General features: G+C 47.0%; 1 protein-coding gene across 1 annotated transcript; it reads right to left on the reverse strand.

The window, feature by feature from the left end:
- Window positions 1-24,659: 24,659 nt before the first annotated feature.
- On the reverse strand, window positions 24,660-43,345 carry LOC124973074 (GRB2-associated-binding protein 2-like). The gene is made up of 6 exons (XM_047537255.1): window positions 43,193-43,345; window positions 39,208-39,508; window positions 33,957-34,212; window positions 27,465-27,589; window positions 25,739-25,833; window positions 24,660-24,797 (listed from the first exon to the last, which is right to left on the reverse strand). The coding sequence occupies exons 1-6, from the start codon at window positions 43,343-43,345 to the stop codon at window positions 24,660-24,662; spliced, it is 1,068 nt and encodes a 355-aa protein (XP_047393211.1).
- Between the last annotated feature and the right edge of the window lie 28,744 nt (window positions 43,346-72,089).

Raw genomic sequence — 72,089 nt, forward strand, 5'->3', positions numbered from 1 at the left:
TTAAAACAATCAGAGAAGCAAACGAGGAGATGAAAGATCAGAGGCATTGAAGGATGAAATGAAAGGGCAAATGCAGGAATTAAATGATCGCACCAATCAACAGTTAAAAGAGCAAATATGGGAAGCAAAAGATCATTTCAAAAAAGAGTTAGAGATACTGAAAAAAAAAAAAAAACAGAAATCCTTGAAATGAAGGAAACAATAAACCAAATTAGAAACTCCATAGAAAGCATAGCCAATAGGAGAGAACATCTGGAAGATAGAACCTCAGACAATGAAGACAAAATATTTAATCTTGAAAACCAAGTTGACCAAACAGAGAAGATGGTAAGAAATCATGAAGAGAATCTACAAGAATTATGGGATATCACAAAAAGGTCAAATTTAAGAATTATTTGGATTGAGGAAGGCTGGAGAAACAAACCAAAGGAATGAAAAATCTTCTCAATGAAATATATCAGAAAATTTTCCAAATCTGAAGAATGAAATGGAAAACAAGTACAAGAGGCTTATAGAACTCCAAATACAAAAAAATTACAACAGACCCTCACCAAAGCATATTATTATGAAAATACCTAACATAGAAAATAAAGGCAGAATTTTAAAGGCTGTGAGAGAAAAGAAACAAAGTACATTCAGGGGGAAACCAATAAAAATATCAACAGATTTTTCAATCCAGACCCTAAAAGATAGAAGGGCCTGGAACAACCTTTATTAAGCCCTGAAAGAAAATGGGTGCCAAACAAGAATCTTATACCCAGCAAAACTTACCTTCAGATTTGATGATGAAATAAAATCCTTCCATGATAAACTAAAACTAAAAGAATTTACAAAAAGAAAGCTGGCATTACAGAAAATTCTAAGCAAAATATTCCATGAGGAAGAGATGAAAATCATGCATAATGCAAATCACTAAATGGAGGAACTAGCCTAAAGGAATAGCCAAATAAGGGATAAACCAAGTCGTGTCAAAAAAGAAAAATGAGCCAAATGACTTGAAATACAAATCATATCTCATTAATAACCCTGAATGTCAATGGCCTGAACTCATCAATCAAAAGACATAGACTGGCATATTAGATTAAAAAGAAAAATTCAACAATATGCTGCCTGCAAGAAACTCATCTCATAGAAAGAGATACCCACAGATTAAAGGTGAAAGGATGGGAAAAAACATACCATACACATGGACACAGCAAAAAAGCTGAAGTGTCCATCCTCTTTTCAGATAATGTGGACTTCAAGTCAAAGTTAGTCAGAAGGGATAAAGAAGGACATTTTATACTGCTTAAGGGAAGCATAAGTCAACAAGACATAACAATTATAAATATCCAACCCCAAACATTGGCTCATCCATGTACATCAAACAAATCCTTCCCAACTCCAGAAATCAAATAGACTACAACACAATAATACTAGGTGATTTTAACACACATCTTTCACTATTGGACATATCTTCCAAATGAAAATTGAATAAAGAAACCATAGATCTCAAAAACATAATCAATAATTTAGACTTAACAGACATATATAGAATATACCATCCAACAAAGAGGGAGTATACCTTCTTCTCAGCAGCACATGGATTCTTCTCTAAAATAGATCATATTTTATACCATAGAGCTAATGTTAGCAAAACAAGAAGATACAGATGCTACCTTGTATTCTATCAGATCATAACGGATTGAAATTAGAAATAAATGACAGAATAAAAAAACAGAAACTACTCCAATGCCAGGAGATTATATAATATGCTATTATATGATGAATGGATAACAGAAGACATCAGGAGGAAAAAAATCTTAGAAGTGAACGAGAACCAGACACATCATACCAAAATCTCTGAGACACTATGAAAGCAGTACTTAGAGGAAGATTTATTTCATGGAGCATATTCAATAAAAGAAGAAAATGTCAACAAATAAATGACTTAACACTACAGCTTAAAGCCCTAGAAAAAGAAGAACAGACCAACACCAAAAGTAGTAGAAGACAGGAAATAGTTAAAATCAGAGCTGAAATCAATGAAATTGAAGCAAAAGAAGCAATAGAAAAAATTAACCAAATAAATGGTTGGTTTTTGAAAAAATAAACAAAATTGATAAGCCCTTAGCCACACTAACAAAGAGAAGAAGAGATAAAACTCAAATTACTAAAATTTGGAAGAACAAGGAAATATCACTACAGACACAAGTGAAATACAAAATATAATTAGAAACTATTTTGAAAATCTATACTCCAATAAATGAGAAAATCTCAAAGACATCAACAGGTTTCTAGAGACATATGAATTACTGAAACTGAACCAGGAGAACATACACAACTTAAATAGATTAATTTCAAGTAATGAAATAGAAGAAGTCATCAAAAGCCTACCAACAAAAAAAGTCCGGGACCAGATGGGTTCTCAGCCAAGTTCTACAAAACTTTTAAAGAAGAACTCATTCCAATACTCCTCAAAGTATTCCATGAAATAGAAGAGGAGGGAACCCTCCCAAACTCATTATATGAAGCCAATATCACCCTGATACCTAAACCAGAGACACATCGAAGAAAGAAAATTTCAGACCAATATCCTTAATGAACATTGATGCAGAAATTCTCAACAAAATTTTAGCAAATCATATACAAAAATATATTAAAAAGATAGTGCACCACGATCAAGTGGATTTTATCCCAGGGATGCAAGTTTGGTTCCACATTTGGAAATCAATATATGTAATTCATCATATCAACAGACTTAAAGTCAAGAATCACATGATTATTTCAATAGATGCAGAAAAGGCACTTGATAAAATACAGCATCCCTTCATGCTCAAAACACTAGAAAAAATAGGGATAGTGGGAACATTTCTTAACATTGAAAGGCCATCTATGCAAAACCCATGGCCAATATCATTCTAAATGGTGAAAAACTGAAAGCATTCCCCCTAAAAACTGGAACAAGGCAGGGATGCCCTCTTTTGACACTTCTATTCAACATTGTACTTGAAACTCTAACCAGAGCAATTAGACAGACCAAAGAAATTAAAGGGATATGAATAGGAAAAGAAGAACTCAAACTATCCCTATTTGCTGATGACATGATTATATATTTGGAGGAACCAGGAAATTCTACTAGAAAACTTTTAGAACTCATAAGTGAATTCAGTAAAGTAGCAGGTTAAAAGATCAATGCTCATAAATCCAATGCATTTTTATACATAAGTGATGAATCTTCAGAAAGAGAAGTTAGGAAAACTACTCCAATCACAATAGCCTTGAAAAAAATATAATACTTGGGAATCATATAACAAAAGAGGTGAAAGACCTCTACAATGAGAACTATAGAACTCTAAGGAAATAAATTATAGAAAACCTTAGAATATGGAAAGATCTCCCATGTTCTTGGATAGGCAGAATTAATATTGTCAAAATGGTCATACTACCAAAAGTGCTATACAGATTCAATGAAATTCCAATTAAAATTCCAATGATGTACCTTACATAAATAGAGCAAGCAATCATGAAATTCATCTGAAAGAATAAGAAACCCAGAATAGCTAAAGCAATCCTTAGAAGGAAGAGTGAAGCAGGGGGTGTAGCAATACCAGATTTTCAACTGTACTGCAAAGCAATAGTAACGAAAATGTCATGGTATCGGTACCAAAATAGATAGGTAAATCAATGGTACAGAAGAGAGGACACAGACACAAACCCAAAAATATACAATTTTCTCATACTAGACAAAGCCCCCAAAAATATGCAATGGAGAATAGATTGCCTCTTCAACAAATTGTGCTGGGAAAACTGGAAATCCATATGCAGCAGAATGAAACTAAACTCCTATCTCTCATCCTGCACAAAAATCAACTCAAAATGGATCAAGGACCTTGGAATCAGACCAGAGACCCTTCATCTTATAGAAGAGAAAGTAGGTCCAAATCTTCAATATGTCAACCCAGGATTAGACTTTTTTAACATGACTCCCATAGCACAAGAAATAAAAGCAAGAATCAATAACGGGATAGATTCAAACTAAAAAGCTTTCTCTCAGCAAAGAAAACTGTCAGCAATGTGAAGAGAGAGCCTACAGATTGGGAGAGAATTTTTGCCACTCATACTCAGATAGAGCACTAATCTCCAGAATCTATAAAGAACTCAAAATACTCTACACCAAGAATACAAATAATCCAATCAACAAATGGTCTAAGGAAATGAACAGACACTTCACAGAAGATCTACAAGTAATCAACAGACATATGAAAAAATGTTCAGCTTCTCTAGTAATAAGAGAAATGCAATTCAAAACTACCCTAAGATTCCATCTCACTCCAATTAGTATGGTGATTATTAAGAATACAAGCAACAATCGGTGTTGGCGAGGATGTGAGGGTAAAGGTACACTCATACATTGCTGGTGGGGTTGCAAATTAGTGCAGCCAATCTGGAAAGAAGTGCAGAGATTCCTCAGAAAGTTTGGAATGGAACCACCATTTGACCCAACTATCCCACTCCTCAGCATATACCCAAAGGACTTATAATCAGCATACTACAAAGATGCAGCCACATCAATGTTCATAGTGGCTCAATTCACAGTAGCCAGATTGTGTAACCAACCTAGATGCCCTTCAATTGATGAATGGATAAAGAAACTGTTGTATATTTATACAATGGAATATTACTCAGCCATAAAGAATAATAAAATTATGGCATTTTCAGGCAAATGGATGATATTGGAGAATATCATGCTAAGTGAGATAAGCCAATCTCAAAAACCAAAGGAAAAATGATCTTACTGATAAGTGGATGATGACACATAATGGGGGGAAGGGGAGAAAATGGAGGAAGAAGGAACTGTATAGGGGAAAAAGAGGGGTGGAAGAGGTGGGGGAAGGGAAAAATAGCAGAATGAATCAAACAGCATTACCCTATGTAAATGTATGATTACACAAATGGTATGCCTTTACCCCATGTACAAACAGAGAAACAAAAAGTATCCCATTTGTTTACAATAAAAATAAATTTAAAAACTAATAATCCAAATATTATGGAGATTAAAAATCTCAGTATTACTTTTTCAATTTTGAAGGAAAAATAAACTTAAAAGTGTAAACTAGAGAAAATAATTTTGGAACCAGTCTTTAACTTTCAAGATCCTATTATGGAATTTGGCAAGGTTTATGCCAAATGTCATGTTGGTAGAATTCACATTGCATGATTTATCATTTTTCATTTTGCTTTTGCTTGGGAGTGGACCCAGTGCTGCATGCATGCTAGGTAAACTACCAATGAGTTATACATCAGCTCCTAATATCGACTTTTAAAAGATTCTGTGCATTTTAGTGAATGTTGTTTTATACATCACTGGTAGTTTCCAATTTCTTGTTTTAAGTCTTTAAGTTATAGCACTTCAACAAAATGTGTGTTTACTTAGCATATGCACCAACAGTACAAATGAAACAACTCATGAAGCAAAAACAGAAGAAAGAGGGATTACAAAGGCAGACTTGAAGAATTTATTCTTAAATCAGCTTTAGTATTAATTGCACATAAGATCAATTGCTTAATGCTCTAATGATTAAAATGTTAGACAAAGTGGTTTGAAAGACATCTAGATTAACAGTGTACACAAAGGTTTCTTGCTTTTTTTGACTTTCTGGAGCTTGTCGCTAGTTTAATTCTGGGGGTGAGTGAGCTGTCACTAAACACAAAAGGGACCCCTTTATCCCACTCAGCTCAGAACATGCCTCACACCTGAGGGCCTAGACTTGCTGGGTAAGAAATGATGTTTGTTCATTTAAGGTGTTTGTAAAACACTGGTTCCTAGGGTCAGAATGCTGTGGCCCTGACTGTGATGTCACCTTTGCTGTGTACCCCGAGTTGGACTGATGAGCCTCTCCAGGCCTTCTATTCTTCACCTGTACAACTAAGAACCATGCTTTGTTGGGATGGTCTAAAGGAGTGATGGTGGGTTTTGGGGCCTGATCACTTGGTGGCAAAGTTGAGGCAATTGGTACAGCTTGAGAACTTCCTGCTTTGGAGGGTCACTGTTTACAGCCTAGTTGGCAGTGTATCCACTGCCCTGCTTCAACACACTGCAGATTTGCTGATAATTTGGTTCAAACCCACACCTAATCCCTCCCCGAAGTCCTTACTGCCTATGCCAAGGTTGGTTTTGGGAATAACATCCAGTTTTGTTGGGGCAGCCAGACCTCAGCATGTTCTTCTTCCAGAGTTGCCAGTTGCCAGGAAGAAGCAAGGAGCTGGTGCTATTCTGGAATGACATCCACTACTGCATGGCTGTGAGGAGACTGATTTTGGAGGTGCTAACCAGCCTGCAGAGATTGCCCTGTAGGAAGAGGTACCAAAGCCCTGTGTCTGTACAGGTTCCACCAGGGTGTTTGAGGGTTAGTTATACCACCAAGGGCCCCTGAGTTGCTGGTGGTGGGATAGGAGGTCACAGCCAGGACACCATCAGCAGTATGGCATCAGCGTTTCTTGCTGACTGTGAGGCAGGCCCCGGAACTGCCAAGAGGCATCAGGCCCTGGTGCCAGATAAAACGGTGTGAGCTGAGGGGTGCCCGGGCGGCCCCCAGAGATTGGGAGCTGGGCAGGAACACAAGGCCATCAGGTTGGTTCTCACTCTCCAGACACAACACACACAACTCACACCACACACAACAGAAACAACACACAACTCACACCACACACAGCATGAACAATGCAAAACTCAGAGCATTCACACTACATGTATATGACATGCCACATGCATACCACACAAATAACAAAGCACATATCACATACAATAGACATTGCACTTACTACCCACACACAATACACCACACACCACATACATACCACATTACACATGTAATATACCACATACAACACAAATAATACAAACACACGCACCATGCACACTACAACTATGCAACACATCATACACATGCTACATGTATATACACGCAATGCACCACAAATAAACTATGACATCACATATGACAAACAACACACAAGTCACACCACTCATACTACACATATGCAACATACTGTCCACCAAATATATAGAAAACATGCTACACAAATGACGTGCCACACACATGCCAAATATGACACAAAACACACGACACACCATACACACTACACATATGCAGCACACTACATGCAAACTATGCACTACACACATACCACATGCATACAATACACACCTAGACCTCTATGGTGAAAAGGGTGCTTTTCACCGCCTAATTGCTGATGTTCTCAACGAGTTATATTAGGAATGATGAATATTGTTTTGACAACAGATGATAAGGCATTTTTTGATAAGATAATAGTACATGACAAAATAGGTCTTTTGGGTACACAACCCCCCCAATTCTAAAGGCCACTGTTCGGCCCCTCCTAAAGCCTGAGCCCATTTCCATAGAGTGGGACACCCAAGATGACCTATGGGTAGAAAAGTGACCCATTCTAGAGCCTAAACTTACCATCCTAAAAATGCTGGTGGAAGAACAGTTAAAACTAGGGCACATAGAGCCTTCCACTAGTCCCCATAATACTCCTGTCTTTGTCATCCCAAAAAGAAATGGTAAACCTAGACTCCTGAAAGACTGTAGGCCTATTAATAAATACATGAAAAAGATGGTATCCTTTCAATCAGGACTCCCCCACCCCACTAGTATTCCAAACAATTATCATATAATTACCATTGACATAAAAGATTGTTTTTTCTGAATTCCTATTGCACAACAGGACAAACCATATTTTGCTTTCATGGTTTGGGAACCTAATACCAGGATCCCAGCACAAAGGTACCAATGGACAGTACTGCTCCAAGGAATGAAGACTAGCCCCCCTATGTGTCAATACTTTGTTTCACATGCAACTAGGCCTTCATTAAACAATGTTTAATAATGCCCTATATGGATGATATCTTACTTGCCCACAGAGATAGTGCCACATTATTAACTTGCCTTAAGCATCTTTTGGCCAACCTCTCACTACATTGGGGTTACATGTGGCACCTGACAAAGTTCAGCACCAACCATCCTTTGAGATTTTAATATATAAAATTTCATCAAAAATTAGGCCCCTCAGACCAACTATACTTATAAAACCTAAATATACCAAAAATGAATTACAACAGCTTTGTGAACATGTTAATTGGCTCAAACACTTTCTGCCCATCCCTCTAAAGGACCTGACCCCTTGTTCAACTTGCTCAGGCAAGACTACTGCCCTTCAAAGAAAATTACCCTAACTCCACAAGCCCTGCAAACAGTTAATTACATCAATAACTGTCTTGCTGACCTCCAAACACAATGTTATGATGAAAGTCATCCCCTGCTAGGGATTGTCTTGTTGTCCCCAGGGGCACCCCTTGGTGTCATTTGGCAGCAGGATAGCCCAATGTTCTGGGTACATATTGCATGGAGTCACTGCCACAAAATCACCAGCAGACTGGAGAGCATTATTCTTACAATGCTTAAGATAAGATATTATTGTAATAAGGTCTTCAGTGCTGAGCCAGATACTCTGGTACTTCAATTAACACAAATTGAAATCTTACACCTCATACAGAACAATGCTCAATTCCAAAGCTTAATCTCTGACTTTCCAGGACAATTAGATAATCACCTTCCTCCTAACAAGATGATTCAGATGCTACAATCCCTAGATATTTATCCTCCAAAAAATGCTTTCCCTTCCTCACAACCCAAACCCAATGCCCCATGTGCATTTACCAATGCCAATACACAAACGTTTGGGGTACTTATAAAAACAGTAAATGAACCAGACATCACACATCTAGAAAACCATACAAGGTCTGTCCAACTAGGTGAATCGAGGGCTATAATTCAAGTATTTCTTCTATGCCCAGAAACTCCCATTAATATATTTTCTGACAGCAAATACACAGTAGAAGTGGCAACAACACTCCCCTTTTCTGTGTTTAGACCAACAAATAAACCAATTGATCAAGCCCTCCACACCTTAAAGAAACTTACTGAAAGCAGACAGTTTTCATGGTATATTACCCATGTACGATCCCACACAAATCTGCCAGGCATCATTGCTCAGGGTAATGATAAAATAGACAAAATTATCTAATGTTACTCCATTTCATTGAGTGTCTTAGAGCAAGCACACATACTACATACTAAGTTTCACATGTCAGCTAGTAATTTGAAGGTTTTGTTTCCTGAATTCACTTTGGCACAATGTAAACACATGGTTCAAGCTTGTAAATATTGTGCCCCTATGGCACCACTTACAACCTCGAGGAGTTAATCCTAGAGACCCATCCCCTAACAAGTTCTGGCAAATGGATGTTACCCATATTCCTTTCTTTGGCAAATTAAAATATGTACATGTCATTGTGGACACCTATTCCAAGCTCACTTTTGCTATTGTACAGTCTGGAGAAAAAACCTCAAATGTAATAAAGGCTATAAAAATGGCTATGTTAATGATGGGAGTTCCTTGGGCCATAAAAACTGATAATGGGCCTGCCTACACCTCTTCCAACTTCCAGCAGTTCTTAACATCATGGGGTATCTCCCAAACAACTGGCATTCCATATAACAAGGGCAAGGAATAATTGAAAGGAACAATCACACATTAAAGGAAACATTGCAAAAACAAAATGATATTCATATATGCCTGGACCCTAACCTCACACTCACACATGTTATATTTACACTTATTTTTCTTACATTTGATAGCAATGGTGTGAGCCCCACATATAAACATTGGGGCTCCTTTCCTTCTCTGACCCCCTTAACCCTGGTATACTGGAAAGACCCACTCACAGGCACATGGCAAGGACCACACCCTCTTATCTTCCAGGGATGAGGGTTGCTTGTGCTTTTCCAGAGTCCACTCCTAACCCCATTTGGATACCAGCCAGAAATGTCAAGCCAGCCACCACTAGCCAAATTCCAAAGATTAAGCCTATTGGACAAGAAATGACACCAATGGTCCCTGCATCAGAGAGCCCATAAGATAACATGGGGTGACATAAAGGCATTAGCCACCCAAGTCATGGAGATATCACCATCCGGGAACCATAGCCCAGGCACTCTATTCTTACTCATGTGTGCTATTATAACTGCTAACTTTCAGGTAAGTACCACACAGGTAAGTTCTCCCTGCCACCTTTGGACCCTTGTTCAGCAACCCCCTGTACTTCAGATTGTCCATAATCAAGCTCCTTCATTCCCTAGGTTTTCCACTGTGCCAAATGCCCCAACAAAGTCTCCCATTAACATCAGCATTGATATAAAGAATTCTCTAAGTTTCTTGCTTATAAACACAACTTTTACAAATACATCACTTCATACTGATGATCACATCCAATTCAATTATCCAAGTAATGGAGGTGACTTTCTACAGTATTGCTGGACTAATAACATCCTTTGTCTCCTAAATGATATAGAATCCCTAAAAAGAAGCAAGGTAAGTGACTTAAGTCACCAAAAGGCCAACAAATCAGGCCTTGGTGGTCCTACATTGGCTAATCCCATTTACTTTCAGGGACCACTAGACAAAATTGAGGAGACAGATCTCTATCCAGATGCCCCCAAAGACACAATGAAGTCCCCAAATCCCCAATGTACCCTTCCTGATTGCTCCAAACCTATCACATTTAATTACCCTCCTCCTCATGTTCTATGCCATGGACCCTACTTGACTGGAATTAATGGAACACTGACTTATCATGATGCAGTCATTCCTGTGGTCTTCACTGATCTATCATTCAATGATTCATCTGCAGCCACAGTATTTAACATCAAGACTGATAGTGCTAGTAAACCTTTAGGCATAAAAATCCTATGCAACAAGTACACTTGCACAGACCTTTCTCCTCTGAAATTACTGAATGCCACTGTAGCTGGAGATAAAGGCCATTACCACCGGCAAGATAAAGTGTTTGTACATCCTCCATTTTATTTTACTCAAGTTTCAAACTTCAACCACCCTCACAGGCAGCATGATTAACTGTTCACAATTAAACTGTGCTCTTGCTAACCATTTGGATATTAACATCCCACTTCATATCATGGTTCGAACTCCCTCATATCTGTATACCATGTTTACTGACACAGATCTAATGTTTCCTATCACGTTAACAGAATCACTCTCATCACAACCATTAACTGTATCCCGCAGACGATGAGACTTCAGAATCTCTGCTGCCATAGCTACCACCTTGATTGCCTCCTCTGCTGCTACAGCTGCCTATGCTGCTACCTTAATCCAGTCTGGATCCACTGCTACTGCCCTTTAACAAACTGTACACATCTCCTCTGATTTGTTGTTGGCCTTACATCATTAGCCACACTTACCTTTGATGGCATACACAATTTACAAGCCCAAATAGACATACAACAACAGTAAATAGATTATTTAATGACAACAAAAGATTTTCAGTGAGCCATTGTCACTCAGCCTTTATCTGTATAAGAGATGTTACTGTTCATAAACTTACACATGCCAGAGATTTACTTGTGCAACAACTGAAGACTGAATGGTCACAAAAATTTCTCAATGTAACATGTCTCATTGAACAGGAAATCACAAACATGACAAAAATCAGAGTTAATCAATTTGATACAATTACAATACAACAAATATGGTCAAAGATAAAAAAAACATGCTGAATCCTACGAATCTGATAATGTTAGGACTAGTCTGTATACTCTTCCTTATAATTCTTGCAGTTCTTAAATGTTTTTGGTCCATTTTCAACAAGAGACTCACGAGGGTTCAGGTCAATCAGGTCCTCCTGAAGGAATCCCTTCTCCAAATTAATAAAAATTGGGGAAATGTTCAGAGAAATCCTAAGTCTTGGCTAGAAACTGTGAATGTCTCAAGTGTGTAAGGAAAACCTTCACAAATTCACGTCCATCAAGAATACCTACAGAGAGGCACATTCCACTCTGGTCACTTAGGAAAGTAAACAACTGTTCCCAAATTTACCTAGTTTTACCAAGGGAACCTGTATAGGGGCCTGGTGATCTGATCCCCTGTGGCACATTGTGATTGGGTTAAAAGTCTATAAAATGTATGGTTTCTCCTGCAATAAACGAGTTTGCATGTTGCTCACCATGAACCTGCATTTACCCAACTCCTGGGGTCTGGGTTATGACTCCATTGGCTCTTATCTGTGCCTGAGCTAGCCTGGCACACATTCCTACAATTATGACCTACCTAGGAAAGTATTTTAATCAGTTAATTCCAGAAATAACTATGGGAATTCAGATGTTCCCATTCTGCTGCTTCTGGAGGTTGTGACAAATGTCTAATGAAGCCTCCACATTGACCCAATCCACAGGGTGAAATGCTGTTACCAGTAGCCATTTCAGAACCCACATGGAAGGGCCCACATGCATAAGCATATGAAGCTCACAGAAACAAAGTTATGAAAATAAGAAAACCCCAAAAATTGGGCCTCACTTCTCATATTCCATACAGATAACCATATCCTCCTTCATTCAGCATCCTGCCCTGTGGCCATGACTCTCGGAGTTGGAGAAGCATGCCCCTGGGAAACAGTGTCCTGTCCACAGTGATTCAGCAATAACCAAGTTGGCAAGCCCTGCTCAGAGACAAGGACCAGCTGGGACGTGAGCACATAGAAGAATGAGACACCTCAATACTGACAACCTAGTCAGACAGCATGTGAGTGAAGCATTGGAAGAGCAGAGGAATGTCCAAGTAAAGCTGGGCCAATTTTTAAGAACACCTGTGTGACCCTATGCCAGTTTTCATGCACATTCCTTTATTCATTTGACTATGTTGCTTGGTAGGAAGGCTGTCTTGATCTCTACAATGACCTCCTATGAGGTGAAGAAATGATCTTAAGGGCAAGTAGGCTGAGATTCATGGGGGAAGTGTTGCCAACATCAGTGAGCTAAGAAGAAGCAAATTAAATCTTCCTCCCTGGCTGGGTGCCATTCCTGTCAGCCACTCTTTCCACTATCCCTATTCTTTCTGGGGTCTCTTGAACTAAATATTTTCAATTTCAAATATTTGAAATTTAGTCAAACTTTAAAGTTTGAGTAAGCATGTGTACATGCTTTCCATGAGCACATCGTTTATATACACTTTAATGCATGGAAATTATGTCATCAAGGTCCACTTGGGCACAATGAAAACACTGGCCTGAGACCCACACACCTGTGTCTGCCTTACCTGTTAGCTGGAGTCCAACAGCATGAGGGATAGGAAGGAAGAAGATTATGCTCCAAGGACAATCCTGAGTACATTCCTTGAGCACCCAGGGGTTGTTGAAGATCCTTGCCCAAACAATGACCTTATTTGCTAAAGGTCATTTTTTCCTGGGCCAGGGTCTCTCAACCCCACCCCTATTGATGTTTGGGTATGGTACTCTGTGTCATAGGGTGCTCCTGAGTACCCTGGGGTGTGAAACAGCACTCTTGGCCTCAACCCCTGATGGTCAGTCCATGCCCTGCCCAAGTTATGACAACCAAAATGTCTGTAGACAATGCCACCTGACTCTTGTGGGACAAAGTAGCAGTTTGAGGTGGATGGGCCTCACATTTTTAGTCACTGCTCACAGGTGGACACTTCTCCCTGTGGCTCTGGAATATGCTGCTGTGAAGAAAAATGCAGACAATGCCCAGAGAATGCAGATAGGGCATGCTGCCTGAGTATGGATGGTGTATGCCGCAGCACACTGAAAAACACTTTGCAGGGACTGAGCCACAACCTTATGAGGCAAGATCATCTTCATCTGACTCCATAGCAAGGAAATTAAGGTTTAGCAAAGTGAAACTTTCCCCTACCCTCAGGACAGTAGGCAGTGGTGACTTTGGGCTGTACCTCTGACTGCCCTGACTGTGGAAGAGTCCCAAGACTTACAGAAGGTGGACCTCTACCAGAACCCTGAGCTGCTGCCTCCTGGAGACCAAAGAAGCCTCCAGGTGCAGTGAGAATAGCTCACTTCTCTGCCAGAAATGAACCCACATGTCCAAGGGGTCTCATCCCTGGTTCCTGGGATGAGCACTCATAAAAGACCTCAAGGGACCTAGAGCTCTGGAACAGACAAGAACAGGTTCCTTGGTGTCCAAGGAGTTTCACATTCAGCATTCTCAGTGTCTCACTTTCCTTCTTCATTGAGAAAGCCCAGGGTGTGATCAAAGCAAGTAACTTACACATGAATCTAGATGGAAAGCATTTGACACTGATTCCCAAGAACAAGCCACAATGGGGACATCTGATGCTTCACCCAACAAGGAGGGAATGGTGTGAAGACTTTCCCTCTCTCCAGGTCAGTGGTGGCTCCAGCAAGCTCCCAGGCAAACAAGGCAGCTTTCCTCCAAGCTCTGAGGTCCACCCACACCTGGGGTTCCAGAGGTCATCAATGGCTGAGGTGGTAATAGCTTTCTTGTCACCTCGAAAGACTGGTGTTTTTAAAGAACTGGCCACCAAAAAGGATGAACCTACAATAGAAGAATTTCAGATCCTCTGGTCTCTGGAACCCCAGGAGACCAGATTTTTCCCAGGCTCCACCCACTGGATCTGTACCTGGCATGACTCCTTCAACTGCCTCCATGTCCACATCTAGGGTAGAATGGAATTCCTTTTCCATCTTGGAGGATGAACCTTCTCCCTGCTGTATCATCTACATCCCCTCACCTGCATCTCCAGTCTCTTGCATTACTCCAGGGAAGGATGTTACAGTCAAATTCAAAGTAATTCTTTGGAGTACAGATAACCTGGAATCCATCAGCAAGTCTTGGAGTTCCAGACATGATGGGAAAGGGAATTCAAGAAGGATCAGGGATTACCTAGTCACTGGGGCATCCCAGGATTAAGCCTGCACCCTGGAGATGGCAGACCTCAGAGATATCTCAAAGGCCTGGGCAACAGAGACAGTGTGCCTTGGCCCCATGTGGAAATGGAAGCTACCCCTAAAGCAAAAGTCACAGACTACTGAAACCAGGTCCTTTTCAGACTTTACCATCTGTTGTGAGTGATCTGTGCCATTAACACAGAGGTACATACTTGTGTCTTTCTGGAATGTCAGAACTCGGTGTGTAACAATAAATTCACAAGGCAATTCCCAGAAGCAAGCTGCTTTCTTCTCCAGGGTGCACAGGACTGCATGGCAGTCAGAATCCTGCAGGGGTTATTGGACTGTGCAAACTGTGATCAGAGTCTGAATATGGATTCCTTCATAGACAGGTGGCTCTTATTTTCCTTAAAATAAATTGTCACACCAGTCTGAATATCCCTCATCTAGCCTCAGCAGATACAGCACTGTGCCCCTTGGTCATCTTGTGAGTTGTCATAAAACCCCTCAGGGTGCATAGAGGAGAGGCTGATTGGCCACCTGTGTCCCTCCTGGGTCAGAGGATGGAGCTCTGATACTTTGAGGCCAAAGGTGGGGAGAGATGCAGTAAGATGTGTGAAGAAGTTTCCAGAAGCACACAGGGCAGAAGCAGTAGGCTGGGAGGTGACATTGGTTTTAACCAGAAGATGGGCATGGGTGAGCTGGTTCCAGCAGGGAGAAATCTTGTTGCAAAAGAAAGAAGTCACCCAAGGCAGCAGTGCAAGGTAAGGAAAGGTGAGACAGGTTGCAGTGTTCACCTGTTCACAGGCCTGTCCCCATGGAGACAGTGGTGAGTAGCAAGTGAGACTCAGGGAGGAAGGGTGGTGGGGACCAATCTGTCCCACATGGCTGGGCACGAGGAGGCCTCCTGAGTTTGAGGTGTATGGTGAACAGATATGCCATCTCAGTGAAATGAGGAGCAGCCATCTGAGGTGACATGTCTTGCTGGAAGGTGCTAGAGGGGCAGCAAGGGGAGGCATGGGAGAGAGAGGGCTTCTGCTTGGGAGTCTGCAACCTGGACAAGGGTGCACAAAGCATGGCACAGAAAGTGTATGTGGGGCGGGGGTCAGTCTCTGAGGTGCCTGTACTGAGCAGTGCAGGAGGGGTGCCTTCAGAGGTGGTGTGTAGGCTGAGATGTCCCACACACCTTGGCCCAGGGGGCCTCCTCAGCCAGACTCCTTGCCGTGCAGTGTTTTCATTCCTGTGGGAGAGGCTGTCCACAGAAGTGGTGTCCCATAGGAGGAGGCCAATGGATGGGGGTTCAGGGAGACAAGCACTGACTTCCTCAGAGGGCTGGATCCTGAGCAGGGAGCATGTGGAGGGTCTTCTTCTGTATCTACCCTCCTCACTATCCTTATGCCTTCTCCAGCCTTTCCCTCTTACACCTATGTCCACTCCAAGCTGATGAAGTGATGACTTGTCTTTAAGAGAAAAGCAAATTCTGAGATATTCTCAGACACATATTTCATGGAGAGACAGAAAAATGGCAGGATGAGGTATTGACAGGTTTCACCTCAGGGAGAACAAAGGTAAGTGGAGAAAATGGAATCCTGGTTGTCTGGTGACTGGGGTCTGTGCACTTGCCAAAGATGGCCTTTACATCTTCACAGAGCTGGAAGGGAGCCCAGCAGGGTCCAGCACAGGATGTGGCACTAGGTGGAGCAATATGGATGGCAAAACTCAGATAAAAGTCAGCACAGACCTTCACTTGATTCTCTGGATGTCTGAGAAGGTTGCTGGGATCAATGTTGGCATAGATCCTTCCAGAGTTGGAGGCGGAGGCCAGGAGTGCTGAACCTTTTCAGGGGCCCCAGGATGGTGATCCGGATGCTTGTCCGCATCCCCACTTGAGGCTGTGTTATGCTACACAAGGACAGCAATCCTGCTCCCACCAGTTGGCTATGGGCTTTCTTTACTTGCAGGATTGACCAACTCACCCAGCAGCAGTCACCAGCACATGTATCCAGAAGAGGGTCCAGGCTCAAGTGTTGGGTCAGCAGAGGTGGGCAGCTTCTTGGTGACAGAGCCCCCACCACAGGCTCCTGATCTCTTCCTCCTGGAGAGGTAAACCATGAGAGCCACTGTCTTTCATTCTCTTCTCTGTGCAGCAGTGGTAGTGCAGTTACTGATTTATAGCATTGCCACCTCAGAATCTGCAGATATGGGCCCATCATTATAAATTTCTGAAAACTTAACAGTCCCTCCAGCATGCATCTTCAAAAACAGCAGTATTTTTTCTTTCTTTTGTGGTTTTCTTTTGGCACTAGGGTTTGAGTATTAATTCCCAGAAGCACTATAGGTCCGATCTACCTGCCCAGCACATTTCATTTTTGAATTTCAGTCAGTGAGGCTGGCATCAAACTTTCCATCCTCCTACCCAGACTCTCATGCTACATGAATTATAGGTGTGCATTAGTGTATCTGGCACATTCCAAGAACCAGAGTAGATGTGGGCATCCTGTCCTTTTATCCTGATTCTAGGTTCAGGGCTCACCCTTGCCTGTGATCAGGCCAGGGCCCAGCAGCCTCTTCCTGTCTTTTATTTCCCAGACAGATTTGGTCGTATTTTTGAGAAGCATCATATCCAAGCTGTGCATTTTTGTTGTTGTAGTTTTGTTTTCATTTTTTTTCTATTTTGTTTGTGGTACCAGGGATTGAACTCCAGGGCACTCAACCACTGAGTCATATCCCCTGCCCTCTTTAAAATTTTCTTTAGGGACAGGGTCTCACTAATTTGCTCAACTCTTACTTTTGCTGAGGCTTTCCTTTAACTCTTGATTCTCCTTCCTCAGCCTCCTGAGCCACTATGATTACATGCATGTGCCATCCTGCCCAGCCACATTCTGGTTTTGAAGGGGCTGATGAGCATCCTGATGAGAGGGTGAGAGGTTATGGTTGATGGTGTCTATGCTGTGGACTGTCAGAGATAGAGAGAAGATAACCAAGGCCTCCAGGCTGGGTAACAGGATGGGGGACTGCAGATACAGAGGGGGCTTGACAAATTGTGATGGGGTGGTCTGAGGTCCATTGGAAGGGAGGGGCTCACCAGCACTCATCCTATTCCAGTGGACATCTGACTTACCCACAGCAGGGGAGATGAGAAACAGGTCCCCAGGGTGGAGGGGTCTCCCTTATCTTGGAGCTGAAGTTCAGGGGACACAAGGCAGGTGCTCAGTGAGGGCAGAAATGCAGGGGACACAAGAGAAAGGGGGAGCAGAGCTCACTTTATATGCTCTGCTGGCAGAAACACCCCAGAGTTTAAATCCTAGGTCACAGAAATGCACTCAACATCATCTTCATGGTTTGCTCTGCCTCCATGGAGCAGACTTGACCCTCTTGTTCCTCTGACTCCAGTGCCTCCTGCCATCCTGGCTGGGACCTGAGGACCTGGACTCCTTCAGTGCAGTGTGAATGCAACAGTGACGTGCAGGTGTTTGAATGGAGTATCCAACAGTTTATCAGGGTAGCTTCTGTGTCCTCCATGAAGCCACCACCTGATGAAGGTCACAAATGTACACTTCCCCACCTTCCACACAACCCCCGCCCCAGAACCACGGATCTGCTTGTCACTAGCTGTTTCTAGAATATGATGCACACCCAGTATGAACTCTGGTTTCATTTTGCATGTTTTCTCTGACTCCATTTACTCTGCATAAACACTGCACCAGGAGTTCATTGGTCTTGCTGAACTATGTTGTGTGATGTGGGTGAGTGGCCTTCTGTGGAGGACACTTGGGTGTTGTGGTTGGGCAGTTATGGAGAATGCTGCTGGGAGCTTGCCTGCACATGCATGCTCTGTAGCCTCACCTCAGCTCCCCTGGTGCACAGGAGGATTGCAAATGGCCATGTCATGTGAAGTGTGGGTGGACCTGCTGTCCTCAGTGACTGTGCCTTCCCAGCACGTGGGTACCTACTGCTTCCTGACTTGGTCCTTATGACATCCCATTTTCCTTCACATTTCAGATGTGTACTTAAGACATCTACTGTTTCACGTTCATGCTCACTGGCTCCATCCTGATGCACATTAGTCCTTCAACATGTGTGTTACACATATATTATTAATGAGTCTGAAATCTAACCTCTGTTTTACTTTCTTGGGTTCAGGTGGACCCCAGCGCCACCTAACTGTATTCTCTGAGTGCTGGACGTGCTGGTCTGGAGAGTTTGGTGTTCTCTTTTCTGGGAAGTATAGACTGAGATTGCTCCCTACCAGGCTCAAAGATTTCCTACCTGTGAATAAAAGCATGATCAGTCTCGTGCCCAGATGGGAGGACCTGGATGGCAGAGCTGAATGGCAGGAAGGACAGAGTCAAGGTGCATGCTAGGGTGGAGGAAGGGTAAAGGGTCTCAGGCCAAGACAGGCCCACTACACACTGTGTATGCTTCCCTGCAAGGTGGAGACTGTCAGGCACTGAGAACTCTGGGCTGCCCAGAACACCTACTGCCAATACCTACTTACTTCCTTCTCTGTGAGATCTTGGCGAACTGGAGGGTGGATGGTGACCTCCACTGGGCTGGACATAGGCACAGGCCAGTGGCTGGCTGGGAAGAGAGCTCCCTGGGGCTCCAGGTGCTGCAATTCACTCCTCCCTTTAGAACCACCCCATCCCTGGAACTGTAGAAGAATTCCAGGAGGCCCTGGAACACCCCTGACCACAAGCCTGGCCATCCACTATGGGGCAGCAGAGCAGTGGGAAGCAGGGACAGAGGGGGCACCAGCCTGACATGAGGGGTTAACCGCTCCTGCTATGGGTGGGGCTGTGTTTTGGCTCCAATGTCACCATCCCTAGAGATGTCATAGGACTCCCTTCTGCTATGTCAAGAGACCTGAGCTGGCAGACACTAGCGCACTTCCAGTTACTGGATCAGAGAAACAGACTCTGAAATAGAAGACTTATTCTTGCTCCCAGCCAAGAAGAGTACCTGACTCCTGTTAGAGTGACTTTAGCCTGCCATGGCACAGTGGCCTTCCTGGGATCATCTGGGAGAGGACTCTGAGATGAAACCCTGTTGAGAATGTATGAGCCACATACAGCACCATCACCAGTTAGCCTCACCCACAGTGGGAACCAGTGAGTGTGGACACCACTTTCAGTGCCTCTGTTAAGGTAGGCAGAACATTTGTAATGGTCTACAATTCCCTGCATGCTGCTGGTCAATGTGATATGTCACCAGGAAAACACAACTCACTTGATTCTGTCAGGATCTGAGGCTAGTTTCCTTCCTCTCCTGACATGCTGAGAACAGGTGGATACTCATGGCACCTTGGGATGAGGAGCATCATTGGAGGATAGAGGGCATCAGTATCTGGACACATCTGCAGCATGTTGGTCAGGAACTCAGTGAGAAAAAAGAAGATTCCCTCATAAATTGAGAGGAAGAGCCTCAGATGAGGCCTGAACTTGGATGACCTTGCAAGCAGAAGAGGTGGACTAAGTCCAGCATGGCACCTGGAATGCTGGACTCAATGGAGATGAGTTGAACTGAGAAGCACTGGTCCACACCCTGGGGTAAACCCAATCCCTGACCACAGCTGTGCCTGATCTCTGGTCCCACTGTCACACACACATGGCTCCCTGTACTTGTCACTCCTCCCTCTGCTCCACCCTGCACCATGCTCAGTTTCCACCAGCTCTGTGGCAGTGTGCCTGCATCTGCTCTGTGGCCTCATCTGTCTCATAGCCCACCAGGAGGCCTTCGCTGCACTGCCTGCCCAACCTGCTCTGCTTCCCTGGTCCCCAGCCCTGCATCAGCTCCATCCACATGCTCCCTCCCAAAGCCCATGATGCTGCCACTTTGATGCTATAGGTGGGTTGGGGCCCCATAGGACTGGGAAAGAATGGCCCCCCAGGGGCAGAAGAGAGGCAATTCCAAAGGTCTGGACCAACCTATGTCTGGAGCCTTGTTCTTAGCTATGTGCCATGGCTGTTCCTACCTCCTCACACTTCTCCTCCTGCCTTGTGTTGGTAGCTGTTGTTGCCCTGCCACAGTCTTAGGATGAAAGGACTTGGTGGGTGTCAGCTGCTCCTGCTCTTCTGGGATCCTGTCCTTCATTCTCTGACTTCTTCCTTAACTGTTCTTTTCATAGGTGACCCTGCTCATCCTACTAGCAACTGGGATGAAATGTTCACAGTGACCTGGTCTGCAGGTCCTTGCTTCCAATCCAGAGGGCCAACTGATCCTATTCTGGGACTGAATGCTGAGGGAAGAGTGTTGAGTTTGAGAGGGAACTTGGGTGTGAATCCTGACCCAGAGACCAGAACCAAGGTGGAAGTATCCATGGTCCTGGGCACCACAGGAAACAAAAATAACACTTGGAGACTAATTGGCTCTGCCAGTAGGGCAAGAAGTTTATTCTATGTGCCAAAGGGGGCACACAGCAATCAACACTAAAAGCAAGGATGCCAAAAAAGTCATCTGCTGGTCTCTTTATCCATGAAACAAGTGGTACTTGATCATAGACCACTGGTCAGGATGACTGCACAATCTTGGGCATGAACAGATACTGAGGAAGTGAAGGCTGAGGAAGTGCAGATGTAGGGCAGCCATTATAAGAAAAGGACATCAGGAAGTGAGGGGTTAACATGGAGATTCTCTGGTTTGACAGAAAGGACTGATAAGTTTGTCCTTTCTCAATATTCAGGTCTGGAGGATGGTGGACTAAGCAGTGGCAGAGGTCTGGCTTTGCTCACAGAAATCACAGCTATCTTGAGTGACCAAAGAAGCACCTGTGTGAGCCCTGACCTTCCAGGCAAGGGCTCGAGTCCCTGAAGTTGAAGCTGAGAGGCAGGAGGAAGAAAAAGACCAGGCATAGCTTGCTGCCCTTGGCAGGACTTGGTACTATTCCCATGACTGCCCACTCTTTTATGTTGTGCTGCAGGGCCTGGGTCTTCTCTCAGTACATCTCAATGTAGTTGTCTTCCTCAGAAGCAGCAGATGACCTGGATGTCTGAGGAGAGAGTGGCTGAGTCACCAGTTAGGCAGAGATGGGATGAACATGATGGTCCCAGATGTAGGGGAGAGGAGGTTTCTCTGCCTGCCTCAGAAGCCCTCTTCTACTGAGCATGGGCTTCAGTCTGACTTCAAAGCACACTGTCCCCATCTTTGAGGTGACAGGTCCTGTGAGTAGCCTAAGGTCCCACCTGAAGTTACTGGGCCCTTCCATGCCACAATCTCTACCCACATCATCTATCTGGATGAGGTTCAGGGTGCAGGATCTCTGTGCTCCCTGACTGTGAAAATGAACCCAAGCCCATCCCTCCAGCACTCATCCAGAGGGAGGAGGCATGAGGTGTGAGCCACAGGACCTTCTGTGTGCTCCCTGGAGAGCCCTCAACTTTGAAAGAGAGAGCTTCATCCTCCTGTACTGATTGCCTGGTCTGTTCTCTAGGTGCTGTGCCCCAAAGCCTGCCCCACACTGAGTGCTCCTCAGAAAATAACTCAGATAAGCAAGCAGGGGCCCTGAGTACCTACTGTCACTGACTCCATAACCCTGAGATAGCTGGGGTTCTGTATGCATGTGAGAGACAGTGCAGATGGTAGGACCCTGTGACTTGATGGTGACACCAGTTAAAGAAGGGTGAAGTCTCTGAGGAAGTGTGTATAGGGAGAGAGATCAAGGGTTGACTTCCTTGAAGCCCTGATCTCCCAGGCACCTTGTGCCTGGCACTTGGGTCACTCGGCTGGATGTCCAGGGCCACACAATTGACATTGACAGGGCTCTTCTCAGGGACTGGGCTGCTGGTGCCACAGTGAGCAGGACTTGCTGCCCCTGAACTCTGCTATCACAAGAAGGAAAAGGCAGTCAGTGAACACAGTGGTACAGCTCTGCCCATCCACAAGTCCCTCAGTGTGGCTTTGTAGCAGACTGTGAAGCTTCTCGTATTGATTAGAACATGGAGAGTCTGGTTCAGAGAGGTGCAGTGACCTGCCCATGGTGACACAGCAGTGCAATCATGGCCCCAGGTCTGCTTCTCACCTGCTATTTTAAAGACAGGAAGATAACAGATTGATTCTGGGTGCTCAGGAGGGTTTCTGTGGCATTTCTAAATCAGCTCGTTGGACACTCCCACCTGTGGCCTAGCGTGGGAGGTCGCACAGGAGTAGCCTAAACTCCTCCAAGGATCCCCTGGACATATATCTAGTATTCTCCTGCAGTCCCATGCAATGACACAGGTGGAGCCTGTATTCTGTGACCAGGTGCTGGGTAGCTGTGCCCTGTAAGCCAGGATTTCAGGGAGGACCCCATGCTCTGCCTGTGCTCACCACATATTGTGGACTGCATGCACCCTGTGACTCCCTGCTTCCAGCACCACCCTGTGAAGGCAGTGATCCTATTAGCTGCACCACAGTCAGGAGTCTGAGACTTCCCTGGGAAGCATGCCTTCCCCTCAGCTAATGATGGGGCCCTGTGCTCAAGAAGGACTTTCAGCCAGACTATACCCCAAGGTCTTAGCGATCTGGGCTAAGGCAAGTGAGCAGAGTCACAAGGAGCAGGGAATGGGCCCTGGGGAGCTCGCTGCAAATACAAGCATTCCCTCACTGGGTCCCAGGTGCAGGCTGGTGGTGCTCTGTGTGGGAGCACACAGGTCCTGAGAGGAGCTGAAGACCTCAGTGCAGATGCTGTGGAAGGATGAGGAGGAGTCTCAGGTACATGCTCTGACTTCCAACTGGTCTGAGCTTCATGCCATCCCCAAAGTAAGATCTGACTGGAATACAACTGTCCCCCTTCATGAACCAAGGTACCCAGCCTCAGGAGACTGGGTCAAAAGCAGCAGTGGTTCATGTCCACCACTCCTGACCCTCAGGTCAAAAACAGTTCATTCATCTCACTTTCTCCCCAACCTTCAAATCAGATGCTCACATGGGCCTGGATGACTGGAAAGACGGCTGGCCAAGGACACTGCCCATGAATCCGGGGCTGCTGGCTTTGCTGGAACAGGAGCAAGAACTCAGTGACCAGAAAAGCAACAAAACACAAGTGCAGACACACAGCATGTTCATGGAGGAAATTCATGCACTCCAGCTTCACATAGGCAAACTGAGGCACAGCCTCACTTTGTTCTTCATGTTCCCAAATCTATGTTTTCCTACTTTATCTATGGTAATCACATGTCTAGCATCCAAAATGGTACAAATGGTCTAGCCATAGGTTTTTCCACCCAGGCTTATGATTTTATAATATACATCAGGAGGCTGCATCTGAAGTGGAGTTGGGTCACTGGTACCATTCCCCACTGACCCTGTGCAGACCTGCAGGACACTGTGTAGAGGTGTGGCTACACAAGTCCTGCAGCTTGAGCTCCAAGCACTGGAACTGAATCCCTGTTAGCCAACCCATTAGCCTGCTGGTGCTCTTGCTTCTGTTCCTCCCCTGCAGCCCTATCACTGGGCCTTGGCCTCCAGAGCAGGCAGTGTAGACCTGGGCCTCGAATCCCTTCCTCTTGGTCCATGCAGGGACCAGAATTGACTGTAGTGAACACCTGCAGTGCTCAGTTCCTATCCTGGGGGCTCTCCACCCATAACCTAGGGGGAGCTACTTCCCTTTCACAGATAAGAAATAAGATTGAGCTTCAATGATTTACCCAATGACTTAACCCCAAGTTCAGGATCCATCTGATACCTGAGAAAGAAAACAGAGCCTAGATATTGTCCAGATGTGGGACAGGGAAAGAGTGTACTTACCTTTATAGCCTGGCTTGAGGCTACAGTCTACAGCAGGAGGCTGGATCTCACTTCCTCTGACAAGGTCTTCATGTGAAGGGCGGGTTGCAGGTGAGCAGCTAGGAGGGTCTAAGTGAGGGTTCCCTGGCAACCCTCACTTGGGGTTATGGCTATTCTGGGAATTCCCACCTACTCTCTCCATGCCCAGCAGGATGGAGGGAAGTGTGCTCATGGGCACATAGTCATCTCCAAAGCCAGCTTCATTCACATGGCTAGTATCTCTTTCTTCTGCCTAAAGATAGGACAATGAAAGAAACAGCAAACACCAACCAGAAGAAACAGGAAGGGTGTGAAGATCTATATTCAAGTCAAGTTAGGTACCACTGTGTTGAGCACAATTTGACTGTGGAGCCTGCAAACACGAAGCAGGAAGATGTCTGAATGAAAAGAGAGGATGTATGTGGGCCTCATTCTGCTTTCTTGGGATCCACCATCATCTGGGAAAAGTCTTGTTTAAAACACTCCTGGTCTCTGGGTGGACTCACTCCAGAGGCCTGATGGGCAGGGACAGCCCTGACTGCAGACTGTGTGGGCTGGTTGCGCCTCCAGCCTCACCATGCCAGTTCACCCTATCAGAGCTGATTAGGGGAAGTATCTTATGGGCAGTCCTGGGCCAGGAACATGGGCCTAGGGCCATGGCACATGCTCAGAAGTTTTCAGCATGGGTTACAAGCTGCAGTGGAGGTGAACAGCTCAGCTGCCTATTCAGCCCTGGGCCCACTGCTAGGCACACAGTTGAGATATTTCTCAGCTGCATTTCATGATCCTCAGATACCAATCTGATTGCAGACACCTTGGCAGTTCCCAGAGTCTTCCACACAGTCTGGGCTCTTGAATTTGAGTGCCTATCCTTTTGTACATGATTCAGCACCTGCTACACCATTTCTGTGCTAGGAGAGACTCTGTGGGTGAGGCTGCTGGAAGGAAGACCACCACCCAGCCTTTTCTGCTCTGCCCACCAGCTGATTCAAGGAGACAGTGCCCAAGTCCAACTTACCATATTCCTTTCTTCCAGACTAGGGACTCTGCAGTGACACGAGTCCCTAAACTGAGGTAAGAGCCCAGGCCAAATCCTTCCAGGTAGCTGCCATCACTGGGGATGTGCTGACAGTTCATGGGGTGGTGCTGTGCACCTGTCCAAAGTGTCTGCAGAGCCACTCAAAACCCACTCACCTGGTGAAAGTTGTCTCCATGGGCCCTGGAGTCAGCAGCAAGTTCTGCACTCTTTGTGCCCCACAGGTAGTTCTTGCAGGCCTCAGGGAAGGAAGCTGTGACAAAGGATGTCAAGCCCACATAGCCTAAATTGGTCCTGCTTGAACATTCCTCATGCCCTCCACAGTCACTCTGGGTCTTACTAGTCCTCCAGAGGACACAAACCCTGATACTCCAGTACAGGGTTCCTTCTGACACATCTGCCTCTACCCTGAGAGCTTAGAAATCCCCCCTAGGCACAGGCATTGCCCTAGATGTAATCATGACTTCTACCATCTCTCATTCACCTTCCCTTTCACCCTACCCTCCTGCTCACCCAACCTGACCAGCACAGTGGATAATACCAGTTTCAAGCCTGTGCAGCCCCCACATGCCACAATGAAAATATAGGCAATGGTTTTATATGTGTGTTTTGTATTCCCAAATGGAGGTGAGCTCCAGGGGGCAGGAGCATTATTTCAAACAACTCTGCCTCAGTTCCAGGCCAGGGTGATGAGCATAGAGCTCCAATCCAGATGCCTAAACCCTGTGACTGAGTCATTCCTGCCACTGATGATGCTGAGTATGTCTCCTAACCTCAGGCATCACATGATAGGGAGATGCAGCTCCCTGTCCTGCCCAACTTCCTAAATACCAGGATGTATGAAAGAAGGCTGTGCAGGTTCTGGGGTGCAATGCCAATGCAGACTGTTCCTGCATCAAGCAGATGAGGTGCCCACAGAGCTGGAGTGCACTCAGGGAAAACCAGTGACAGAAGAAGGAAGGACTTCTAATGGACTTTCAGACTTCAACCACAGAAATGCAAGTGTAGCTTAGAAAATATGGTTACGTTCTTATATTTTTAATAGTCTGTTAGCACCTCTAGGTTTGGCTGCAATTTGAACTGAGGTATATTTCATTTTAATTCTTGATTTGATTTTTTTTTTTTTTTTTTTTGCGGTGCTGGAGATCGAACCCAGGGCTTTGGGCTTGCAAGGCAAGCACTCTACCGACTGAGCTATCTCCCCAGCCCTTGATTTGATTTTTAACTGAATAATATTCTATGATTTTAGGCACAGTGAAGTTTGTAACATACTGTACTGTGGTTAACCAGAAGGTTGGTACTCCCTCAGTGAGCAGGGACTTCTCCAAGAACAAGCTGGGATGGCAGAGGAGGCCTGCATCCCAAATGTCAGTGACCAAAGGTGTTCAAAGTCTTTCTTGGGCCTGGGTGATGAGGGCCAGCAAACTGTGAGGACTCTGTGTTACCTCCCTCTCCCCTGGTCTGAGCTGGGCTTGATACTGACCCTGGTGATGGTGGCTGCTGTCCACTGCGTGGTAGACTCTGTGGCAGGGCATGGTGGCAGCAAAAGAGACTGATGTATCCTTCTTCCTGACCACAGGATCCTTGGAAGTGCAGCTCTGTTGAGGTGTTTCTACCTGGCTTGGCTTTGGGGATGAGACGGGGTGGACATGGCTTTGTTCCCTGTAGCAGCTACTGCCATAGTGCTGTGGTTTTTATCCATAATAGATGTTTTAGAGATCTGGAAGGCTGAGAGTGGTGTTTTTATGGATGCCATGAAGATGTATGGATCCATCCTGCCTGTGGGGCTTCCTGTGGTGTGGGTCCTAGAGGTCACATGCTGTGGGAAGCTGCAGCTGCGATGTCCAAATCTCAGGCTGTGCCAGTGTGACTTGGATGGGATACAGAGGCCTTGGGCTTGACCATGGATCCCAGGGACACAGGGTCCACCACCCTGGGCAACATTCTGGGTGGCAATGTCACTCTTCACAAGGAATGAGTTCCTAGAGCCTTGGGAGACATTGTCACTCCTGAAAGAGGAAGAAGAGAAGGCCAGGGCTGAGCCCAGGAAGGAAGCTGAGGTTGCAGAGCCCCATGCACTGCTGGGGTGGAAGAAGCTACTTGACAGCTCTGAAGTCTACCTGGGACCTGCATTTCCCAGCTGTGACTTTCTCTCAACCAGGGATGCAACTGCAAACCCATAATTAAAAACATGCTGGACGTAGGCTGGGGTGGTGGCTCAGTGTACAGTGATCACCTAGCACATGTGAGGCAGAGGCAGCACCACACAAAATAAATAAAATAAAGGTGCTGCATCCATCTGTGACTAAAAATATTTTTTAAAAAATGCTGGACGTTTCTCCTTCACTGAACTCTAGTGCATCTGCCTACAATGCCTGCTTACTCACTGTGTATCCACCTTCTCTACATCCCACCAATTTTCCCAACATCCTTCACACTGCCTGCTTGCTCAGCAGTGTCCATCTTTGTGCACCCTAGCTTTTTTGCCCAACCACACTCACTGCCTGCTTCTCACTGTGAGTCAAGTCTTCCCTGCACCTCAGCAAGATTCACCATGCCCCTCAAATGGCCTGCATGCTCTATGTGAGTCAGACTTCCCTGCACCCCTGCAGGTTGCCCTATGCTCCAACATGCCTGCTTGCTCAGTGGGGTCAGACTTTCCTGCAACCTCACACTGTCTGCTTGCTCTCATTCCAAGGCCAAGAGGAAACACATTGGAAAGCAAATATGGTGAATTTGATAGCAGCCTGGATGGTGTCAGAGAGAAGCCAGCAAGCCCTGCCATCTCTAAGTGTTCACAGGAGTCAGCTCATGGGTTAGGGTTCTGTATGCTAGGAGGACACAACTGAACCAAGTCACAGATCTATTTTCTACCATGTGTTACACCCTATAAAGAGGCATTCAGAGCAGAAAATAACTCCGTGTAAAATGGAAAAATCTATAGCAAGATTCCCATTTTGGAACAGTATTCAGGATAGAAAACGTTTTCATCATTATTTTTTAAAGTCAGTCACGTGGTAAAGAGGAACCAAGAGGAAGGTCTGTGTCAGGTTCCTCTCCAGTGTCCTCTCCTGGACAGTACCACTGGGTCTCTATTGATAAGGTCCACCTGGCTCCCCAGTATGACATCTTATGCTTCACAAAGGATTCTGTTCTGTGTTGGCATTCTGGGGAACTCGAGGGTGAGGTTTGAAGATCCAGGTCTGATTTTTCATCCTTTATGTTAGGATTCCTTATAGGATTGTATTGGGGAGGAAAGAGTCAATATTCACAGCAGCAACTCTCAGCTTCTGGAGACCTCAGGGTCTTGATGTATTTGAGGAGATCTCAGATGCACAACAAGCAGACAGCTGTTACTGGAGTGCCATGAGGCTCAAGCCCACCCATGGGACATCTGCCTGTGGAAGCTCCTCAGACCTCAGGAGCTCATATGAAGAAGAAGCCAGCAGCTTGCTAGAAGGAAGACAGGCAGGTGTGCAGGCCAGCTCCATCTTCTGTCAACATGATCCTGATGGTTGGGTGCTCCATGTCCATCCCCAGGGTTCACTGACCTCCCTAGGCCTCTGCATTCCAACCATCCCAGGCACCAGATCAACAGATGTGGGTGGTTATGATGGTAAATTTTATGTCATGTCCTTCATAGATTATTTTTTTTTATAAAGAAGTAAAAGGTATTCAGGAGAAGGAAGAAGAAGAATGAAAATAAACTGATGGCCTATCAGAATTGACTGGGGTCAGGAGGCTATAGAGTGCCACCTTTACATGCTGAAAGAAAAATGTGGTTTTTAAATTTGAAACCACCAAAATCTCTGTGATCCCAAAGCTGGGTATGGTGGCCATACCTGTAATCCCAGTGATTCAGGAGGCTGAGACAGGGGAATTGCAAGTTCATGGCCAGCCCTGCAACTTAGAGACTCTATGTCAAAATTTTTTAAAAAGGGCTGTTCTATTTGCATACATGATTACATGACCAATGTAATTCTACATCATGTACAACCACAAGAATGAGACGTTCTACTCCACATATGTATAGTATGTTAAAATGCACTCTATTCTCATAAGAACAAATAATAATCTCTAAAACAAGAAGCGTTGGGGTGTAGCTCAGTGTTAGAGCACCCTTGCAACCAATCCTCAGTACTAAAGCAATGAAGGTGACATAATGATACCTGAGATAAATGGGCAATATGTCATAGGGGCCTTCACTGGCAGGGGAAGGTGAAGCAGACAAGGAGAAAGGAAACCAGGGGAAGACTCACTAGAAAATTTTTAACTTTTTCTTTTCATTCATGTTTTAATCCAGTAAAACATAGATTTTCAATCTTGTGAATATTTCAATGAAATTGATACAGGTGCATTACAGTCAGACTCTAGAAGTAGACACCTTTTATATGTACTTTTTAGATAGATGAAAATATACATGGATATTTTCAAATGCTCCAATTCACCTATTACTTTTATCAAAAGTAATCCAAAGACTGCAGCATTTATTTCAAAGTGACCATAAACAGTGTGTATGTTGCTCATTTTTACAGGTTTCCTATATGCAGAACAATGGGGCATATCTGTTGCATGACCTGGGGGAGCCAGGCACTCTCAATCTAGTGACATGCACACTTCTGGGGTCAACCATTTCTTCTGGTCCCCTGCTTCTGCCTGAAGAACACCCTAGACATGCTCTCAGGGAATATGCCTGGAAACTCTCCTCTTCTTTTTCAAGAGAATGTCTTTTTTTCACATTTATGAAGGGTCTTCAAAGACAGATTTCAGAGGGTTTCTCCACCTTTGCAATAATTTCATAAGTGTTTTCCTTTCTGATGTGGAGTGTTGTTATACAAGGCTTTAGAATCAGTATCTGATAAATCCAGAGTGTAGGTTGTGTTCAGGTTGGCCTCTGTTCCTTCCTTAAGACTCTGGTTCTCTGTATGTTGAAAAAGTCTGGATTGTCTCCTCAATGAAGTGGCTGGCATGGTGTGTGGACTCTGGGTTTTCACAATCTTTGGAGAATGGACAGTTTTGTTTCTAGCAAGAAAGTGTCCTGTTCATGACTCCTCTGTGTCTAGCAGTTAATCTGTGTCACAGACTTTCCTTTGTGGTTTGCTTACTGAACCTGGGGGCTCTCCAGCTCTCAGCTAAATCAGAGAAAAAACAACCACATCAAGAACAAGACTCTGCATACTCATGCATGAGTGTAAAGGAGGCAGCACCAGGGCACAGACCCCAGGGCAGCACAAAAGGAGCATCTGTGGGACAGGCAGAGCCCAGCCTCCTGCTGTTCCTACACACACAGGAGGGTTGTGGTCACCCTGCACTCTTCATGGGCCTCCCTGTGATGCATAGCTCATCACCCAAAGACTTCCTCAGGATGTGATGTTTTACTTATGAAGTAGAGGTGACTGCATTTAATGACTCTCCTGCACATGTGCCTGTTCCTCAACATATGGAATCTGCCCCTGCCATCAGGCAAGTTTCCTCACTGAGTTCTGGAGCAGGATGAACTGCTGCCCTGCCTCAGATAGTCTGGTTTCCATCATCTTGCTTTTTCTCACTCTGCCTTCCTTGTGTCTCCACTGAATATGTAGTTTTGAAATCCGAGCTACCTTTCCAACAACCCATATTTTCTTAATTTTACAGCCTTGCAGACTACCTTTTTATCTCCTAGTTTACTGGTGTATCTGTCAATGCTGTAAGACTGAGAACATGGACCTACAATGCTTTCCCAGCTGTAGGTAGCTCCATGTCCTCTGCTACACTCTCTGTAGGGCATGGTCTGTCCACCTGTCTGTCATTAATCTATCATGTGTCCTAGGTCCTGTCTTCCCAGAGCAGTAACATTAACTTAAAACCCATAATACCAGGCAGAAAGTTTCTATTTCTCTGAGAGATCATAGAAACCAGTTAGAGTGATGGCCATAACATTATCTTCAGTTACTGAAGGGGACTGGGGAGGAGGATCTCACATTCAAGGCCAGCTTCAGCATCTTAGTGAGACCCCTTCTCCTACTAAAACAAAAAAGGGCTTGGGTGTGATTCAGCAGTAGAGTGCTTGCATAGCATGCACAAGAACTTAGTTTTGATCAATAGCTTCTCAAACCTAGCTAGGGTAATCCAGAGAGGAGGTGAATTCCAGCTGGGAAGATGAACAGAGATTTATAGAGGAAGCAAACTAGTGAGTCCTGCAGGGTCACTGGCTCGTCCCTTCTATGACTCCTGTGACTCATGAGCAGAGTCCAATGAGTGAGGTGGTGCAGTGCCAACATTGTATTGGGCCTTCTATGCCAGGTGTGATCTGCAACAAGTTGAAGAGTGGTATCTGCAGCTCCTAGGGAAGGTGAGATCTCAGGATACCCAGCTGCCTCTGTCAGAAGAAGCATCACACAAGAGCCTCAGGAGCATCATGTGCACATTAGTTTTGAGGCATAAATGTTGAGTACCTTGTAGAGAATTGTGATTTTAAAACCTGACATTCTCTAGTGAGAGAGGATACAGCCTGAAGAGAACAATAGGAAACAGGACTGATCTGTCCCAACCTATTGAGGCTCATGACAAGCCTTGCATTAGCTGTTCCCATTCTGGAAATGAGTAGACAGGAAGTCAAGAAGTTAACAAAGTGAACAAGATGGCAGGCAGTGGCAGAACCTGAATCTGGACCCCACTGTGACTGACCAGAAGACCTACTGACTCCCTGCAGAGAACCAGGGATTTGCCTTCAGTTCTGCAGCTGCCTAGCCCAGGGGCCCTGACGTTCTGGCCCTCTGTTCCTGGACGTTCCTGTCCCTGTGAGTGATAGAGGATGATGTATGCACCCTCATGAGGAAAGTGCCCAGCTTTTCCAGGGAATCAGGCAGCCTTGAGAGACAAGAGTCTGAACCAGACTCAGTGGTATGTGCTTGTAATCCACTTACTCAAGAGGCTGAGACAGAGGACTGCAAAGCCCAGGTCAGCCTTGGCAACAGTGAGCCTCTGTCTTAAAAGAAATTAGTAAAATGAGACCAAATGTGAGCTGCAGCCCTTGCTGTGAAAGCCAGCAACCCCAACCTGAGGCCAAGCTGCAGCAGAGCCTGTCCCACCCTGGCCACTGCTGTCTGTAAAGTGAGACCAAGGCCCAGGGTTTGGCTGGCTAAAGTGAGATTGAGTATGAAAACATTCCTGTATACATTATGAAGAGAGCCACCTCTATTTTCCATACTCTTTGTAACATGATTAGGTATTTCTATCTTAACTAGTAAGGAGCCTGACATGTAATCTGCTGGCCCTGGGAACAAAGTGGAACCAGCCTGGGCAGAGTCAAGCAGCTCCATGCTATTGATTGCCCAAACAATGGGAATAGATGTCAATGTAAATGTGTGCAGGCTTCAGGCACAGTCCTGTGAGGGCAGGTGGAACTGGAAAACAGATGCCTGCTCCACACTGAGTCCCTGCCCCAGAGGGTCTATAAAGATGGGATGAGCCTCATGTGGCACTGAGTGCTTCAAGTGTGGCTGAGGCTCTGGATTTTATTTTATTTTATGGTATATTATGTCATATTATGTTATGGTATTTTATTTGTTAATACCATGGATTGCCCCCAGTGATGCATAATCACAGAGCTACACTTCCCAAACCTCTGTTTATGTTTTATTTTGAGACACTGTCTCACTACATTGCTTAAGGCCTTGCTAAGTTGCTGAGGCTGACTTCAAACTTGCCATCCTCCTACTTCAGCCTCCTAATAGTTTGGGAAGTGAGATACATGCTGTTATGCCTGGAGAGACCCTGGATTTTAAATATCATTTGATTTTAACCAAGTCCCATCTGAACACCATGTGGACAGCTGTCAGTACAAGGAATGTTACAGCTCTGGAGCAGAAGCAAGGCAAGCCTGGTTCCACAGCACAGGGCCAGTCAGCAGGTCTGTGTTCAGTTCTGAACCTCCAGGCTTAGTGCCTGTTTGTGATTCTTGAAAATGGGAAGTTATTCTGGAACCTGATCATCACTTGCTACTGCCAAGGACTATGAGGGTTACATTAGATCACCTTCCCTTGTGTGCTTACCTGAAGAGAGGTCCTCACTCCTATATTTACAACTAAAAAGGCAGAAGCACAGGAGCCCCTGGGCTGGTATGGCCACTGGAGCAAGCTTGTCTTAACTTACAGCTCTAAAGCAGGGTCACAGGAGCCCCTGGTTTGGTGTGGACTTGGAAAACTGCCTGTCCCCCACAGGAGCTTCTGTTCTGGTGTAGTCACAAGACCTTGTTTTTCTCAAAAGGTCTAGAACAGGGGCACAGGAGCCCTTGGCCTGGTATGGTTACTGGACCAGGCTTGTGCCATCTTTCAACTCCAAGCAGGGGCACAGGAGCCCTGGCTGCTGTGGTCATGGGGCGATGATCATCCCTACCTTGCACTCTCTGCTCCATGGCTCATGCTCTGGTCCAAGTGAAGGTACGGATGGAGGTGCTGCTGTGGTGCTCTGGAGGACCAGGTGGGCTGTGCTTCTTCCCACTCAAGGGGGTAGCCTGTCAGCAGTGTAGGCTGACTGTGGTGTGGCAGGGTAGAGCATCTTTGTTCTTGGAGGTGCTGCTGCCATGAGAGTGTCAGTTCAGCAAGGGAGGAGCAGGGCTCCTGATGGGCTGTGGAAATAGTTCTCAGGGAGCCTGTGGATAAAACATAAGGACAGGTGGGAAAGTGGCCTCATCCTGAAGTGAGTCATCAGAGGAAGGCCAGATTAGCATTGTTGTGAAATCCAGTGGCAGCTTCCCACCTTGCACATCCCTGCTGTCTTCCCTGCCTGCAACTAGAGTGGGTCTCTTGTCATCTATTTCTTACTGCTCTGGAGTATCCCCAGGACATGTGACTTGAGGTGTGAGGTCAGGTCTTGGGCCAGGAGGACCCCAGTCCTAATGCCAGATTTGCTGAATAGGCCTCATCAGAGAGGCCATAGCATGGAGTAGGTGCCCTGCTGTCTGTGTGACCTGGGTTCCTTCTGCCTGCACCAGAAATACCCCAGGGATAGCAAAGTACCCTCCAAAAGCAATCCCAGAAACAAATTCCATAAGTGATACAGAATTATCATATTTCTTCTGGGAACTGCTTCCCCTTTGTTAACATCATTTCTGGGTACCCTTAGGAAAGAGCTGTCTGTCAGGAAGTTATTTCATAAATCCTGAATACTTTTCATAAAGACTGTGTCCCTTCCAGTCTTCTACGGATGCTGAAGGTTTTATCCTGGGTATGTTTGTGTGGATTATGTGAGGAATTGGAAGGTGGCAAAGGAAATAAAAGTCCAGGGGTGGACAGAAGGGCTTAAAAGAGAGACAGCTGGGTGTGGAGGCACATCTTGTCTCAGCACTCAAGGGGCTGAGGTGGGAAGAGGGCTGGAGCCCAGATGCTCAAGGCCAGCCTGGGTAAAACCTAGAGTCTATCTAAAAAGTAGAAAATACAAATTTTTTATAAAGAAAAAAGACTGTCTGCCACAAAACTATTTTCAGTTGAAACAAGACACACATATTGTGATGGATCCCTGTGCATCCCTTAATAAGTTAAAGATAAGAGGGCATGCCTGCTGGGAGCCCTGCAGGATGTGTCTCATGGAACTGAGAGAAGCAGTGTTCCTCCATACACTGAATCATCTTTTAGGAATACCAACTTCAGCTCTGCTAAGTCTCCATGATGCACCCACGCAGCACTGGGTGAAAGCAGAAAGAAATTCATCCAGTTTACAGAAGGAAACAGAAACTCTGACAAAGACATGCCTCTCATCATGTGGGAAGTGATGTGGATTTGGGAAGGTTCACCCCAGAACACTGAGCAACATGGGTCAGTGAGGAGTGAGCAAGTCCAGGGCAGGACCTAGTGGAAGAGGTCAGGGGGAGCATCCTGTCCAAAGGGGCAGAGGCACCCAGGACTGGCTGTAGCAATGGTCAGGGACAAAGAGGTCAGACATCACACAAAAATCAGACCTGGTGAGACAGAATCCTGCTGTCACCCACCTGTGTGACCTGGAGTCAGTGTTGGCTAGCTCTGAGAGTTGTTGTCACTTGCTAGTTGGATTTATACTATGTCTCTGCTTTCAGGGCAGAAGCTCAAACAGAGCTGCTGTCACATCTTTCTGTGGCTGTGGAGGGCTGGTGTGAGTGCAGGCATCTCCTCTCCTGTGAAAGGGCTGGATCCTGAGTTAAGGTGTGGAAAGGCTCTCGACAGGCTTGGCAACAGAAAGGATTGCCTTGAAGGAGTTTTAGGCAATGAAAACTGAGTGGCTGTGCAAACACAGCCCAGATCAACAGAGAGATCTTCAGTTCTGCAAAGTGTCAGTGTTAGGCAGGAAAGAGGTGCTCTTTCCTTACTAGAAAAACCAACAATTCACAGAGTCATTACTGCAACAGGCTCTTCCATGAAGAGTTGTCAGATGCTGATTCCTTGCTCCTTCACAGTTCCCAGCTCAAATGGGAACCCTGACTGATGACTGATCTCTGACTCTGTAAAATAATCTATTTTCTCAATTGTCAATGAACCTTTATTTATTTTATTTTTCTTTATTTGCAGTGCTGAGGATTGAACCAGGGCCTCACACATGCCAGACAAGTGCTACACCACTGAACCACAACAATACCCATGTGCTCTGATCTCCTGTGGAGGGTTCTACAGCCACTCAGCACTTTGTATGAAAGATGCTAACTTGAAACACACTAGATTCTTCTCTGAGAAGGAAGGCAAGCCTCTTTCTCTCTTCAGAAAGACCTCACAGTACTGAAACTCTCACAAGCAACTAATGTCCTCCATCTAGAAACTGAACCTCCAAACATCTAAGAGAACATTCCTCATGAACAATATGTCAAGGACCCAAGGGAACACATTCTTTAGAAGACAAAGAAACTGTCCAACTCCTTGACAGTTCCAGTAACAATCTTCCTTATCATTCAAAACCTCCCCTCACTTAGCTCTTGGTGCCCAAGTCAGCAACCCTGGACTGGTGACAAACTCCCAAAGACTGCTTGATTGATACATCTTCATACACCATGCTATCCCCACATCAATAGACCCTGGCATCAGTTGCTCAGATCTGCACCATCATCAGTTAAAACAGGGTGGAAGACAGGCATGGAGAACCAAGGAGCTTCTCACCAGAGAGAGCACACAAGGCAAGTTAAAACTCACTTTGAAAAGCTGAGTTACTCTTCCCAAAATGTGAGAGGAAATGGGCTCATTATCCTTCCCCCAGGAAAACAAAAATCAGAGTTCCATAGCAGTACTTCATACAAGGTCCACCTGGCTACAAACATCTAGTGCCTGGTCTAACATCAAAACACACTACCCTCTTTTAAAAAGTTACAGAACCTCAGGACCACAGCAGCAAGGGCTGGTGGGAACACAGCCCTTCTGTGCCAGTGGACAGCCCAGGGCACAGCCTACACACCTGGTCCCAAGTCCAGGAGACCTGAACCTCATTGGTCACCCATCACCCGAGGAACTTCTTTTTTTAAAAAAATTGATAAATAATTCACATGCCATAAATGCCACCATTTCAAAATGTAAATTTCTGTTGGTTTTGGTACATTCACACAGCTATACAAATGTCATCACTAAGGCCAGATTGGCTGACTACACCAAAAAGGAAACTGTCATCAAAACCCAAAAGTAGGGTAAGAGATACAGGTTTAACTTCATTTTGAGAAAAATAAGAAACCCAGAATAGCCAAAGCAATCCTTAGCAAGAAAAGTGCAGCAGAAGGCACCACAATACAAGACCTCAAACTATTCTACAGAGCTATCATAATACAAACAGCATGGTATTTACACCAAAACAGACATGTAGACCAGTGGTACAGAAGAGAAGACACAGAGACAAACCCACATAAATGCACTAGACAAAGGCACCAAAAACATTCACCAAAGAAATGATAGCCTATTCAACAATGCTTCTGGGAAAAATGGAAAGCCACATGTAACAATGAAATTAATCCTTTATCTCTCACCCTGCACCAAAAGATACTCAAACTGAATCACAGACTTGGGCATTAGAACAGAGACTCTGTACCTAATAGAAGAAAAAGTAGGCCTAAATCTTCATCATGTGGGCTTAGGACCTGACTTACTTAACAAGACCCCTAAAGCACAAGAAGTTAAATCGAGGATCAACAAATGGAATGGATACACACTAGAAGCTTCTTCTCAGCAAAAGAAACAATACTGTGAAGAGAGAACATACAGATTGGAAGAAAATCTTTACCACATGCACCTCAGATGAAACATTCATCTCTAGAGTATATAAAGAACTCAAAAAACTTAACACCAAAAAAAAAAAACAAGAAAAAAAACCTAATAAATAAATGGACTAAGAAACTGAACAATTTGCAGAACAATAAGTATGAATGGTCAACAAATATACGAAAAAAAGTTCAACATCTCTAGTGTTTAGAGAACTACAAAACAAAACTGCTCTAAGATTTCACCTTACTACAATCAGAATGGCAATTATCAAGAATACAAGCAACAATATATGTTGGCAAGGATGTGGGAAAAAAGGTACACTCATTCGTTGCTGGTGGGAATGCAAAATGGTACAACCATTATGGAAGCCAGTATGGAGATTCCTCAGAAAACCTGGACTGCAATGACCACTTGACACAATTTCCCATGCCTCAGTTTATACCCAAAGGACTTAAAATCAGCATACTACAGTGATGCAGCAACATCAGCATTTATAGCAGTTTAACTCACAATAGTTAAACTATGGAAGCAATCTAGGTGCCCTTAAACAGATGAATGGATAAAGAAAATGTGATACACACACACACACACACACACACACACACACACAACATACATACAAACAATGGAGTATTACTCAGCTTTAAAGAAGAATGAAATTATGGCATTTGCCAGAACATGGATGGAGTTGGAGAATATAATGCTAGGCAAACTAAGCCAAATCCAAAATCAAAACTTGAATGATTCTCTGATATGCGGATGCTAATTCACAATAAAACAGTGGGGTATTAGGGAAGAATAGAGTTACTTTACCTTAGGTAGAGAGGATTGAAGAGGGGAAAGGCTATGGTGTAGGAAGGATAGTAGAGTGAGCATTATTACTTCATGTATATATATGACTGCATGATCAATGTGATCCTATAATATGTACAACCAGAAAAATGAGATTAAACTTATGTATGACTTAATAAAATGTATGAATGCATTCTGCTGTCATGTACAACTAATTAGAACAAATAAAAGTAGTAATAAAAAACCAATGTCAATTAGCATCCCCCTGATCTGTCTTCTCCCAGGTGAATGTGGAGGAGCCCTGGATTGTTCCTCAACATGATCACAGAGGACTGAGGGCCAAACCTAACTGCAGAGGCTGGATGGAGGAGGACCCAGGACATCTCCCCTTGGGATGGCAGACAGTCACAATGTGTGAGCTGAGGGAGGGACAAGGTGGCACACTGGTAGATGGGGTTGGATTGAGGGGGCCTGAGGACAGGTCACAGAGCACATTTTGCTTCATCATGACCCTCATTTTCTTGGTTTCCCATTTGAGCAAAGGGAGGGCCAGGGGTCCTCGTGACATTTGGCCATGGCTGGCACCTGCTTTACCTACAAAAGGGACTTGAGGTCATATCAGCCTCCAGAGAATGCTGGTGTCTATGTACCTGTGCTCTCCACCTCCTGCTTGAAGCCGCAGATCTGGCAGATGCTCTGCACCCACTTATACATGTCCTCCTTTCTCTCCGCCACCAGGTAAAAAGTGCGCTTGTTGGTCTTGATGTTGAACACGAAGTCACATGGCAGCCCCTTCTTGTGAAAGGTCACGTTTGCTTGCATCTGCTCACAGAGATCCAGGCTGATGATCCGCAAGAGCTTTTTGGACTGGTCGTGCTTGCAATATTCCAGGACACCTGGGTCACCACTGCACTGGCTGCTCTGTAGGATGAACCAGCGTTTTCTCCAGGCCTGAATTCCACCAAGAAAAAATAGAAAAGGTAAGAAATTAACTTGTTATTTCAAAGGTATTTGTCCTAAAATTGATTTTCAGACAGGGTTTCCCTAAGTTGCACAGGCTGGGCTGGAGTTTATGTTCCTTCAGTCTTGGCCTTCTGAATTGCTGGGATGACAGGTGTGTCTACATTAGCAGGTGTTTCAAAGTTTCTCAAAGGTCATGAGATAATACAAGGGAGTGTGGAACCTGCAGGCTGCTCATGGCACCAAACCTCTCCTATCATAGAAAAAACAACAGCTTGACTTGATGTAGGGGTCCTCTCCAGCTATGGACCAGTTTTTCTACTCCACTTCACAGCAAAACCTCAGAGTTTTCCACACTACCTGTCCTTTGAGGGCCATTGACGTTTTCATCACAAACATGAAGACCAGGGGAAAGTGGAACAAATATTTCAGGTTGAAAAAGATGAGAGTTCTCAAAGTCTTCCTCCAATGAAAACACACCCTTCATAATGAAGAGGTAAGAGAAACCTTCTCCAGTGAGGACAAACAGGATTTGCCACCGCAACAGAGAGGAACTCTCTGTCCAGATGGAATGATGAGAGAAGGGGCCAAGGGACAGGAAGAATGCACCCAGTAAACACAAGTGTTTGTTCATATGAAAGGCTCTCTTCTCCTCGAGTCTCTTTACTCATTTGATGAACAAGGCAAAAGCCACAGCACCATCTGATGTAGGAAAAAACTTAGGAGCAGGAAACTCAGAACAAGGAAATGCTTGTAAATATCACTTCAAGTCTTTCTTAGACACAGACAAGTTCACTGTCAATCTTTATTGAAAGGCAGAAGAACGGCAACAGCTGAAATAGTTTGAAAACAAGAATGAGCTGGAGGAGCTCATCCACCAGACTTCCAGACTTGTTGTATGACCACAGTCAGAAAGACCAATGGTGAGGATAGACAGAGGGAGAGACACAGGGTCAGAAGACTGGAACAGAGCCCCAGGAGGAGACCAGAGAAATGGGCCAGCTGACTTTGCACAAAGACAAGGGAGCAATTCAGTGAAAGATGGGCAACTTGGTCCACGATGGTGCAGGGACAGCAGGTAACATCCACTGGAAAAAGTAAATGCGCTATACCTCAACCTTATACAAAAATTAAAGTGGGCCATGGACCTGGGGGAGAAAGCACAGCCTTACAAGATGTGCAGTGTGTTGGTCAGCCCCTTCCCACTTTGACCACCACACCTGACAAGGACCTCTGAGCAGCCAGGGTTTATTGGACTCATGGTGTCACAGTGTGGTCAGCCAACTCTGCTGCAGAAACCTCATAGAGAATGGGCAGGAAAGAGGAAAGGTGCTCAGCTTTAGCAACCAGAAAGCAGGGACAGAGAGACAGACAGACAGTGAGGGGTCTTACAGTCCCCCAGGCCACACCCTGGGACCCAATTCCCCTAGCCAAACCCAACTTGCTTCTCATTTCTAACACCTCCCATAAGTCAGCTCAAGTCATTAATTTAATTTATGTTTTTTGTTCATACTGGGGATGGAATCTAAGACCTCACTCATGCTGTGCAGATGTTCTACCACTGAGCTGTAACTCAGCCTGCTCCCTTCAAATTATTAACCCATTAGTTGGGTTAACCCACTGATGAGATGAGAGCCCCTGTAATCTAGTCTTTTCATCTATGAACACTGTGGCACAGACACCTGAGGTTTTGGGAATACTGTAGATCCAAACCATACCATTTATGAAAACAAAACTAAACAAATTGTGGAAATCCTAGGAACCTAGGGTTAAGCAAAGCATTCCCAGTTTTGTCAGTAAGTGAAATTTAGAAAAAGAAAGATTACTAAATTGATAAGTTGCTGCTCAGTGAAAGTCCTGGTCCAGTGGATAAAATAAAAGTAACAGACTGAATGTAAATGCAAGCTGGGTGTGGTGGCCATGCCTGTAAACACAAAATCTTGGGAGGCTAAGACAGGATAATTACCTCAGCCTCAATTTGAGGCCAGTTTCAGCACACAGTGAGACCTCACCTTAAAAATAAAAATTAAAATAAATAAAAAGACTGGTGATGTTGGTCATTTTTAAAGCATCCCAGTGTTCAATCTCGAATACCCACCACCAAAAAAAAAAAAAAAAAGAAAAAGAAAAGAAATATAAACCACATTTTGAACAAAGTAAGTATTCTTAAATCTCAACATAAAACAACAACAACAAAAAAAGTTCCTTATAGAAAACAGCAAAATACTTGAGGGCACTATGCAACAACAACAACAACAACAAAGGTTCAATGTTCTTACCCTTAAGGTTTCCTGAAATAAGGTGAGTGGGAAAATGGTCAAGCCAGCAGTGGTGTCCAGGACACCACTTAACAAAGAGAATACGAACTGTTGACACACAACAGCTGGGATGAGTACCCAGAGACTCATGCTGAAACCATCCAAAAGTTAACACACCACCTGTGTCCACTGAAGCAACACTGGTGAGATGACCAGCTCACAGACACAGAGAACAGCTCAAGACTGTCAGGGGTGAAAGATATTCAGGGCTGGGGAGGGGCAGAGGTGAAGAGAAAGGGAGACAGGAGGCCTGACCATCTGCCCACACATATTAGCACTGGAGGCCTTCTGCATCCTGACTGTGCTGCTGTCAGCACCTGAGGAGGACACAACACATGATTTCAAGATGAGGTCACCTGGGAAGACTGGGTAAAGGGCACAGGTTCTCACTTCACCATTTCTGTCTCAGTGAGCACCTGCAATTACCTCTGCATAAAATGTTTACTTTGTTTAAAGAGTTCAGGCCTCAGGAAAAAACAAGATGACCCTGCTCACAGTGTGAAAAATATTGAATGAATAAGAGGTGATTGGTCCAAGCACAGAGCCTGACACAGAGGTGAACTCCCAGGTGGCTGTGAGAGATGAGCAATGATCAGCCTCAAGGTGGGTGGGCCATGCATAGCCAGGGTATTTAGGTCCCTATGGGTCAGACATGGGATACTGGGTGAGAGCAGCTCAAGGATGGTTCCCACGTTTCTCACCAGACAAGTAGCTTGCTGGTGGCACCATTTGCTTAACATGTGTGGGGTGCAGGGCAGAGGGATGAAGAAGGGCTTATTTCTGGATGTGGTGAGTTTGTATGCACTGGGAGCCACTAGAGGCATCACATCTCAGCTGGATATCCAGGTTGGAGGCCAGAAATCAACCCTCAGAGAGAAACTTAAAGGAACTTCAGCCTCATGGTTGGGGCACAGGCATCATTCTAATCCAGGAGGTTCAGAGGAGAAAAAGAGCAGAATGCAAGGTGCCTTTCTCAAGAAAGGAAGGAGATGTGGCAAGAAAGAGCTGGTGGACAAGAGCGGAAAGGTGGTGCTCATCTTCCTTTCACTGCAGCTTTAAATCTGTAGAATCTCAGTGTTGCTAGCCAACAGCAGCGACCCTCAGGGTGGGGAGGAAGATCTGTTCTCTGCTTGATCCTCAGCATGAATTTAGGAGGCAACTATGGCCCCCTGCCCTGGAAATGAACTCTTTTCCTCCTAAATCCTCAATATAAGCTTTGAAATGGGTTGATTTGGGAGGGGATTGGCTGGGGAGAGTCTGTATAGAAGGCGTCCCTCCCTCACCAATCACCACCCTCTCCCATTCCCAACTACCACCCACCCACCCCCTGAATTCCTCAGCACCTGCCCGCACTCACACAGAGTCGCAACTTCTTCTCTGGGGGTGACTTCCTCAGCCAGCCAGCGTGCACCACAGGAGTGCTGTCCATGAGGTCGGCCTCGGTTGCCTCTGGTGTGGAGCTGCGGAGTTGCTCACAAAGCCTGGGGGCGGAGGCATGCGCAACCCGCATGCGCACAAACTCGAAGACGTGGCTCCCACCGGGATGCCCAGGCCTGCACACACTAGCTAACAACCTGACACCCCAGGCGGCTGCGGAAATGAACCCGCCTCTGAGGAAGAGGTGGGGCGGTGCTAAAGCCCCCCCCCCGCATCACTAGGGGTGGGGAGGAGTGAATGGAGGAGACACGCCCCTTTTCGGCAGATGGAAATTTCAAAGAAAGTAGACAGGTAGGGGTCGGAGGACTGCTTGGCTTCATGGCCATTCCCAGAATTTTAACTACCACTAGGTCAAGGCCCCAAGCCAATCAAGGGAGGTTCACCCTTTCTAACTGGTTTGTAAAACTGAATCTCCATCCTGTGCCTGTCTCAACCAGGCATTTCAGGAGGATTCCAGCTCTGCTCCCTTGGATGACTTTCTTCTATATCAAGTGTGTGATTGGAGACAACACAATGCCAGAGCTCTGAGGGTGCAGCCTGGACCAGAGATCTCCTGTTTTTCAGAGGCAAATCATTACAGAAATTTTAAAAGTGCTGCCTTGGATGGGTCCAGGTGCCCCATAGATATAAAAACCCATGTATGCTTTAGTCATGCCCTAGAAAATGGCATCATATTTGCATATAATGCATGCACCCCCTCTTGCATATTATAAGCTATCTGGACTTTGTATGGAATAACAAATAGAACCTAAACAGTATATAACAAGTTAGAAAGTAATAACAAAGTAAAATGTTCCTGTTTATTTAGAACAGATGGAATTGTTTCTAAATGTTTTGTAGCTAAGATTGATTGGTTGAATAGGAGGAGGTGGATCCTGCATATATGAATGACCCCCTACCCCCTAAACCCCTGAGAGACATAAATATCTAAACAATTACTCAGCAAAATCAGGAGGGTTATCCCAGCCTAAGGAAAGCAGAGCTTACTTCTCTCACATTCCATGGTTTTAGCTGAGTCCCATGATTGCAGCACTTGAGAAATATCCTAAGTTTGGCTGCAGCTTTGGTGTTTGATGAAGTCAGGTGAACCCAGCATACCTTTTGTGAGGATGGTCTTCTGTGGCCATTTTTGCAAGTTGAGAAGACTGGCAGTTAGATGGGGGTAGTCACCCTCAGCCAGAACTTTCTTAGGGTCCTAGTCCCTTAAGCAAAATGACCTGTGTTGTTGTTCAGCATTCCATGTGGAAACAGAAAGTTAGTGTGACTCCATGTCTTCAGGGTACACTCCTCTTTCTCTGGCTGTCCCTCCCCCAATGCTACTGTGAAAATAACATCCATTTGCAACCTATTTTAGTATTGAAAGCCTAGCTAAGATAATTCTGTTGTAACTGAGAGTCACAGTCAATCACAGTAGGGAGGTCTCAACTGACCAAATGAGACAAACAAAATTTGCAACCTGCAAGCTGACTTTGTAACCAGTTGAGCTCTTGAATCTCTTCTCTAAGTGCTGCCTGATCCTGTGCCCCTACTCTTCTGCTTTGTGCTCCTGTATTATGAATCGTTCTTTTTTAAAAACTTGTTCAACTTGTTCAAACTTTAACTTGTGGAAGTTTTTTCATTTAAGAGTGACTTTGGGATCCAAGTTAAAAGTTTATTAATTTAAGAAATTATTGAAATTGAAATTAAATTGTTGCTTATCAGAGTGTTTGAGGACAACAATATGGTATTGAAGATTTTACCTTTTCAAAATGGGCAATGTTAAATTTGAACAAAGAATAGAATAATCTAACAACATCAAAATCTTATAAAAATAATCCAAATCTTATGAAGATTAGAAATCTCACCCTTACTTCTTACAAATTTTGAAGAAAAAATAAACTTGAATGTGTAAACTAGATAAAATAATGTTGAAACTCATCTTTAGCTTTCAACAACCTATTACTGAATTTCAGCAATGTTTATACCCAATGTCATTCATATGGCATGATTTATCATTAGACATGTTTTTTCTGCTTGGGAGTAGACTCAGGGCTGCATGCATCCTAGGTAAACTACCAGGGAGCTGTACCTCAGCTAATATTGTTTTATACACCACTGGTCATTTCCAGTTTCTTATGTCTTAATAACTCTGGGCTCTGGGCTCTGGCTCTGTGCTTTGTGTTCTGTTCTCTGCCTCTGTGTTCTATGCTCTGCATTCTGTGCTCTGTACTCTGACTCTGGCTCTGAGCTCTGGGCACTGTTCTCTGTGCTCTGTGCTCTGTGCACTGGGATCAGAGAAGGAGCCCAGAGTCAGAACCCAGAGCACAGAGTGCAGAGCACAGAGCCATGGCCCAGAACACAGAGCACAGAGCACACAGCACAGACCACAGAGCCATAGCCCAGAGCGCAGAGTGCAGAGCACAGAGCACAGAGCACAGAGCCAAGACCCAGAGTAGGGAGACAGAGCCCAGAGCACAGAGCACAGAGAACAGGGTGTACAGCACACATCAGAGAACAGAGAGCACATTGTACTGAGCACAGAACACAGAGCCCACAGCCCAGAGCTCTGAGCAAGGAGGCCCCAGCACAGAGCACAGAGAACAGAGCCAGAACCCAGAGCATAGAGTGCAGAGCACAGAACAAAGAGACCAGAGTACAGAGCCCAGAGCCAAGAGCACAGAGCAGAGTCAGAGCCCAGGGCCAAAAGCACTGACCACAGAGACCTGACCACAGAGACCTGAGCACAGAGCACAGAGCGAGTGCTCAGAGCCAGAGCCCAGCACACAGAGCACAGAGAACAGAGGAGGATCCCAGAATCAGAGCCCAGACACAGAGTACAGAGCACAGACCCAGAGCACAGAACACAGAGCACAGAGCCAGAACCCAGAGCACAGAGCACCAAAGCCCAGAACCAGAGCTTAAAGACCAGAGCAGAGAGCACAAAGCACAGAGCCAAGAGCCAGAGTAGAGAGACAGAGCCAAGAGTCAAATCCCAGAACCCAGAGAACACAGAACAGGGCATGGAGCACAGAGCCAGGGCAGAGAGCACAGAGCACAGTGCCAGAGCATAGAGTACAGAGCATAGAGCACAGAACCAGAGCACAAAACATAGAGTACAGAGCCAGAGCCCTGAGCACAAAACAGAGAGAACAGAGTAGGAACCCAGAGACAGAGCCTGGAGGACAGAGTGCATAGCATAGAGCACAGAGCACAGAGCATGGAGTGCAGAGCACAGAGACCAGAGTACAGAGCGCAGAGACCAGAGATGAGAGCACAGAGCCCAGTGCCCAGAGCCCATAGCAGAGAGCACACAGCACAGAGCCAGAGCCCAGAGCCCAGAGCCCAGTAAACAGAGTCCAGAGCACACAGTACAGAGCACAGAGCACAGAGCCCAGAGTCCAGAGCTCAGTGCACAGAGATAAAGACCAATTTTCAGAGCCCAGAGGACAGAGCACAGAGCATAGATCCCAGAGCACAGAGCACAAAGCCATAGCCTAGAGCTCAAAGTGCAGACCAGAAAGCACATAGCTCAGAGCACAGATCCAGAGCACAGAGACAGAACAGAAAGCCTACATCCCAGAGCTCACAGCAGAGAGCACAGAGAACAGAGATAGAGCCCAGGTTAGAGCACAGAGCACAGAGCACAGAGCCAGAGACCAGAGCTCAGAGTGCAGAGCACAGAGCCCACAGCACTGAGCCCAGAGCACAGGGCAAAGAGCACAGAGTGCAGAGTGCAGAGCAGAGAGCACATAGCTCAGAGCATAGATCCAGAGTACAGAGACAGAACACAAATCCCACATCCCAGAGCTCACAGTACAGAGCACAAAGAACAGAGATAGAGCCCAGAGTCAGAGCCCAGAGCAAAGAGTGCAGAGCACAGAGCACAGAGCCAGAGCACACTGCAGAGAGCACAGAGCCAGAGACCAGAGTTCAGAGTACAGAGCACAGAGCCCACAGCACTGAGTCAAGAGCACAGAGCAAAGAGCACAGAGCCAGACCCAGAGCACAGAGTGCAGAGAAGAGAGCACAGAGAACAGAGCTAGAACACTAATCCAGAGTCCAGAGTGAAGAGTACAGTAAAAAGATCCAGAAGAAATAGCCAGAGCCCAAAGCCAGAGACCAGATCGCAGAGTGCAGAGCCAGAGCACAGAGCACAGAGCCAGAGCACAGAGGTCATAGCCCAGACTAAGTTTAGAAAAACAGAACAAAGACCAGAGCCCAGAGGTCAGAGCACAGATCACAAAGACCACAGCGCAGAGCCGAGACCAAGAGTACAGAGACAGAACACAGAGTTCAGAGCCCAGAACTCCCAGTGTAGAACACAGAGAACAGAGATAGAGCCCAGAGTCAGAGTCCAGAGAGTAGAGTGAGGAGCACAGAGCAAAGAGCCAGAGCCCAGAGTACAGAGTGCAAAGAACAGAGTACAGAGTGCAAAGAACAGAGTACAGAGTGCAAACAGAGCACTGAGTCAGAGCACAGAACACAGAGCACAGAGCACAGAGAACAGGGCATACTGCACAGATCAGAAAGTACAGTGCCAGAGCACAGAGCACAGAATACAGAAGACAGAGCACAGAACATGGATCCCAGAACCCTGACTCAGAGTATAAAGACAGAACACAATCCACAGCCCAGAGCTCAGCGCAAAGAGCCCACAGCACAGAGCATAGAGAACACAGCCAGAGCACAAAGCCTGAGCCCAGAGCGCACAGTGCAGAGCACAGTGCACAGAGACCAGAGTACAGAGCCCAGAGCACAGATCACCGAGGCAGGGCTCACAGACAAGAGCACTGTGACAGAGACTTGAGCACAGGGCGCAGAGCACAGAACCCAGATCAGAGAGCACAGAGAACAGAGAAGGAGCCCAGCACCACAGCACAGAGCACAGAGTGCAGAGCACAGAGCAGAGAGCTAAAGCACAGAGCACAGAGCAGAGAGAACAGAGCAGCAAGCCATAGCACAGAACACAGAGCACAGAACCTGGAGCCAAATCCCAGAGACCAGAGCACAGAGGCAGAGAAAAGAGCCAAGAGCTCTGAGCAAAGAGACATGAGCACAGGGTGCAGAGCACAGAACCAGTGCTTAGAGCCAGAGCAGAGAGCACAGTGAACAGAGGAGGAGCCCAGAGTGCAGAGTGAAGAGCATGGGGCACAAAGCAGTGAGCCAAGAACCAGAGTTAGAAAAAGTGCCCAGAGCCAGATCCCTGATCACCCATCCCAGAACAGAGAGAACAGAGCACAGAGCACAAAGTGCAGAGCCAGAGCACAGAGCCAGGACCTAGAGGACAGACAGAGTTCAGAGCCAAAACCCAGAGTATTGAGACAGAGACTGAAGCCAGAGCCCAGAGCACACAGCCCAGAGCAGAGAGCACAGAACATGGAGCCAGAGCATAGAGGGCAGAACCAGAGCAAAGAGCATGGAATGGAAAGCACAGATACCAGAGCACAGAGCACAGTGACCAGAGACTAGAACACAGAGAATAGAGCACAGAACCAGAGGGAGAGGGCAGAGACCAGAGCACAGAGCACAGAGAAGAGAACCCAAAACACAGAGTCCAGAGCACAGAGCACAGAGCACAGAGCACAGAACACAGAGCAGTGGGTAGAGAGGCCAGAGCACATAGCACAGACCACAGAGCCCAGTGCACAAATCAATGAGTTGAGATCCCAGAGCACAGAGCCCAAAGCACAGAGCAAAGAGTACAGAGCCAGAGCCCAGAGTGCAGAGTGCAGAGAAGAGAGTGCAGAGAACAGAGCCAGAGCACTGCTCCAATGTCCAGAGTGAAGAGTGCAATACACAGTGCCAGAAGAAATAGCCAGAAACCAAAGCCAGAGCCAGAGCACAGAGTGCAGAGCTAGAGCACAGAGCCAGAGCACAGAGCTCAGAGCCCAGACCAAGTATAGAGAAGCAGAACAAAGACCAGAGCCCAGAGGTTAGACCACAGATCACAACAGACCACAGCACAGAGCTGAGACCCAGAGTACAGAGACAGAACAAAGAGCCCAGAGCCCAGAATGAGAGCCCAGAGTGAGAGCCCAGAGCCCAGAACCCATAGTGCAAAGAGTAGAGCCCAGAGCACAGAACCAGAGCACACAACACAGAGCACAGAGCCAGAGCCCAGAGTCCAGAGCACAGAGTACAGAGCACAAAGCACAGAGCACAGAACACAGAGCATAAAGCACAGAGCCAAGACCCAGAGTAGAGAGAAAGAGCCAAGAGACAGAGCCTAGCATCCAGAGAACAGAGAATAGGGCATACAGATCAGATTACAGAGCACAGAGTCAGAGAAGAGAGTATAGAGCACAGTTCCAGAGCAGAGGGAACAGAGCAGAGAGCACAGAATACAGAGCCAGAACCCAGAGAGCCAAGCACAGAGCACAAAGCACAGAACCAAGACCGAGAGTGGAGATAGGCCAAGAGCCAGAGCCCAGATCACAGAGTCCAAGGAACAGGGCATACAGCAGAGATCACAAAGCACAGAGACCAGAGCACAGAACACAGATCCCAGAGCCCACACCCAGAGTACAGAGACAGAACACAGCCCACAGCCCAGAACTCAGAGCAAAGAGCCCACAGCACAGAGCACAGGGAATAGAGCCAGAGCCCAAAGCACAGAGTGCAGAGCACAAAGCACAGAGACCAGAGTACAGAGCCCAGATCCCAGAACACAGAGCAGAGAGGCAGAGCCCATGCCCAAGAATACTGAGCTCAGAGACCTGAGCGCAGGGTGCAGTTCACACAGCACTGAGCACAGAACCAGTTCTCAGAGCCAGAGCCCAGCACACAGAGCACAGAGAACAGAGGAGGATCACAGAGCCAGAGCCCAGAGCACAGAGTGCAGACCACAGAGCACAGAGCCTGAGCCCTGAGCACAGAGCACAGAGCAAAGAGCCAGAGCACAGAAACCAGAGCACAGGACACAGAGCACAGAGCCAAAACCCAGAGTAGAGAGACAGCTGAGAGCCAGATCCCAGAACACAGAGAGCAAGGAACATGGAATACAGCACAGATCACAGAACACAGAGCCAGAGCTTAAAGCCCAGAGTACAGTGCCAGAGTGGAGAGCACAGAGCAGAGGGCACTGAACACAGAGCCAGAGCCTAGAGCGTAGAGTGCGGGGCATTGAGCACAGAGCCAGAGCACAGAGCACAGAGCACATAGCTCAGAGCATAGATCCAGAGTACAAAACACAGAGCCCACATCCCAGAGCTCAAAGCACAGAGCACAGAGAACAGAGAACAGGGTGTGCAGCACACATCACAGAGCACAGAGCCAGAGCACAGAGCACAGAGTACAGAGCACAGAAGACAGAGTACAGAGAACAGAGCACAGTACACAGAGACCATAGCACAAAACACAGATCCCAGAGACCAGACTCAAAGTACAGAGACAGAACACAGTCCAGAGCCCAGAGCTCAGAGCAAAGAGCCCACAGCACAGAGAACAGAGCCAGAGCACAGAGCCAGAACAAAGAGTGCAGAGTGTAGAGCACAGAACACAGAGACCAGAGTACAGAGGCCATAACCCAGAGCACAGAGCACAGAGGCAGAGCCCAGGACCAAGAGCACTGAGCACACAGACCTGAGCCAAGGGTGCAGAACACAGAGCACAGAACCAGTGCTCAGAGTCAGAGACCAGAGCAGAGAGCATGGAGAACAGAGGAGGAGTCCAGAGCCAGAGCCCATAGTGCAGAGTGCAGAGCCAGAGCACACAGCACAGACAGAGCATGGGGCACAGTGCATAGGGCCAAGACCCAGAGTCAGAGACAGTGCCCAGAACCAGAGCGCTGAGCACAGAGCCCAGAGCAGAAAGCACAGAGCACAGAGTGCAGAGCCAGAGCACAGAGCACAGAGCCAGAGCAAAAAGCACAGAGCCCTGTTCACAGAGCAGAGAGCAAAGAGCACAGAGAACAGAGTAGGAGCCCAGAGACAAAGCCCGGGGACAGAGTACAGAGCAAAGAGCAAAGAGCACAGAGTGCAGAGCACAGACACCAGAGCACAGAGCACAGACCTGAGAGTCCAGACACAGAGTACAGAGCCAGAGTTCAGAGACAGGCACAGCACAGAGCACAGTGATCAGAGACCAGAGCACAGAGCACAGAGCACAGAGCACCAAGCACAGAGGTCAGAGCACAGAGCCCAGACACACAGCACAGAGCACAGAGTCCAGACTACAGAGCCCGGAGCACAAAGCAAAGAGTACAAAGCAGAGTGCACAAATCAATGCTCTGGCTCTGGGCACCTGCTCTCTTTTCTGTGCTCTGTGGTCTGTGCTCTGTGCTCTAGGTTCTGACTGTGGGCTCCTGCTCTGAGCCCAGTGCACAAACCACACATCACAGAGACAACAGCATAGAGACCAGAGCAGAGAGAACAGTGCCCAGAGCTCAGAGATAGGGCCAGAGTACAGAGAGAGGGCATAGAACCAGAGCCCAGAGTGCAGAGCACAGACCACAGAGCACAGAGCACACTGCAAGGACCCAGAGAACAGAGAGAGAGTTCACAGCCCAGACTTAGAGGATTGAGACAGAGCATAGAACCAGAGACAAGAGCACACAGCACAGAGCACAGAGCACAAGCACAGAGTACAGAGCCAGCGTACAGAGACAGAGCACAGAGCACAGAGCACACTGCAAGGAGCCAGAGAACAGAGAGTTCACAGCCCAGACATAGAGGATTGAGACAGAGCCTAGAACCAGAGAAAAGAGCACAGAGCACAGACCCAGAGTACAGAGCCAAAGTACAGAGAAAGAGCACAGAGCACAGGGACCAGAGCACAGTGAACAGAGACCATAACACAAAGCACAGTGCTTAGATCCTAGAACACAGAGCCTAGAGCAGAGAGTACAAAGCCCAGAGCATACAGCCAGAGCCCAGAGCCCAGGGTGCAGAGCACAGAACACAGAGCACAGAGCACAGTGACCAGAAACCCAAGCACAGAGCCCAGTTCCCAGAGCCCAGAGAACAGAGCACAGAGCACAGAGCCAGAGCCTAGAGCACAGAATGCAGAGCACAGAGCACAGAGCACATTGTGCAGAGCACACAGCCCAGAGCACACAGTCAGAACCCAGAGCCCAACCAGAGACAAGAGCACACAGCACACAGCACAAAGCACAAGCACAGAGCCAGAGCACAGAGGGCAGAGCACAGAGCACAGAGTGCAGAGCACAGAGACCAAAACACAGGGACCACACACCAGAGCAGAGAGCACAGAGCACAGAGCCCAGACCCAGAGTACAGAGCAAGAGTATAGGGACAGAGCAAAGAGCTCAGAGCACAGAGACCAGAGACCATAACACAAAGCACAGGGCTTAGATCCTAGAGCACAGAGCCTAGAGCAGAGTGCACAGAGCCCAGAGCACACAGCCAGTGCCCAGAGCCCAGGGTGCTGAGCACAGAACACAGAGCACAGAGCACAGAGCACAGTGACCAGAAACCCAAGCACAGAGCTGAGTGCCCAGAGCCCAGAGAACAGAGCACAGAACACAGAGCCAGAGCCTAGAGCACAGAATGCAGAGCAAAGAGCCCAGAGAACATTGTGCAGAGCACACAGCCTAGAGCACACTGAGAACCAAGAGCCCAGGGTGCAGAGCACAGATCACAGAGCACAGAACACAGAGACCAAAGCATAGATCCCAGAGCACAGAGTGCATAGAAGAGAGCATATATCCCGAATACAGAGACAGAACATTGAGCCCACATCCCAATGCTCACAGCAAAGAGCACAGAGAACATAGATAGAGCCCAGAGTCACAGCCCAGAGCACAGAGGCAGAGCACAGAGGCAGAGTACAGAACACAGAGCCAGAGCACAGAGCTCAGAGTGTACAGCATAGAGTACAGAGCCAGAGTAGAGAACACAGAGCACAGAACCAGAGCCCTGAGCACAGAGCACAGAGCACAGAGCACAGAGCCAGAGCCCAGAGTCCAGAGCCCAGAGTGCAGAGCACAGAGACAGATCCCAGAGTCAAGAGCACTGAGCACAGAGACATGAGCACATGGCACAGAGCTCAGAGCACACAGCACAGAGCCCAGAGCACAGAGCACAGAGCCCAGAGCCAGTGCTCAGAGCCAGAGCCCAGAGCTAAGAGCACAAGGCCCAGAGCCAGAGTCCAGAGACCACAGAACATAGCACAAAGCACAGAGCTAAGACCCAGAGTAGAGAAACAGAGCCAAGGGTCAGAGCCCAGAGCCCAGAGAACTTAGAATAGGGTGTACAGCACAGATCACAGAGCACAGAGCCAGAACAAGAGCACAGAGCACAGAATCAGAGCCCAGAGCACAGAGTTCAGAGTATAGAGCACAGAGCCAGAGCACAGAGCACAGAGCACAGAGCACAGAGCCAGAGCCCTGAGTGCAGAGTGCAGAGCACAGACCACATAGCTTAAAGCATAGATCGAGAGTACAGAGACAGAACACAAAGCCCATATCCCAGAGCTCACAGCACAGAGCACAGAAAACAGAGATAGAGCCAAGATTCAGAGCCCAGAGCACAGATTGCAGAACAGAGAGCCCAGAGCTCAGAGTCAGAGCCCTGAGCACAGAGCACAGAGCCCACAGCCAGTGCCCAGAGACCAGAGACCAGAGCACACAGCATATAGCCAAGACCCAGAGTGGAGAGACAGAGCCGAGAGCCAGAGCACAGAATCCAGAGATCAGTGTGTATAGCACAGATCACAGAGCACAGATCCAGAGCACAGAGCACAAAGTACAGAGCACAGAGAACAGAGCCTGTACAGATCCAGACACAGAAACAGAGCACAGAACAGAGAGCACAGAACACAGAGCACAGAGCCCACAGCCAGAGCCCACAGACCAGAGCACAGAACACAATGCACAGTAGACAGAGCTGAGAGCCAGAGCACAGAGTCCAGAGAACAGGGTGTATAGTACAGATCACAGAGCCCACAGCCAGAGCACAGAGCACAGAACATGGAGCCCAGAACCCAGACACAGAGTACAGAGACAGAACACAGCCCACAAACAAGAGCTCAGAGCAAAGAGCCCACAGCACAGAACACAGAGCATGGAGCCAGAGCACAGAACCAGAGCCCAGATCGCAGAGGGCAGAGCACAGACCACAGACCCAGAGTACAGACCACAGAGCAGAGAGCAGAGAGCACCGAGCCAGACCCCAAAGCACAGAGTGCAGAGCAGAGAACACAGAGCCAGAGCACAGAACCCAGAGGACAGAGGACAGAGCCCTGAGCACAGAGCTCAGAGCCCAAGCCAGGGCCCAGAGTCCAGAGCACAGAGCACAAAGCACAGAACCAAGACCCAGAGTAGAGAGACAGAGCTGAGTCCAGTGCACAGAGAACAGAGAACAGAGGAGGAACCCAGAGCCAGAGCACAGAGTACAGAGTGCAGAGCCAGAGCACAGAGCACAGAACCCTGAGCAAAGAGCAGATAGCACAGAGCACAGAGAACAGAGTAGGAACCAAGAGACCAAGCCTGGAGGAGCAGAGTGCAGAGCAGAGAGCACAGAGCATAAAGCCAGGACCCAGAGAACAGACAGAGTTCAGAGCCCTGACCCAGAGTATTGAGACAGAGCCTGAAGCCAGAGCCCAGAGCACACAGCCCAGACACAGCATGGTGCCAGAGCACAGAGTACAGAGCACAGAGTACAGAGACCAGAGCACAGAGCACAGAGTCAGAGGCCAGAGTGCAGAGACCAGAGCAAAGAGCACAGAGCACAAAGCACAATGACTAGAGACCAGAGTCCAGTGTACAGTTCCAGAGCCCAGAGCACAGAGCACAATGACTAGAGACCAGAGTCCAGTGTACAGTGCCCAGAGCCCAGAGCACAGAGCACAGAACACAGAGTGCAGAGCACAGAGTCCAGAGCACACAGCACTGAGCACAGAGCCCACTGCACAAAAAAACAAGCCAAGATCCCAGAGCACAGAGTCCAGAGCACAGAGAGCAGAGTACAGACCACAGACCGAGAGCCCAGAGCACAGAGACTAGAGATGAGAGCACAGAGCAAAGTGCCCAGAGTCCATAGCAGAGAGCACATAGCACAGAGCCAGAGCCCAGGGTACAGAGTGCAGAGCACAGAACCCAGAGTACAGAGCCCAGAGCACACAGCACAGAGCACAGAGCCAAGTGCACAAATCAATGAGCCCCGAGCTTAGAGCACAGAGCCCAGAGCCCAGAGACAAGAGCACAGTGCACAGACACAGAGCCCAGAGCACAGAGCTAGAGCACAGGACCCAGAGCATAGAGCTAGAGTACAGAGACAGAACACAGAGCCCAGAGCCTAGAGTACAGAGCACAGTGACCAGAGTCCAGAGCACAGAGTGCAAAGCACAGACCCAGAGCCCAGAGTCAGAACCCAGAGCTGTGGGTCTGTGCTTTTGGCTCTGTGATCTGTACTCTGTGCTCTGTGCTCTGGTCTCTGTGCTCTTTACTCTGTGCTCTGTGCTCTGTACCCTCGGCTCTGGACTCTGGATCTGTGCTCTATGTTCTGTCCTCTGACTCTGTGCTCTGTGCATTGTGCTCTGAACTCTTCGCTCTGAGTTCTGGCTCTGGGCTCCTGCTCTGTGCATTGTGTTCTGTGCTTTTTGCACTGTGCTCTGTGCTCTGGCTATTTGCTCTGAACTCTTGTTCTGGGCTCTGCTCTGGGCTCTGGGTTCTGACTCTGGGCTCTGACTCTGGGCTCTTTTTTCTGGTCTCTCACTCTGGGCTCTATGCTCTGTGCTCTGTCTGATATCTGGTCTCAGTCTGGGCTCTGTGCTCTGTGCTTTGTTCTCAGGGCTCTGTGCTCTGGGCTTGGTTCACAGTGCTCTGTGCTATGTGCTCTGTCTCTGTACTCTTGCTCTTTATTCTGGGTCTGTGCTTATGGCTCTATGTTCTGTGCTCTGGGCTCCATTCTCTGTGCTCTGCACTTTGTGCTCTGGGGTCTGGCTCTGTGCTCTGTGCTCTGTGCTCTGATTCTGGTCACTGTGCTCTGTGTTCTCGGCTCTGTGCTCTGGGCCCTGTGCTTTGTGCATTGTGCTCTGCACTCTGTGCTCTGTGCCCTAACTCTCTGCTGTGGATTCTGTTCTCTGGGCTCTGGACACTGTGCTCTGTGCTCTGGGCTCTGTCTCTGTACTCTAGCTCTGCATTGTAGTACTGGGCTCACAGCTCTGTGCTCTGTGCTCTGGTGTCTGTGCTCTGGTGTCTGTGCTCTGTCCTCTCTGCTCCGCACTGTGTTCTCTGGGCTCTGTCTTCTGTGCTCTGTGCTCCTTGCACTGGGCTCTGGGCACTGCGACCTGTGCTCTGGCCTCTGGGCTCTTTGATATGTGCTCTTGGCTCTTGGCTCTGGCTCTGTGCTCTGTACTCTGTGCTCTGGGCTCTGGCTCTGTGCTCTGTGCTATGGTCTCTGGTCTCTGATCTCTGTGCTCTGTGCTCTGTCTTTGAGCTCTGGTCTCTGGCTTTTTGCTCTGGGCTCTGTGCTGTGGTCTCTGCACTCTGTGCTCTGTGCTCTGGCTCTGTGCTCTGGCCTCTGGGCTCTGGGTTCTGGGTTCTGGGCACTGTGCTCTGTGCTCTGTGCTCTGACTCTGTACTCTAACTCTATATTCTGGGTCTGGTCTCATGGCTGTGTGCTTTGTGCTCTGCTGTCTGGTCTCTGTGCTCTGCGCTCTGCACTCTGTGCTCTCTAGTCTGTACTCTGTGCTCTATTCTCTGGGCTCTGGGCTCTGTGCTCTGCATTCTGTGTTCTGTGCTCTGTGCTCCTTGCACTGGGCTCAGGGCACTGCGCCCTGTGATCTGTGCTCTGTGCTCTGCATTCTGTGCTCTTGGCTCTGGGCTCTGGCTCAGTTCTCTGTGCTCTGTGCTCTGCACTCTGCACTGTGAGCTGTGTCTCTGGACTCCTGCTCTGTGCTCTGTGCTTTGTGCTCTGTGCTCTGTGCTCTGGATATTTGCTCTGGGCTTTGGCCTTGGGCTCTGATTCTGTGCTCTGTACTCTGTGCTCTGCACACTATGCTCTGGGCTCTGACTCTCTGCTCTGTGTACTGGTCTCTGACTCTGGTCTCAGTGCTCTGTAATCTGGGCTCTGGCTCTGTACTCTGTGCTATGGTCTGTGGTCTCTGAGCTCTGGTCCCTGGGCTCCAGGTTCTGGGCTCTGGGCTCTGTGTTGTGGTCTCTGTGCTCTGCGCTATGTGCTCAGAGTCTGTGCTCTGGGCTCTAGCTCTGTACTCCAGGCTCTGTGCTCTGGCCTTTAGGCACTGTGCTCTGTCCTCTGGTCTCTGGTCACTGGTCAGTGTGCTCTGTGCTCTGTGTTCTCTCTCTGTACTCGGGCTCTGTACTCTGGGTCTGGGATCAAATTTCTGTACTCTGTTCTGGTCTCTGTACTCCGGCTCAGTCTCTGTGCTCTGTGCTCTGCACTCTGTGCTCTGTGCCTTGTTCTCTGTGCTCTGCACACTGTGTTCTGTGCTCAGTGCTCTACGCTCTTTGCTGGTGCTCTGTGCTCTCTGCTCTGTGCTCTGTGCTCTGGGTTCTGGATCTAGGCTCTGTCTCAATATCTTGGACTGGGCTCTGAACTTTGTCTCTGTTCTCTGGGTTCTGACTCTGTGCTTCAAGCTCTGTGTTCTGCACTCCATGCTCTGACCTCTGGCTCTGAGCTCTGTCTGTTGTCTCTGTGCTCTGGGATATGGGCTCTGTTTTCTTTCTCTGTAATCTGGATCTATTCTCTGGGCTCTGTGCACTGGGCTGTGTGCTCTGGGCTCTGTGCTGTGGTCTCTGTGCTCTGTACTCTGGACTCAAAGCAGGATCCCAGAGTCAGAATCCAGAGCACAGAGTTCAAAGCAAAGAGCCCAAGCACAGAGCACAGAGCACAGACCACAAAGCACAGAGCACAGAGCACAGAAAACAGAGCAGGAGCCCAGAGCCTGAGACAGAGCACAGAGTGCAGAGCACAGAGCATAGAGAACAGAGCCAGGACCCAGAGAACAGAGACAGACATCAGAGGCCAGACCCAGAGTTTTGAGAGAGAGCCTCATGCCAGAGAGAAAAGCACACAGCCCAGAGCACAGAGCCAGAGCACAGAGCACAGAGCACAGAGTGAAGAGCACAGAGACCAGAGCATAGAGCACAGAGACTGAACCAGAGTACAGAGACAGAGCACAGAGCACAGAACACAGAGCCAGAACCCAGAGCCTGATCCCAGAGCACAGAGTGCGGAGCACGGAGGCCAGAGCACAGAGTCCAGTGCAGTGCACAAAGCACAGAGTACAGAGGACAGAGCACAGAGTAAAGATCACAGAGCACAGAGCTGAGAGCCCAGACCCAGAGCACAGAGTCAGACTACAAAGCCAGAGCACAGACAAAGAGCACAATGACCAGAAACCAGAGCAAAGAGCACAGAAACCCAGAGCCCAGAGACAAGAGCAAGTGCACAGAACACAGAGCACAGAGCCCAGAGTCCAGAGCTCAGAGCCAGAGCCAAAGTACAGAGACTGAGCACAGAGCACAGAGTGCAGACCTCTGGGTCTGTGCTCTCAGCTCTGTGCTCTGTGCACGGATTGTGCTGTGTGCTCTGGTACCTGTGCTCTTTTCTCTGTGCTCTGTGCTCTGTGCTCTGTACTCAGGACTCTGGGTACTTGCTCTGTACTCTGCACTCTGTGCTCTGGGCTCTGTGCTGTGGTCTCTGTGCTCTGTACTCTGTGTTCTGTGCTCTGGCTCTGGGTTCTCTCTCTCTTCTCTGTGCTCTGTGCTATGAGTTCTGGGATGTGGGCTCTGTGTTTTGTCTCTGTACTGTGGATCTATGCTCTGAGCTATGTCTCTCTGCTCTAGTCCCTGTACTCTATGCTCTGGGCTCTGGGCTCTGACTCTGGGCTCTGTGCCCTGTATTCTGTACTCTGGGCTCTGGGTACTCTGCTCTGTGCTTTGTAATCTGGGCTCTGTACTCTGTGCTCTGCTCAGTGTTCTGCTATCTGTGCTCTGGTCTCTGTGCTCTGCAATCTGTACTCTGTGCTATATGCTCTGCATACTGGTTTTCTTTTCTGTGCTCTGTGCTCTGGGTTGTGTGCTCTGGTTTCTGGCTCTAGGCTCTCTCTCAAAATGCTGTGTCTGGGATCTGAAGTCTGTCTGTGTTCTCTGGGTCCTGGCTCTGTCCTCTGTGCTCTGTGCTCTGTGCTCTGAACTCAGCATTCTGAGCTCTGGCTCCGGGATCATGCTTTGTTTTCTGTGCTCTGTGCTCTGTGCTCCGTGATCTGGCTGTGCTCTGTGATGTGGGCCAGACCACGGAGAACAGAGTACAGAGTATAGAGCACAGAGTAAAGAGCACAGAGCACAGAGCTTACAGAACACAGAGACCAGAGACCAGAGCTCAGAGACTGCAGCACAGAGCCCAGATTACAGAGCTCAGAGACAGATCACAGAGCAAAGTGCTGAGAGACCACAGACCATAGCACAGACCACAGAGCCCAGAGCAAAGAGCACAGATCACAGAGCACAGAGATCAGAGCAGAAAGCACATAGTTCAGAGCATAGATCCAGAGTACAGAGACAGAACACAGTGTCCCCATCCCAGAGCTCACAGCACAAAGCACAGAGAATGGAGAGAGAGCCCAGAGTCAAAACACAGAGCGCAGAGAGCAGAGCACAGAGTACAAACCCAGGACACAGAGCATAATACAGAGAGCACAGAGCGCAGAGCTGGAGCCCAGAGTGCAGAGTGCAGAGCACAGAGCAGAGTCCGAGCATAGAACACAGAGCAGAGAGCAGGAACCCAGAGCTAGAGCTCAGAGCTCAGAGTGCAGAGCACAAGTCACAGGGCATAGAGCCAGAGTACAGAGATAAAGCACAGAGCCAGAGCCAGAGCACAGAGCACAGAGCACAGAGACTAGAGAAGAGAGCACATAGCTCAGAGCATACAGTGCAGAGCACAAAGCAAGATCACATAGCCAGAGTCAAAGCCCAGAGCCCAGAGCAAAGAGCACAGAGCACAGAAGACAGTGACCAGAGACCAGAGCACACAGCACAGTGCCTAGAGCCCAGACACAGAGCCCACATCACAGAGTCAGAGGCCAGAGTTCAGAGCCCCAGAACACAGAGCACAGAGCACAGAGCCCAGAAGAGAGTCCAGAGCACAGAGCTCAGAGCACAGTGCCAGAACCCAGAGCACAGAGCACAGAACACAGAGCAGAGAGCACAGAGTGCAGATCACAGAGCACAGAGCAAAGAGCCCAGAGTTCAGAACCCAGAGCCCAGAGCCCAGAGCTCAGAGCCAGGAGCACAGAGACCAGAGAACAGAGCCCAGAGCACAGAGCCCAGAGCAGAAAAAAAAAGAGCTGAGATCCCAGAACACAGAGCCCAGAGCACAGAGAACAGAGCACACAGCACAGAGCACAGAGCCCAGTGTACAAAAAAATGAGCCAAGATCCCAGAACACAGAGCCCAGAGCACAGAGCACAGAACAAGAGACCACAGCACAGAGCCAGAGCACAGAGCACAGAGACCAGAGATGAGAGCACAGAGCACAGTGCCCAGAGCTCATAGTGGAGAGCACACAGCACAGAGCACAGAGCCAGTGCACAAATCAAAGAGACAAGAGCCCAGAGCACAGGGCCCAGATCCCTGAGACCAGAGAACAAAGCACAGACCCAGAGCCCAGAGCACAGAGCCAGAGCACAGAATCCAGAGCACAGAGAACAGAGCCAGAGAACAGAGACAGAATACAGAGCCCAGAGCCTAGAGTACAGAGCACAGAGACCAGAGACCAGAGCACAGAGCCCTGAGCCCAGAGCCCAGACCAAGTGTAGAGAAACAGAACACAGAGACCAGAGCCTAGAGGTCAGAGCACAGAGCACAGACATCACAGCACAGAGCTGTGACCCAGAGTACAGAGACAGAACAGAGAGCCAGACCTCAGATCCAGAGACAGAGTACTGAGAGAGCACAGAGCACAGAGCAAAGTGACCAGGGTCCAGAGCACAGAGCTAGGGGTCTGTGTTCTTGGCTCTGTGCTCTCTACTCTGTACTCTGTGCTCTGGTCTCTGGTCTCTGTGCTTTTACTCTTTGCTCTGTGCTCTGTACTCTCAGCCCTGGATTCTGGGTCTTTGCTCTAAGCACTGTGCTCTGACTCTGTGCTCTGTGCTTTGTGCTCTAAACTCTGTGCTCTGGCCTCTGGCCTGGGCTCCTTCTCTGTGCATTGTGCTCTGTGCTTTGTGCTCTGTGCTCTGACTATTTGCTCTGGGCTCTGGCTCTGGGCTCTGACTCTGTGCTCTGTCCTCTGTGGTCTGCACTGTGCGCTCTGGGCTCTGACTCTGGGCTCTGGGCTCTGTGCTCTGTGCTCTAGGATCTGGTTCCATGCTCGTTGCTATGGTTTCTGGTCTCTAGGCTCTGTGCCCTGTTCTCTGTGCTCTGGGATTTGTGCTGTGGTATCTGGGTTCTGTGCTCTGGGCTCTGTGTTCTGTTCTCTGTGCTCTGAACTCTGTGCTCTGGGGCCTGACTCTGTGCTCTGTGCTCTGTGCTCTGGTTCTGAACACTGTGCTCTGTGTTCCAGGCTCTGTGCTCTGGGTTCTGTGCTTTTTGCTCTGTGTTCTGCATTCTGTGTCTGGGCTCTGGGTTCTGGGCTCTGGGCACTGTGCTCTGTTCTCTGGTCTCTGATCACTGTGCTCTGTGCTCTGGTCTCTGGTCACTGTGCTCTGTGTTCTGTCTCTGTACTCTAGCTCAGTAGTCTGGGTCTGGGCTCATGGTTCTGTGCTCTGTGCTCTGTGTTCTGGACTCTGTGCTCTGCGCTCTGTGCTCTGGTCTCTGATCACTGTGCTCTGTGCTCTGGTCTCTGGTCACTGTGCTCTGTGTTCTGTCTCTGTACTCTAGTTCAGTACTCTGGGTCTGGGCTCATGGTTCTGTGCTCTGTGCTCTGTGTTCTGGACTCTGTGCTCTGCACTCTGTTCTCGGTGCTCTGTGGTCTGCGCTCTGTTCTCTGGTCTCTGTGTTCTGTCCTCTGCATACTGTGCTCTGGCTCTGTGCTCTGTGCTCCTTCCACTGGGTTTCTGGGCACTGCACACTGTACTCTGGGCTTTGTGCTCTGTGCTCTGTGCTCTTGGCTCTGGACTCTGACTCTGGGCTTTGACACTGTGCTCTGTACTCTGTGCTCTGCACTCTGCACTCTGAGCTCTGGCTTTGAACTCCTGCTCTGGGCTGTGACACTGTGCTCTGTACTCTGTGCTCTGCACTCTTTGCTCTGGGCTCTGACTCTGCTTTCTGTGCTCTGCTCACTGAATGTGGACTCTGTGCACTAGGTTCTTGGTTCTGGCTCTGTGTTCTGTGCTATGGTCTCTGGTCTCCTAGCTCTGTGGTCTGTGTTGTGTCTCTGAGCTCTGGTCTCTGTGATCTGTGCTCTATGGTGTGGTCTCTATATTTTGTGCGATGTGCTCAGGGTTCAGTGCTCTGGGCTCTGGCTGTGGGCTCTGGGCTCTGGTCACTAGGCTCTAAATTGTGTGCTCTGTCTCTGCATTCTGGCTCTGTACTCTGGGTCTGGGATTTCGACTCTGTGCTCTGTGCTCTGGTCTTTGTGCTTTGTGCTTTGTGCTGTGGTTCTCTGTGTTCTGCACTCTGTGCTCTGTGCTCTGTGCTCTTGCTCTGTGCTTGTGGTTGTGTGCTCTGGGTCCTGGCTCTAGGTTCTCTCTAATACTCTGGGTCTGGGTTCTGAATTCTGTCTGTGTTCTCTGGGTCCTGGCTCTCTGCTCTTTTCTCTGTGCTCTGCAGTCTGAACTCTGGTCTCTAGCTCTGGGCTCATGCTCTGTTTTTTGTGCTCTGGTCTCTGTGCTTTGTGCTCTAGGCTGTGGCTCTATGCTCTCAGATCTGTGCTCTGGGTTCCTGCTCCGAGACCAGAGCCCAGAGCACAGTGTCAAAACCCAGAGCCCAGAGTTCAGAGAAGAGAAGACAGAGTAAAGAGCCAGAGCACTGATCCAGAGCACAGAGCACATTATGGAGCACAGAGCACACAGCACAGAGCACAGAGAACAGAGCAGCAACCCAGAGCCATAGCCCAGAATGCAGAGGGCAGACACAGATCATAGAGCACAGAGCCAGGACCTGGAGAACAGAGACAGAGTTCAGAGCCCAGACCCATTGTATTGAGACATAGTCTAGTGCCAGAACCCAGAGCACACAGCCCAGATCACAGAGCACAGAGCACACAGCAAGAGCACAGATCACAAAGCACAGAGCACAAAGCACAGATTGCAGAGCACAGATAACATAGCACAGAGCACAGAGACCAGAGTACAGAGCACAGAGCAGAGAGCCCAGAGCACAGAGCACACAGCCAAGAGCACAGAGCACAGAGCACAGAGCACAAAGTGTAGAGCACATTGCCAGAGCACAGAGCACAGAGTACAGAGCACAGAGTAGAGTAAAGAGCACAGAGCACAGAGCTGAGAGCCCAGACACAGAGCAGAGAGTCAGAGTACAGAGACAGAACAGAGAACATAGAGCACAGTGACGAGCAACCAGAGCAGAGAGCACAGAGCCAGAGCCCAGAGCCAGAGCTGAGAGTACCTAGCCAAAGCACAGAGCACACACCACAAAGCAAAGAGCACAAAGCACAAACAGGAGCCCAGAGCCAGAGCCCTGAATGCAGAGTACAGAGCACAGAGCCAGAACACACAGCCAGAGCTCAGAGCACAGACCCAGAGTACAAAGACAGAACACAGAGCCAGGAGCCTATAGTACAGAGCCCAGAGCACAGAGACCAGAGACCAGAGTACAGAACACAGAGCCCAGTGCCCAGACCAACTGTAAAGAGGCAGAACGCAGAGACCAGAATCCAGAGCTCAGAGCACAGAGTGCAGAGAACAGAGCGCAAACAGAGCACAGAGCACAAAGCACAGAGTAGGAGCCCAGAGCCAGAGCCCAGAGTGTAAAGTGCAGAGCACAGAGCACAGAACACAGAGCATTGAGCCCAGATTCAGAGTCAAAGTCAGTGCCCAGACCCAGAGCCCAGAGCACTGAGCTCAGAGTACAAAGCACTGAGTACAGAGGCAGAGACCAGAGCCAAGAGTACAAAGCACAAAGCACAGAGTAAAGAGCTAAGAGACCAGAGTACAAACCGGGCACAGAGCACAGAGCGAGAGCACAAACCCAGAGCTGTACACTTTGCTCTGGCTCTGTGTTCCATCCAGCAGAACCGGCGTGGAGAAAGGAGACACCACCAATCTTTATTTGACCAGATTTATTGCGTCCTCCCTGTTTTTCTGCCTCCTTTGTTCTCCCACTATCTCCCTTCTTCTTCCCTCTCCTTCTCTCCTCCCCCAGGCTCCTAGCTTATCAGCCAATTATAGCAAAGCTTTCTCTCACACAGGAGAGCATGCAGAGGAATGTCAGCATAGCACTATATGAATCACGAGCTGTCCACGTGCGGCATGATATTAGATAGCCAATCCTTGAGCCTGGCGTCAACACGTCATAAGTCTCCAAGGAGCTAGTAGGTAAGCAACCTTTATGGGTACTTCCTTATTTTGGTACCCAGTGCCCTTTGGCTCATTGCCAGGCACCATCTTGTCCAAGACGGCCCTCAACAGGCTCCCCCTTTTTGTTATAAAAAGAAAAGGACAGCGACTATGCCTGTCTTAGGTGCCAGAGTCAGACTTTATCCTTACCCGTCATTGGGAGTCAAAGAGCTGTTGGCATGCTTTGATCCCTGTCTTAGGTTGGTATAAATCCACCCTGTGCTTACCATCATTGACTATCAGTCCTGTAATTGGGAGAGCCAAATCTGAGGATCAGAGCCTTGGTCCATGGCCATAAGGGCTTGCCGCACCACTAAGGCTTGCCATCTTTGATGACTCCTAGAGACAACAGATATCTGAGCAGCAATAATAACAGCAAGAACAATAATCCCATCATAGCAAAACTTCCCATCCATTGTTACCAAATTGTAACGCTGACTGTAAGAAACTAATGGCTTCTGGCATACCCGGGACCTTGACCTGAGTACTATTTACCACAAATATAGAATTTCTCAATAGGGTAGTCAAATTAGTAAACTCTTTAGTCCATGTCCCATTAAGCATGCTACCAAGCCGTTTGGACAGATTGGCAGCAGCAGTAATGTTAGAATAGGGTATCGGGTAATGCATAGTGCTTGGGCATGCACTAGACAGCCCATCTGTGTGGTAACAGTCAACACGTCCACTTGTTCTTGTAGTAAATTCACTCTTTGGTTTAGAATCAGGATTCCCGTGGCAAGATGCGCATTAATGTTTTCCTGGGCTGTCAATGCTTCGGCAGTGGCTTATGACAGATTGTTGAGCAGTGAGCAGTAGGAATAGCAGTTCCTAGGGCAAGTCCAGCAGCAGTGGCAACAGCTGCAGCAACCACTGCAGCAACAGTGATGGCTATAATGGTATAAGAGATACCAAAATCTCTTTTTGCTTTCACGGGTAGGAAATTCCACTCACTATGTATTAAGGTCACTGGGATTGGAATGAATTTTGGAATCCCGGCAATCACAGCCAGAGGAAATAGTGAAGCATCCCAACAACTAGACACATAACACTCTTAACACATAACACAGTTAAGGACCTCAGTATCATTATCATTGTTATTAGTAATGTTAATATCAAACTTAGAACTCTTAGACAGAATGAACACAAATGGAGACGTGACACATACAGAAGTAGGGGGGAAAACCTGATAAAAGGAAGAGTAATTGGCCTCGCACCCTGTATAACTATAAACAGGTGTATTACTTCCCTTTATATAGGTTTGCTTTAGACTGTACCTTTAATGAATGAAAGAGAGATTGCCTCCCTGTATTATGGCAGTTTCTGAGGTGGCTAACCAGAGGAAGCAAAGACTACCTCTTAACTTGAAGTTTAGACTAGTAATAAGTGGGTTTACAGTGGAACCAGCTGGTAGGTAAGGAATACCTAGAAGTTCTGTACTAGGAAATAATTGAGGGAAAATTTGTGTGCCATGAGTGATATATCCCCAAAAGTTTTAGGAAGAGCTAACAACAGCAGGCTTACCACCATCACCATCATTTTGTGTTCCAGTGCCATTTTCTTTCTTATGGATAGTTCTTAACAAGCGCTCTGGGACCCAGATAGGTTGTTGTTGGTCCTGAGGAAAAACACAAACAGTTCCTTTCCCCCAAATTAATACTGGGTCAGGTCATTTCCAGGACCCAGTCGAGATGTCTTTCCTCTTTGCTTGTGGATGGCCACCAGACTTTCCACTAAAATGTCTATCAGCCGCAGTACAGCCCATAGCATCCAAAGTTAAAAAATTGAGGGTGAATAAAGCAAGGTTAAGTCTGTTCTTGGGAGGGGCTAATGCCCCTATTCCCCCTTTTTGTTTAGTTAAGCAGACTTTCAAATGTTTGATTAGCTCTTTCCACGATAGCTTGTCCTTGTGGATTGTAGGACAATCCTGTAGAATGATAGATATTAAACTTTGAGCAAAACTGTTGAAATGAAGAAGAAGTATACACAGTCCCATTATCTGTTTTAAATGATTTTGTCCTTCCCATAGTAGCAAAGGCTTGAGGGCAATGACTGATTACATCTTTTGTCTTTTCCCCTGTATGGGCGGTAGCAAATATACATCCTGAGTAGGTATCTACAGTTACATGTACAAATTTTAAAGTATCAAATTCAGGGATATGGGTGACATCCATCTGCCATAGATGATTTGGAAGGAGTCCTCTAGGATTGACTCTAAAATGAGGAACAGATAAATGAGGCACACAGGCAGGACACTGTTTTACTTTATTTCTGGCTTGTTCTTTTGTAATGTTATATTTTATTTTGAGAATAGTAGCATTGACATGAAAATCTTTATGGAAATTAATTGATTTTTGTACAATGTTAAACACATGAGGATGTCAAGTAGTTGAGTCTGTAGTAGAATTTCCTTGAACTAAAGGCCCAGGTAGGCCTGAATGTGCTCTGATATGGTCTATATATAAAGGTTCTTTGCGAGGCCACAGAAGAGTTTGTTTGATAAAAGCATTGTTGTAAGGTAGATATAATTGCTTCTAGTTCAGTTTTTTGAGCAGATTTATGAGAAGTAATAATAGTCTGTACTATGTCAGAAACTACTGTAGTTGTGCCAGAGGAGGAGCCATCTGTAAAGATTGTATTTGCTGCTGGGATAGGTTGAGCCTTAACAACCTGAGGGAAAATAACAGGATGTTTTTTGAAGAAGCTGACAATAGGTGAACTTGGCAAGTGATTATCAAATGTGGCCATGGAGGAACAATAAATTGCCCAATCTTCATTACTGTTAACTAGTATTTCAATCTGTTTTGCCGAGAATGGGACAATAACTGAGGATGAACTCCAAAAACTCGAAGGACTGTCTTAAGTCCTAATGTAACTAGATTTGCTACCATCACAGGATATGGGGAAACAACATATTTGGGGGATACTGGCAAATGGATCTATATCAGAGGTCCAGTTTCCCATATCATACCTGTAGGAGTATATTCAGAATCTAACACTATGAGACTAAAAGGCAAGGATAGATCAACTCTATCACTATGAGCATTTTCTAAAGCTTGTTTTACTAACCTTAAGGCTTTTCTATCTTCAGGAGTTAAAATTCTGGGGGATGTAGGGTCTGAATATCCTTGGAGAATATCAAACAGAGGCTTAAGTTGACCAGTGGTGATTCCCAAATTTGGTCTTACCCAATTTATATCACCTAATAATTTTTGGAAATCATTTAGAGTCTTAAGCTTTCCTGTGGCTAATTTAATTTTTTGTGGCCTAACATAGGTATCTAATATTTGATGTCCTAGAAAGGTAATAGGGCTGCGGATTTGCACCTTTTCTGGGTCCACATGTAATCCCCAATTTTTTAGGGTTTTGATAATATCATCAAATACCCCTAATAAGGTCTCCTGTTCCTTATGAGCCAAAAGAATATCATCCATACAATGAAGACAATAAAGTCCTTTATAATTTTATCTAATCTGTGATATAGCCTGGCCAACATATATTTGACACATAGTGGGACTATTTGCCATTCCCTGGGGAAGGACCACCCATTGGTATCTAGTATTAGGCCCTTCATTATTCAAAGAGGGAATGGAAAAGGCAAATCGAGGGTCATCCTTGGGATGCACAGGAATGGAAAAGAAACAAGCTTTTATATCTATAGAGATGATATGATAATGTTTTGGAACAGCAGCTAACGAGGGGAGACCCAGTTACACCAGGCCCATAATCCGCATACTGGAATTTATGACTCTCAGATCTTGCAAGAGTTGCCATTTTCCAGACTTTTTTTTTTATGACAAAAATGGGTGTATTCCAAGGGGAAGTGGAAGGAATAATATGATTTTCCTTCAATAGTTGATTAACTATTTCCTGGGCCACCTCTATTTTTTCTTTAGAAAGGGGCCACTAGAGGACCCAGATAGGATTATTGGATTTCCATGTTATCTTTAATGGTTCAGTGGCCCCTCCAGAAAACCCAGCCCCTTAGTCCCTGTTTGTCCTTCGGCTTGAATGGGGCAGGTCATACCCTGTAGATTCTTGCCTAGTCCTTTTCCAGGGATATAACCTTGTCCCACCATGACTGGTAAAATGGTTGGGTTTAGACAGGAAATATTTTGTTCAACTGAGGAAGAAATGACAACATCCATCTGTGTTAAAATGTCCCTTCCCCAAAGAGTGACACGCAGGTGAGCTAATACATAAGGTTGGAATGTCCCCCTTTTCCCATCAGGGTCCTCCCAAGATAATACAGCTGAACTTTGTAATGGGGTTTGGGCAAATCCAAGTCCCCATAAGGTAGTACTGGATGCTGTAACAGGCCATGATTAGTTCCAGTCCTTCTGTCTTATAATAGATATGTCAGCACCTGTGTCTATTAGACCCTCTATGGGAGTACCATTAACTTTCAATTTAAGTATGGGTCTATTTTTTGTTGATTGTGCCCAAAAGACACCCGATCCTGAGGATCCAAACCCATTGTCTCCTCCAGTCCTTTGTGAACTGGGAAAAGTCCCATGATGGCCAGGCAATATCAATATTTGGGCTATTTTGTCTCCTGGAGAAACAACAGATACCCCTTGAGGGGAGGATAACATAATCTTTATTTCCCCAGTATAATCAGAATCAATGACTCCTGGAAATACTTGTAATCCAATAATCCTACTGTGCCCTCAGGGAGTGGTCCATGTATGCCTGTGGGGACCACTTGTACTCCCATCTCTGGGGTTAGAACGAGTCGGGCAGAGGCACAGAGGTCCAATCTCCCGCTCCCTGATGTTCCTCGGGACAACGAGGAGATAGTCGGAAAGGATTGTGAGTGGGGATCTGGACTATGGGATTCTGAAAGGCCCCGTATATATTTGAGGGCCCTGGGTTGGGTCCCCCTGGCCGTTTTTTGACTGGGTAGGAAGAGGATTTCTCTCTGTCAAATCTTGATGTACAAAATCTCGCCCAGTGCCTTCCTTTCTGGCACCGGGGACATAGACCTGGGGCAGGTTGATTTGTCCCTTGCTGTTCTCTAGTCTTAGGTGTTCCCCTGGGCTTTAACCCTGTGGGTCCTTCAGGGCAGTCTCTTCTGAAGTGCCCTTCTTGCCCACACTTAAAGCATATTATTCCTTTAGCTCTTGATTGCCCCTGATTTGGCCCATGAAGAGCAGCAGCTATTACTTGTCCTGTAATGACTGCATCATTGATATCCCTGCAGACCTTTATATATGTACTTAAATCTTTATTTTTCCATGGTCTTATAGCTTCTTTACACCATCTATTTGCTTGCTCATAAGCTAATTGTTTTATTAAGGGCATAGCTTGTTCTGAATCCCCAAATACTCTAGCAGTCATTTGGATTAGCCTATCAACAAAATCTGCAAATGGTTCGTTACTCCCCTGAATCACCTTAGACAACTGCCCCTGTAAATCTCCTGACCCTTGAATTAACTTCCAGGCTTTAGTGGCAGCAGCAGCAATTTGTGCATACACCCCAGGATCGTAAATAATCTGCTGTTGAATACCTTCATAGTTTCCTTCTCCTGTTAGCATTTCTACATTTCTTTGGGGAAAGCCTGCGGCAGCATTATGTCGTGCCATTTCTAATGAGGCTTCCTGCCATGCAGTTTTCCACACTAGGTACTGCCCCCCTGATAGCACAGCTTTACATAGCCTTTTCCAATCTTCCAGCATTAGATTCAGCCCCGCTACTGATTCCAACATACTAATTATAAATGGGGCCTGTGGACCGTATGTAGCCACTGCCTCCTTAAAATTTTTTACTGTTTTGAAATCCAGAGGTTGGTGGAATCTTTGTCTATTTTGGTCCTCTATTACAGGGAAGAATTGTGAGACTGCTGAGGTCTCCTTAAGGGGGGTTTCTTCTCCCCATGGTGAAAACCCCATTTGATTTATAGCATGAGATTAGTCCTCCCAAGGATACTTTGGAGGATATAGGGGGCAGGCTGCTTGAGGGGGAGCGGCTGCCTCCAGGAAGGGATTGGTATTCCTTCCCGATATAACTGATGGGGGCTACCATGTCCTTGATGCTCTTTCTAATTCCTCCCCAGTAAGCCCCTCCTCCTCTTCTTCCTCTTCAGGAGAAGTTACACTTAGTTGTTTCTTTATCTCTTCCAGACACATATTTCCTTTTTTAACTAAAGTTATTATTTTACCTTTTTTAGATGTTAGATATTCCTTAATGAGCTGCCACATGGGAAAAGTACCTCTAGGTAACGGGGATTGCTTTTCTGCTTTAATAAGATCCTCTTTATCATGTTCCCATTGAGGAATATTTAGGACTCCCTCTTCCAAAAACCAAGGACTAACCTTGGCCAGTGTAGTTACATATGCTGTTATAGTAGATCATTTTATGGCAGTTCCATTAGCCTTAAGTACATCTTGTATGATTCCTATCATTTGATTTCTAGACACTTGTGACCTGGAGTTACGAGACCTCCCTTTACCGGGGCTGTGCAGACTCCCTTCACCGGGGTTATGTGGCCTCCCTTTACTGGGGTTATATTGACTCCCTTTACAGGGGTTATGTGGCCTCCCTTTACCGGGGTTATGCTGCAGTTTTCCTATAGCTTACCTAAAGTTACTTAGTTTTCCTATAGCTTACCTTAAGTTACTTACGTGGGAGGACGCAGAAGGAGGAAGAAGCTCCCTGTCTGGGCCACCACTTGTTCCGTCCAGCGGAACCGGCGCAGAGAAAGGAGACACCACCAATCTTTATTTGACCAGATTTATTGCGTCCTCCCTGTTTTTCTGCCTCCTTTGTTCTCCCACTATCTCCCTTCTTCTTCCCTCTCCCTCTCTCCTCCCCCAGGCTCCTAGCTTATCAGCCAATTATAGCAAAGCTTTCTCTCACACAGGAGAGCATGCAGAGGAATGTCAGCATAGCACTATATGAATCACAAGCTGTCCACGTGCGGCATGATATTAGATAGCCAATCCTTGAGCCTGGCGTCAACACGTCATAAGTCTCCAAGGAACTAGTAGGTAAGCAACCTTTATGGGTACTTCCTTATTTTGGTACCCAGTGCCCTTTGGCTCATTGCCAGGTGCCATCTTGTCCAAGACGGCCCTCAACAGCTCTGAGCTAAGTGCTCTGTGATCTGCACACTGCACTCTGTGCTCTGTGTTCTATGCTACAGTCTCCGGTCTCAGAGCTCTGTGCTCTGTGTTCTGTCTCTGAACTCTGGTCTCTGGGAGATGGGCTTTGTGCTCGGGACTCTGCTGTGATCTCTTTGCTCAGTGCACTGTGATCTGTACTCTGGGTTCTGTGCTCTGTGCTCTGTGCTCTGCACTTTGCTCTGGCTCTGTGCTTTGTGCTCTCTGTTCTTGGCTCTGGGCTCTGGCTATCCTCTGTTTGCTGCACTCTGGGCTCTGACTCTGTGTTCTGCCTCTGTGCTCTG

Source organism: Sciurus carolinensis, assembly GCF_902686445.1.
Source record: "Sciurus carolinensis chromosome 14 unlocalized genomic scaffold, mSciCar1.2 SUPER_4_x, whole genome shotgun sequence".
Lineage (NCBI taxonomy): Eukaryota > Metazoa > Chordata > Mammalia > Rodentia > Sciuridae > Sciurus > Sciurus carolinensis.

Excerpts from the sequence above, each read along its gene's own strand:
- LOC124973074 (XM_047537255.1), bottom strand. The coding sequence starts at position 43,345 with ATGCGGGTTGCGCATGCCTCCGCCCCCAGGCTTTGTGAGCAACTCCGC. Across the intron at positions 39,509-43,192 it reads AGAAGAAGTTGCGACTCTGT|GCCTGGAGAAAACGCTGGTT; the intron begins GTGAGTGCGGGC and ends GGTGGAATTCAG. Across the intron at positions 27,590-33,956 it reads CATGGAGCAGAGAGTGCAAG|GAGTGACAATGTCTCCCAAG; the intron begins GTAGGGATGATC and ends TTCCTCTTTCAG.